At 45.7% G+C, this 61,427-nt stretch overlaps 3 protein-coding genes across 4 annotated transcripts in view; all 3 read left to right on the plus strand.

Annotated features, from left to right (window-relative positions):
* Positions 1 to 7,765: 7,765 nt before the first annotated feature.
* Positions 7,766 to 22,523, plus strand: LOC144157977 (uncharacterized). 2 transcript variants are annotated; one of them, XM_077688682.1, is made up of 5 exons: positions 7,774 to 8,067; positions 9,468 to 9,532; positions 16,621 to 16,707; positions 19,439 to 19,474; positions 22,347 to 22,523. In XM_077688682.1, the coding sequence occupies exons 1-5, from the start codon at positions 7,875 to 7,877 to the stop codon at positions 22,440 to 22,442; spliced, it is 477 nt and encodes a 158-aa protein (XP_077544808.1). In that variant the 5' UTR covers positions 7,774 to 7,874; the 3' UTR covers positions 22,443 to 22,523. The 2 variants fall into 2 exon arrangements, with proteins under 2 accessions (XP_077544809.1, XP_077544808.1); XM_077688683.1 differs by lacking the exon at positions 16,621 to 16,707 and having other exon boundaries at positions 7,766 to 8,067.
* Positions 22,524 to 25,130: 2,607 nt separating this feature from the next.
* On the plus strand, positions 25,131 to 40,401 carry LOC144159543 (acetylcholine receptor subunit beta-type unc-29-like). Its single transcript, XM_077691108.1, has 8 exons — positions 25,131 to 25,256; positions 30,614 to 30,771; positions 31,668 to 31,712; positions 33,513 to 33,622; positions 34,689 to 34,821; positions 36,720 to 36,868; positions 38,755 to 38,981; positions 40,033 to 40,401. The coding sequence occupies exons 1-8, from the start codon at positions 25,184 to 25,186 to the stop codon at positions 40,353 to 40,355; spliced, it is 1,218 nt and encodes a 405-aa protein (XP_077547234.1). The 5' UTR covers positions 25,131 to 25,183; the 3' UTR covers positions 40,356 to 40,401.
* Positions 40,402 to 50,032: 9,631 nt separating this feature from the next.
* Positions 50,033 to 61,427, plus strand: part of LOC144159545 (acetylcholine receptor subunit beta-type unc-29-like) — a 17,139-nt gene continuing 5,744 nt past the window's right edge. Inside the window, exons 1-6 of the mRNA XM_077691109.1 lie at positions 50,033 to 50,200; positions 53,303 to 53,460; positions 55,762 to 55,806; positions 56,560 to 56,669; positions 57,739 to 57,871; positions 59,639 to 59,790. Of these exons, the coding sequence (XP_077547235.1) occupies positions 50,128 to 50,200; positions 53,303 to 53,460; positions 55,762 to 55,806; positions 56,560 to 56,669; positions 57,739 to 57,871; positions 59,639 to 59,790 (671 nt within the window). The 5' untranslated portion in view covers positions 50,033 to 50,127. The remainder of the gene's footprint in view (positions 50,201 to 53,302; positions 53,461 to 55,761; positions 55,807 to 56,559; positions 56,670 to 57,738; positions 57,872 to 59,638; positions 59,791 to 61,427) is intronic.

Here is a 61,427-nt window from a genome sequence, read left to right on the forward strand (position 1 = left end):
GTAGTGAAACAATGAACAGCTAGGGATATTCTATGCACTGCGTTGTTTACACGCTTCTGGGTTTCTTTGCGGTTATAAATTCGTAAATGGTTTCATCTGGAGTAACCGCTCTTTTTTAATTGAGAGCGAGTTGTGCTTGAAGTGCTGTACGCTTGGACAGTTGTTCCTTGTGTCATATAGTATGGGTGAGGTAGACGGAAACTTAACTGAAACGACGCTCGTGTATTGCATTACATTCAGTTTGAATTGGCGACGATATTAAGACAATGTGTGCGAGTGGGCTGCGTTAACGTAATTTTTGCATAAAATGTGTGTTTCTCCAACAAATCTAAGTGGATGGTCAGGGCGCGTCCTGTCTGTTTCCGCCTTCTCATGTCTTTTAAACCTCCACATCACAACGCTGTCTGCTACCATCATCATAACGGTGCCATGGGTGCCTAGACACCGTATTCATTCTAATTTAAGGCGACGTTTTTTTCACAAAACTCGTAGCCTCGAAGTCATACCCCGCATTATATTCGAAGCTCACGTACGTATACGTGAGACTCACAGTGAGGCTTTGCTTTGTGCGCTCGCGCACTCGTCATCCGTGAAAGCTCTACGTGCGTGAAGCTTCTACGTACGTGAAACTAAAACGGTCTATTGAGACTTTGCGTGAGCTGGTGACGGGCCAGGGACGCACGGATGAAGTATACTCGGGAACAAGTTGAGAATGGCAATAGCTCATGTACAGTATCCCTCCGCCTAAGCTACGACCCATATGTCAACTAGCGCGCGTTTTGAAAGGAAATTGCTATGAATGGGCGATATCGCCTGCATTTTCTCACGTAGTTTGTTTGTCGTCGCTGGAGCATGTGAAGTCCGCAAAATCAGGGAAATGGTTCGTTCCATGTTCAAAATATTCTCAGTAACGCACTACTTGCGCCGCGACAAGTAACATCCGGATGAGGTGATCAGGTACAGCGGCAGCTTCCGTTGCCGTTCTTAAGTTGTATCCAAGTATAGTAGGATAGCAGCTGCGTAGCCCTCCAAGAGCTACACTACCGTTCGGGCCATTCATGGATGGCGCCACTACAGTTTCTCATCGATGGGACGGTGTCGCTATCTGTTGAAAAAAAAAAAAGGCTAGGTACGTTTGGTTCGATTTCGGCAGATGGCCTTGTTTTTTGTTCTTTTCTGGAGTTGCTGTGTGTTTTCCCATAGCGGCGCTGCATACAAGAACTCTATTCACCTCTATGTTATGTACAGGAAGAGCGAAAATGGAAGAACCAAGAAAGCATTCCGCGTTGTGCCCAGTACCCACCCACCTGGCGGTAGTGCACGCAGAAAGGTTCTTCTGTAGAGGTGGTGGATGGGTTTCACACTTTCAACGGCGATGGGAGCGTTCTGTCTTGATCATGCGTTTTATTTCGTCTAAGTTACCTTTCACCAGGCCACAATAACGCACTGAACATCCACTTTTCATATCCCATCCAGGTTAAGTTCTTCCTGGCCGTCCTACATACCACCAAGAATCAATTGGGGGCCCCCACCATCTGCCACTACTCGAATGCTTGCGCAAGGTTTGCGCAAGGCGATTTGAATTTACCGCGTTCCACAGCTACAAGCCGGGTTCCTCGATGCCAGCGCTGCAGTACGGCGGAGACGCACGTGAATGGAGGCGGCCGATTACAAGGTTTATAGAACCGCGTGGCCGTGCTCCACGTGCGTTCCAAGCAGAACGTGGAACCTAGCTAGTGGAACCTTTAGTTGCTGTTGCCCCGTGATTCCTCAAATGCTGCCAGGAGGCGGCGGTTTTCTGCAGTACATGTAGAATATCATTTGCTATCGAAAAACCAAGCATCTAGGATTTTTTTATTAAAGGAACACTGTGTACTAATTTCCTGCCTCATATTTGCGTAATGTCTTGTTCTTGTTCAACAAAGTTGAAAAGTACGAACATATAAACCGGGCTTAGACGTTTACATGTGGCAGTGAGTATATAAGACTATTGCGCAGTAAACATTTTAATTTGGCCGGGTGGCTGAATCGAGTCACAGACAGACATACAGACATACAGACCGACCAAAATTTCTGGGTTTAAGCACCCCAAGAAAGACTATCGTCTTTAAAAAAATCGCCTCCGTAGTCGGGATCGAACCTGGTTCCCTCGCGTTATGAATCCGGCATCTAGGAATTGCTCCACTTCAGCTTTTGTTTCTTTAATTCATGGGAGAATACGCCCAAGCATGACAGTGCGAGGACTACATAGTGAAGCAAACAAAAGACTGCACTGAAGTTAGGAAAAGCACAAATCCACCAAAACTCAGGCGAACACACGCAAGCGTTCAAAAGAGGGAGCCAGTAAGGTGGGCGGTCAAGCAAATTTTACACACTATGCGCAAATGCCACAGTTTCTCGGAAGTATGACTTCGTTGACCTTGGTGGCTCTGCACGCTTATCACCTAAGCGACATCGTTACAGATTGTGCAAACCAGTCAACCCAAACATCATAGGGTGGCTCGCCAGGATAGCCGAATGGCAAAAATCGGATTGAGAAAGGCGTGATATCCCGGTCTTATCTGAGCGTTCGCTGTAAAATGTCCCGGAAAGAGAGCACCTCTGAAATATACAAAACAGGGATCAATTGTCTCTTGTCGAGGACACAGGCGGCAATCTGTCGACCAAGCTATAAATAGACCCCGGTCTTTCATCCAAGTTTTAAGAGGGAGCGTACCAGTGTGTACGATCCCTGTTAAAGCTTTGATGAAAGACCAGGGTCAGTTTGTAGCTTGGTCGACAGATTCGCCCCTCTGTTCTCGACAAGAGACAATTGATCCCAATTTTGTATATTGCAGAGATGCTGAACGGTCAAATGCCTTTGCCAAATCTAGTTGTACTAGGGGTTTTTTTGGTCGAAGTACGTGAAAGACACTCAAGTATAAGACCTTGGTAGGTGAATGTTCGTTTGAATAGATCGCCCACGGATGGCACATGTCTGATGGTCACCAACTAGGAGCTCAATTACATTTTGAAGACGGTTGGCCAAAATCTTAGCGAATAGCTTATAATCTACATTACATAAGGAAATGGGACGATATCCTTCTACTTTACGCAGTTTGTCAGGATCATTACTTTTAGGGACTAGAACAGTGTGGCCTTCGTACAGCGTAGGTGGAAGATATCCAGTCTTGTAAGCCTCGCGGTAAACCTCAAGTAAAAACAGAGCCAGCAAAGAACAGAATATGTGGCAAAATTCGGCAGTGAGACCAGGTCCTGGGGTTTTGCCTTTCACCAGTGACTCAATGCTAGGCACTAACTCTAGGATGCCAATCTCCTGGTCAATAGATTCACATTCGTCCTGGTTTAATTTGGGCAACAAACTAATGAATTTGTCAATAGACTCCTCGCTCTCCGCTTTTTTTTAGCTTGGAATCATTCCGGCCGCGCAGAATTTCCTTTGGGTTCGTTGTGCGGGCGCTGGCTTTTGGCTTGGCCGCGGGTTCTGGCGCGCTGTTCACTTTGGGAGTTATGTGAAAGTCTGCGGACAAAACGATATGGGCCTGCCAGTCATGGAGAACTATCAGCGGCAAGTTTAGAAATAAATATCAGGTGATGATGGATGGAATGGGAACTTGGCGCCTTACAAAAAAAACTTGAACGCAACCTTACGCCGGCTCAACACGCTGTAGAATGAATAATGATCGGGGTAACACTTGAAGACAGAAAACGAGCCTCCTGTATCAGAGAATAAACTAGAGTAGAAGATATCATAGCCGCAGCAAATAAAAACAAATGGACTTGGGCATGCCACGCAATTAGGAGAAATGACAATCGGTGGTCTATACCGGGGTGACAGAGTGGACACGGAGAGAAGGGTATAGAAAAAAATTGCAGCATCTCCACTCCGTGGATGATGTCGAGGGTGCGGAGTACGGGGACTCGAAATGACATCCAAGTTGTGCCCCGAGTGACATCCCATTTGCGCCTGAACCGTCATTCGATTTGAGCCGTGAGTTGCACCTTGGTTATTCCCTAAATGAAACTGCAACTCACGGCTCATATCGAATATCGCTTGATTTTCGCTTGATGGTGGTGTGCACGCGGATGGACGCGGACGGACACTGGGAGGTCCTAAGGTACTCCGCACCATTACAGGCGAGGGAGTAAGCCGTTTGACTCTCGGGTATTAACTCACGGTCGTAGCACAATGGGTAAGACGACTGACACTAACTTTGTCAGGTCTACCAGACACAGGCCCGAATCCTGTCGGTGCCTGTGTGATTTTTTGCGATTGTAAATGCTCTGCGCACGGACGCGGCCGGACATTGTGCGGTCCTAAGGTACTTCACACCTAAAGGAAGGCCTATTACTACGTTGAGGGAAGAAATAACGAACGAATGAACTCGAGTGGCAGGGGACAGGATTGGTTCGAGGTCGATGGGAGAGGCCGTCGTCCTGCAGTGGACCTAGTGGGCTGCTGCTGCTTGAAGGGGCCACGAAGACAAAATTTTGTCTTCATAGTCCCTCTAAGGTCCCTTTAATAGGATGCAACAGCCGGGTCTCTGATGAAAGGAGAGGGGCCGCCAGCTCTGCTGTTTTTCCGCCTTGCACCCCTAGTGCAAGCTGCGTCAATTTTTTTAAATGCTTCTTTGTTTACGTTATGCTGTTAGGTCTCGCCACTGTCACGGAAGTGGTCAGCAAGGCTCGAAGCGTGTTGATCCTCAACCGTCTACTCACGGACATTTATGTAAATGTAGCAGATGCGCCGCACCGAATGATAAATGGCCGCATTCAGCGCTTTCGTTTCTAAAGGAACGTGATACTTATCCTTGATTAGCGGCAAGTGCGTTGAAAACAAAATAACGACTCAACGCTCAAAATAAGAGGCGGTTGGGCCACGTTGCCGCAAGCTTCGGATCCCACTTTTTTTTGCCCTATTTCTATGCGCAGTGACGGTGCTTCTTTTTGTTCCTACACGAACACTGAATCATTAAAATTGCCACATAAATGGTAAGTGCGCAGCTAGCGTGACCGAGCTATTTAGCTCGGTCAATAGCCCGACCACTGGTTGCTCCCTTGGTCCCATTTTAAATGCAGATCATTTCTTAGCCTCGCCTGTTCCTGCGTCGGACGGTGTCAACAGTTCCGCGTCCGCAGCAGGTGCGCCTCTCCTTCCCTCCTCTCTCTCAACAGCAGCTGGCGCGCGCATGCGTCGTAGTCAGCCCGTTCGCTCCGTCGCGGTCTCGGCGTAACAGGTGCGTGATAGCAGCGCGGTGGGGCGTGGAAGGGCGCGCGCAGCTTGCGCATGCGCGCTCTCCCCCCCCGTACTGCTCTCCCTCTACTGCGCGCGCTGCAAATATAGCGGCTAGCGGTCGCTCGTGTTTCAGTCACTGCGTTGCTCCTTCCTTCCTTGGTTGACGCTCGTGCCCACGTTTACTCGTGTCTGCTACTCTAGCATCACGGAAGAAGCGATGGAAGCAACACTGCCTTCAATCAGTACTGAGGCCCCAATGCTCTGCATTAACTCGTGTTCCCCTCGCGGGAAGGCGCGGGATTTTTTTTTTAAAGATGTGGTTAGCAGAAGTGAAGAAAAAAAGCGGTATCTACGCCATGCTCTCATGAGGGGTGCGCATGTCCACAGTGCATAAATATCACCCAACTGCCAATCCTTTATAAATGAAAAACATCGGTCGCCAACTGAAACTTAGCATGTTTGTCAATTTTTTTCTGTTAGAGTAAGGTGCTTATAAATACCCACAGAAGTTGCCAAGACCCCAGCACTCTGTTGGGATATATGGATGCTTATTTACGCATCTACTTATTTGTATAAAAAGTAAAAAGTTTATGCTTTTGAAGAACTGTTCATTGGTCAATGTTCCGGTCAGAGGCCGACCTTTGTAGCGAAAGATTGGCCGCTGACCGGGTGTACATGTATTTAAAGCTTTTGCAAAGGTATTTCAGAAGGTCGGCCTCCAACTGAAACGTAGACCCAAAGGTCGTTCTTTAAACGAGTACGCTTTCGCCGTCATACTCATGGCGGTAATCGGGCCGGGGACAGCTTTTCTGCTTCCATTATGTAAGAAGGCGCAAAGAGAGACGGTGACGCCGAATAGGAAGTACATAGGACGACGCGCCACTAGCAATTGAAAACTTTATGAAAACACACAAATACATTAGTGCGACAGACACCGATAACCCAAACTTATGTACACACACAAACAAATATCTATAAAACTACACTGGCCTATATGAATGTGAACCATCAGGTGGACAGTTTGCTATCTTAGCCCGTGTCACCCTAGAAACGCCAACTCACTGTAGGCTGAGGATTTCTTAATAAAGTTTTCAGTTGCTAGTAGTGGCGAGGTGATTGAACAGTGGCGTTACGACTAAGGTCACTGTGCAACGCCACCCCGTTACAAAGGGGAAGCCGCTAAGCATCATTATCATCATCATCATCATCATCACCACCATCATCATAGTGTCGCCCTCTGGGCAGTGACCGGTGCCTATGGAGACAGCCACGCTGTGTCCGTGCATTTCACGGAAGCTCCCATAGCAGGCATAAAACTAAATTATGGGTGAAGTGCCTTTCACAGAAGCCTAAAACATCGTCTAATTTTTACCCCTGCATGTGTTGGCGACTTCAGCATAGGCACAAAAAACTTATGAGACGTCAGCACTTGGGATAAAAACCTGAACGCGCAGCTGCTCAAGACAGAATCATAATTACTGGGCTAACGACTACTTTTGTTCTGACAGCATGACTGCGCGGGTTTCACACGCGAGTTTTATAAGTCACTTAATTAAAAAGGGGGCGGTTGGACTATTGACGATTGTATGATTAACGTGCTGAAGCTACGTCTAGTCTATGGGGCACGCCGTTGTGAACGGCTCCTCCGGATTAATTTTGACCACCTGCAGGGGATATTTAACGTACGCTGAAATCTCGACACACGGGCGCTTTCGCTTCTCGCCTCCATCTGAAAAGCAGAACAGCAGGCAGCTCAGCAGAACAACGCTATAGCCACTGAGCTATCGTTGCGGTTTGTTTGGACTGTTAATTCATTCTTGTAACTGTACTTGTCCTTATAAATTCTTTTCGTCACCACGGACAGCGATTTTTGACAAATCGCAGCGGCAGACGGGCCGTGTTTAGTTAAACCTGGATCTTCGATAATGTCGAGAAAATAGTTCCATAGGCCCCGCTCATGTGCCAGTACCACACACAGTACGCGCTTAGAACGCCATTGGCAGCGCGGCCTACATGACTGTTCCTCAGCGTACTGACCTTACCGTTGTCACATGTGCTAGACATTGGTTGCTTCTCACGACGTTAACAGCTTGGATGTCTCTAGATGCTTTTGCGAAGGAAAACTCGCTTGCTTTGTGAATTGTTTCTGGCATGTTTCTTTACAGTCCTGGTAAATGTTGCCCAGAGCTTCGACTGGCCGCTTTATCGTTCCCTTGGCGGTTTGTTTGCTTGCTTGCGGGATTTCATGCCTTCTAGCGCGCGTGGACAACTTGCTCATGAAAATATCACGTCGACATTTTTATTGTTATACCGAATTGTTTTTATGCGTTTTATTTTCAGTCAATTTTTTGTTAAAGGCTTTATTTTCAGCGACCAATGCTGGTAAAGGTGGGCCTAGTTTTATGACATTTTAAGAACAAACGCCGCTGCTGCGTCTGTTACAACGCTTGCTGTGCTGTGTATGAGGGGCATTACGTTGTTATATGCAGGGAGATAGCGGAACCGTTGGGAGAAAATAAGTATTAAAAATAAAAGGGCAGCTATGGTCAAAATGTCAACGATCAGGTGACGCCCACTCTGCCTTAAAAGACGAGTTTTACGAAAAATCCTTAAACAGTGTTAAACGCCTGCCCTAAAGATGGTAGGTTTGAATTTTGTTATAGCCTCCATTGCTCTGGTTACGTTTGTCGTTCTCTCAGCGTCGGAACCGGAGCCAGGAAGCTTCAACAAAACCACCAGTGAAGAAGACATCCCTGAAGAAAGCACCACTGAAAGAAGCACCACTCAAGAAAGCCCCTCTGATGAAGACAACGAAGAAATACAATTTTGCAGTGAGAAATTTATTTATAACTTGTTTAGTTTGAGGGTTTCAAAGCCACGCTCAAAATACTAGCATGCCGTGATATTTGGGTGTGCCGATTCTACTCCTCAACTTCCAAGTATACCCAGCATGGTTTGTCGCTTTGGTGCCGCAAGTTGGTGCTGCCAGACAAGGTCGAGTTCAAATGCAATCCTTGATTTTGTTCCTCAGAAGTTTTCACATTATGCAGAAATTTTAAAGATAACAAGTAAAGAAAGAATGGTATGCTTACACGTATATCTACATTCAGCTCCTGCAGCCAATGTATTGGAACATGGCTATAAGTACAGGCTATTGAATGTGACATCATATGCGTGTTTAAGAAACTAAGGTTATCGAAACGTTCGGATTCACTGTGAATTCTACTGGGGAATGTATTTTCCCCTGTATTCCTCACGTATTTCGATCATTTAGTTTGCTTGTAACGTTTTACAGCCGGATATGGTTAAGGAAGGCACTTCCACTGCTGTCGAAAATAAAATTGTAAACAGCGGAAACACACTGTGGTCCAAGAGTGTGGAACTGCAAGCAGAGACGAGCCGACAAAACAAACATGTTTTATTTAAGCGTGCCGGCAAAACCAAACCCGAATGTCCCACACACCGCGATTTCGTGTGTTCACAGAAATTATTAGCTTGTAAGCAAGTTTACTAGCGAAGAACTCACAGAACTAGACTTCTGGGTTCCATTTATACAAAAGAAAACGGCTTTAAAAATGCGCTCGGAGGCTACGAACCTGTATAGCTATCCATAGGTGGTGTTGGCCATGCTCGCACGCCCTGACGCAAAAGTTGGCATACTGAAGGCGCAATGAGGTGGCGTCGGTGAAGTGGCGTCGCGCCGACAACTCGGGTGAATTCGACAAGGGGACCGTCTTCTTATCCTCACGCAGCATCCGCGATTTCTACCCTCTAATGTTACCTGTGGCACAAATACTGCCAGACCCGAGGCTCTCGCTGCTTAGGAAGCGTATGAGAGTTTCGAATGGGAGGCTCGTTGAAATAGCGGAGAAAGTAGAGCTAGCGGTCAAGAACGCCAAGGAATGGCACATAGGGAGTAGTCGGGCATTCGTTTTCGTGTGGAAACAGAAATTTTGAAATGTGGGACCCGAAAATAGGACGTTCGTATTATCCAAGGATTACCAAGTGTTGCGACCATGCGTGAGTGCTGTGCGTGTGTGTGGTGGGGGTTTGGGTGCGAGTGCAGTTGTTCGGGGTTTTTGCGTTTGCGGTCATTTTACCACAGAACCGCAACAATCAGGGCTTTGTTGTTTTTATTTGTCTATGAGCGCGTTTTTTTGTGTGTTACACTCATTCTTCGTCTGTTGCTGTTGTTTCGTGCTACTTTATAAATGTTTACTTTTGTCCACAGACCTCACAGACCCAGGGGTTATAAGCGACATACTGACCTGCGTGCTCAACCAAACCGACCATGAGGTAGATATAAATTACTTCTCGCGACATTACACGTTCGACCGCGAGGCGTGGAAGCCTAAAGAATGAATCGAAGTAAAAAAAAAAATTGGCCTCAAAACACTGCGGGTTTAGAGATAAAGTCAAGTAAAGTGATTACCAGAGGCCGGATTTTTAGGCATTAGAAAAGCGCGTTTTAGGCTCCAAAAACAGGCAGACAAAACAACGTTTTAGGCTTCCAACGTCTGAAATATAGACACCATAAATGTATACATGAATGCAAATAATTTGAAATGAAGACTGGCGAGACCGGTATCTACGTCAGGAAAATCAAAATTGTTGTGGTTTATGCTGGCACAAAGGCGCGAACACTTGAAAATAGCTGCTCAGTTACCACATTAAACTGCTAAACTATAGATAGCATTCACTGAAAAGTTTAACTGTCAATTTGTTCGCTTGGCATCACTAGAAGCGGCCATGTCCGTGCCTCTTCGGTATAGTCATGGCGCGGTTTTTCCACTCGCTCATGCCTCGCAGAAAAAAAATGGCTACGGCTTAGCCCAGCTAACCTTTGATATGCAAAGCAAAAGCTTGGCTTAGTCTGGTTAAATCTTGCTTTCACTTGGTTAATCTTTGATTTAGCTGTATTGCCGACCACGTCTCAAAGCCCTTCGGTTCCATGCAACGCTTACAGAAGGAGGCCAGGCGAACGCGGCGTTCATTCGTGGTGAACGCCGCGTAATAATGCCAGCGTCAATACTGTAAAATATAAAAAAAAATGACTTTACCATTCATCCCTAAAAAAAGGTGAGAGAAGCGCGAAAGCTTTCTCCCATCAAATCTGCGTCAAAAGCGCTTCATAACCTTCGCAAAAAGGGCGTCAAACCTTCGCTGAAAGTGAATGCAATCGATTGTCAAGTGTTCGAAGACACGAATAGCAAAGAACGAACCCATACGACAATGTTTCAAGCAATAAGTAAGCGCATCCGCGAAGGATCTATACCTACCCGTGTTTTAGGAGATAAAGACATGTTGTACTCCTTCATAATCGATGCGTGTATTGTGCTATCCAGAAATATTGCTTTTTTGCCGTTTTCAAGTGCCCGTTTTGGCACAATCGAAGCCCAGCATCACGCTCGGGCCGTGTATACAGAGATGTTATCAGAGCTTTTCGGTGGACCAACCGGTCTATGGAGAAATGTATTAGTTTTCTGACCGGACCCCATTGGTACCGCTAAGAAAGCTTTCGCTTTAAAAAACGCAGCAAGGACACATAAGTGCTGTTTGAGTTGCCAATGCGTGAGCAGTCATTGTCAATAACACGACGTTTAGCTGTACTTCTAGATTTGCGCTGGGGGTAATGTTTTCGTGTTTTTCCGCGGGGTATGTGCAGTGTACTGGCGTGAATGGCCACATTTCGCCACCGCCGAGGTTGCGGCTTCCGTCGGTGTAGATGCTTCAGACTCTCCCGCTGTACGGTACGAGAGACAGAGAGAGAGAAAACTTTATTCTTTAAACAGCCCTAGTCCGGGCCGTCGTGCCACAGTCTCTTCATTAGGAGACGGTTGGTCCGTAGATCTCCCAGAGGTACGCACTAACACGAAGGCAATGGGCCGCCAAAAGTTCTTGCGTCGGTTTGATCTACGCCAGGTTCAACCAGTCCTCCCAGGAAGCGATGCGGGAACGCAGGTGTGGTGGTAGGTCTGGCGGATGGCACTCCCAGTAAAGGTGTCGTACTGATGGGTAGGAAGGGCAGTTGGGTGTAGAGCAAGTGGGACGCGAGAGGATGCCATGCATGTAGTGGATACGGGATGGAGTGATAAGAGATGAGGTCTGTACTTTCCGGTTCACAGAAGCGGCTTCACTGGCGACGGCGAGGTGGGGGACCGGGAAACACTGCCTGCTTGCGCGTAGCGCGAAGAGATGCTGTCGGCGTGCCTGATGTGAAATCTTTTGAGTGCCAGGGTGGCACACATGGGGCCACAACATGGACGGACCCGGGGAGAGTACTCGGGTAAGCTCGTATGCTCGAGCATTGCCGTCCAAGTTGGCGTGGCCGGGGACCCATACCAGCGTTATCGTGTGGTGAGGATGGGCGCGAAGGGCGCAGTTGAGGGTGTCTGAAGTATGAGGGCGTGTTGTGCATCGAGAACTATTTCGTAGCGCCACCTGCGAGTCACTAAACATGAAAATTGGGGTGGCAGGGGGCTCGACTTTCACAGCACATTCGACGGCGGCGGATATGGAGAATTCTTCGAGGGTTGTACAAGTTGGGGCGTTTTTGAAGTGGACAATGGTGTCTACGGATCGGGTAGGGCTATGGAGGGCGATAGCACCATCTCTAGAAGTGGAGTCAAAACTGGCGTCCGTGAAGTAGATTGCCGCACCATTCTGTTTAAGCCAATTAATGCGCCTGTTCAATGCTTTTGTACGTTGTTGCCTGCGTACCAAGTTGTTAGCAGGGTGCATGTGGCGAGAAATACGCCCAATTACTAGGTTTGGGAAGAAAGACCGGGGAGGAGGTTTGGGAGGGGTATGGGGAAGACTGTCTGTTGGGTAATTTAAGAAGGTGAGAATCGTCCGCATGAAGCCGAGAGCTTTAAGAGCTCAAGCTGGGCCAGGAGGCGAGATGCGATCCGTTCTTCGAGGATATTCTGGATGCCTAGGGCTAAGACGCCGTGTGTGGCGGCATAATGAGGTATCCCCATGTCCAAACGGTAAAGGGCACGGAGGGCTCCTTCAAGGCGGTTTGTCTGGGCAAGTGAGAGGCGGAGGTAGGGCACAGTGTACAGGACGCGAGATGTCGCGAAAGAGTCCACAGTGCGGAGAAGGTAAGGCTCTTTGAGGCCTTGTGTGCGGTTAGAAACGCGCTTAAGGAGTGAGAGACCTGATACTGTTGCGTAAAGGGGCTTGACTCTCCGGAGATGCTACGCCTCAGGGTGATGCGGGTATGTATGTGTATGTATTTAAGTATGCCCGGTGTGTATGTAAATAAGCGTGAGTATTAGGACTCGCACGAAAGAAAAAAAAAAACAGCGGGGTAAGCGTTGGCTTATAAACCCCCGCGAGTATGCGCTGTAGCCCTTAGTAGTGAGTGATTGAGTAAGTGAGTGAATAAACCTTATTTAGACGAGCTTCAGGCGCTGATGGTTGGGCGCCCGGCCGGTGGGGGGCGTCCTCTAGTCCTGGAAACCCTGGTCCACGCTGGCTACCTTGGCCCTCTCCACCAGGCTACGATGGACTTAGAGGTCGGTGATGGCCAACTGGGCCGCCCACAGCTCGTACGTTGGGTGAGGATCGGGGGGCAAGAGATGGGGCTTTCTGACACTCCCATACCATGTGATACAGGGTGCCAGGTCGGGGACAAAAATTACAGGTAGCGAGTAGAGCTTAGCAACGTGAAAACTTGGGCGAGTTGGTGATGCATGTTGAACCACAGCGCAAACTACGAGACAAAGGACGATAGCAAGAGGACACACTAAGTGCTTCGTTTGTCCTCTTGCTATCGTCCTTTGTCTCGTCGTTTGCGCTGTGGTTCAAATAGCAGGATTAAATACTTTGTGGCCGTTTAAGGTGTAGTTGTGCTTTGTGCTTTGCGGAGACGTGAAAAGTGTACTATGTGTTGTGCAATGTGTACGTATACGTGTATTATGCTTGATGTGTTGTGCAATGTGTATGTATACGTGTATAATGCTTGCGCTGTTCTTTATTGCATGTAATTGTGCGTTGACAATGCCTTCAACAAAATGTATGTTGCTGTGTTGTGCTATGTTTCTTCCCAATTTGTGCCCGCCAGCCGGCGGCCTCTGTTAGAGGCCGCAGTTAAGAGCCCTCTGTTAAAGGCCAACTGCACCCAAAATTTCGACCGCGCGAAATCACTGTTCCTGCATAGAATGACTATAAATGTCGTTTCAAATCGCGCGCCATCAGCCGCAAAGGGTTCGCACAACATCCGACAGATGGCGACGAGTGCACTGGCCAGTAGGAAGACGCAGTGAAACATCCCCCTCGCGAGGGGCACGATCAAATGCAGAGCATTTCCGGGGGCGCACGACGTTAAGTAGTTTGCGTTACGTTAATGTTGCTGCACTTGTGGCAACTGCTGATGAGAGAGCGCTCGTCAAGAGTAATTTGAATGAGTCAAGGATATAAGGCGCGTTAGTAGCGTCCCATTCTGTGTCGGCTTTGTGGCGCAGTGGGTAGAGCACCATGTACATTGCGTTCCGCCCGCAGGGTCGAGGGATCGAAACCTGGCGCCGCATAGTATTTTTTTTATATAGTAGGGACAACGACGGTGCGGACTACGGACGCCAACGCGGGTGACATCGTGAGTTACTGAAATGCTCTGCATTTAAAAAGCGCAGTAGAGGGTGGGGTACATGGCATGAAGTAGAGTGGCGTAGGATAAGATTGTTTGAAGCCGGCGAAAGGTAGTCCCCTTGGCTCTGGATAAATGGGGATGTGGTGGCGGGAACTGTCGTCGTTTGTGGGGGTAATGGGCCAGGATGTCTGTGTAGGAACTGAGAGTAGCGTACTTGGGAGAGCGAAGGGGCTGCGTGTTTTCGTCTTCTTGAGAAATGGCGCGTTGGGAATGAACGCGGGCAGCGGCGTGCGCCGCCTCATTTCATTCGAAGGACTCGTGTCCGGGGGTCCAGATAATTTGTATTTCAAGGAGCTGGCGCACGCTTTGCAGAATTTTGAGGGCCGCGGGTGTTAAGCGACCTAGCAGGAAGTTGGGGCAGGCGGCTTGCGAGTCGGTCATTAGAGGGATGTAATCGTCTCCAGTGGTGGCGGCCAGAGCGATAGCAAGTTCTGCTACCTCAATAGATGTCGTGGGAACTGTAGCGGCTGTCAGTTCTGCACCGTCGGCGTCGGTTACACTTATGGCATGGGCAGCTTGCTGGTCGCCCGGAGAGTCATCCGTGTACCGAGTAAAGGGGGAGTTTGGAAAGCATTTTCTGAGGGCTCGTATCCAGCCTTCTCGGAGTGCCTTGTTATATATGAGGTGAATATTTCCAGGATTGGGTGCTACTTTGATAGATTGTCGGATGGCTAGAGGGATGCGTTGCCTCTGTTCGCATTTTGGGGGAAGCTCACGCCAACCGACAGGACTCTTGTTAGTAGCTAACCGAAACCATCGCTCCTAAAAGCCAACCTTCTACGTCTGGTACGTGCCTTCATAATCAGCCGCATTACCTTCATTACTACTTTCTTAAGACGGTTAAAATGAAGTGAGACAGGGTCAAATGTATCAATCGGAAGACAACCAAGCTTGCGATAGGCGTGTTAATATCATCCTCAAGAGAACGCGGCATGTGTATCAGTTTTCACAACACCCTCGAGCACAACGAGCCGCTAAGTGCCACAGGTAGGCCAACAACGTCACGAAGGGCCTTAATTCGCCACCCTCTGTACGTTCTTCACCACCCAGTACGGCCCGAAATTGGTCTGGATGGCAACGTGCGTCAACATATCTAAGGGGACACCTTCCTCGCAACATTCACCCTGACCGGCACTGCGAGTGGATCAACTCCTACGCGAAAGCCCACCACGAACCCCTCGCCATCAATCTTGCCGTCTGTACACAGATGCTGTAGGCGGAATATCGCGAACCCAACTCTCCCTAATATCGACATCACCTGCGATCATTGGGTCTGACACCTACGCGCTGCCATTCGTAATTACGCAACAGGACAGGTTTCAACCCAAGTAGATAGTAACCTCCGCGCGTTCATGACGACAGACTTCGACACGTGCTTGTGGTTTTGGACACCAGCCCACTCGTCACTGACGGAAAATGAACTGAATCACTAGGCAGCCGGAGGTTTCGGCAACCGGATGAACCTCGGTGCAGACGTTCAGCTCCTCAGCACGGAAGAAGCGACAGGCTGGTTGTCTCCCGGGACATTACTTAAAATTAAAAACTAGGCTATCCACTTTACCCATCGGCACAGCCATTCTTAAATCGATTGCAATCTGTTGCATGACCAGGCTACTGTCTAACACTCCTCTTTTACCACCGCAACTTTCCGGACACACACTCAGGACTATGCTAGGGCTGCGAAATTCTTTCTACCCCTCTTTGGTAGAAAAAAAAGTTCATGCTTGCCCACAGAACCCTCCACATTAACCACGCAACTGAACAGTACTGAGCAATGAGAAGCCGTCGTGCTCAGCAACAAAGCAACCCTTACAGCAACAGGCTATCAAGCGGCCGGAGGTCTCCGGCAGGTCCCACGAGCTCCTGGCAGCCGTCTGACGGTAAGAGGCCGACACCACTCTTCCAGGAATAGACCCTTTTTATAGTTACGAAATGGCAATAAAGTTTACCTGAACTGACCTGCCATAACTTAACTTTACGTAGCCGTAATGTTGACGCTCTATGTGACAAGCAGCCTCAAAAGCATTATACGTCAAGTTGCATATATCTGTTACCGTCGTTAAGCCTCAAACCACAACGTTGTGCTAAATTAAAAAATAAATCACGAGAAATCGTTTGGTTATACACCTATGCAGATACGTCCTGCTCGTCGCAGTCAGGGGAAGGGGGGGGGGTGGCGGCTTACAAGCCGTTTTGCAGTTGCTTTTTTATATTCGCTTCATGGGTCATTTATTGCTTACGGGATTATTGCACCCCTCCCCCCTCCTCAATCCAATGGTCAAACTGGAAAAGAAAGCCCGCATCAAAACTAAAAAAAAATTTCTTGAATCGCAAAACCTGAAGGAGCACTCGGCTACGTGCCATAGAACATTAATCCTGTCGTATTCCCAACTCATTAAAAGTGCTTAGGTGTCCTTAAAATTTTAATGTGGAGAATGGGGGATAAGGTGAGGCGACGTCGTTGTTCCAATGGACACATAATGCCTTTGTAGACTAGTTCGGCACTGCCAATACTGCGGAGTTACAAAGCTCTATTTTATAATTTACGGCCGGAAAGAACATTTTCCTTCATTGTGCAGAGTTCTGGGTCACCTATATAGCACTACAGCCGCACTTGATATGTAGAATAAATTCTAAACATTCTAAAATCCGTTTGTGCTGGCACTTCAAAGTTAAATTGCTGGCATGGGTAACATTCGGCTTCATTATTGTGACCTTATTTCTTTTTTAGGGCTGCCAAGACTGTGAACGGCTGGCGGCATACCAGCACAACAAAAGTGTTAGTCTTCCAGAACTTGGGCGTGAGCTGTGTAATAACGTAAGTTTATATAAACTCCTGGCCTTCATCGAACAGACTGGAGGAGCAATAGCTTTATTGTCTGAGGGGGCATGAATGCCATTGTGTGGGAGTAGAGGACTGAAAAAGGTGGTAGCAACGGTTGTAGAATATCTTCTTTTACCCAAGTTTACATGTCCCTCTTTACGGCTATGGTAGGTTCTAAAATAAGATTGCCATATTAAGAGTACACTTGCGTCACGTCAGTTTCTGGGGGTGGGCTTCACTCACTGAGAGCCCGTTAAAATAAAATGGTAAGTGTGTAATCTGTTATAAAATTGCGACGATATACAGGTAAGGTTAGTAGGACTGAAAAAGTGTCTCTGGTGTGGGTTTTTACACTTGCTCAACCCGTGTGAGAAATTATATTAATTTAGAGCCCACGAATGTAATTATGTTTGCTTTGTTACATACGTGGTTAAGCGTTGCATACGCCAGTAGTTGTAGTCGAGATGCGAGGCATCCTGACCCACCCAGGAAAAACCATCACGTCTCAGTGATCACTTTTCACCAGGATTTGCTCTGAATTAATTTGATAGGAATTGCTCTTAGCAACGATTCAGCCTCGTGGGAAATTTCCTGGGAGGATACCTTTCTTGTTAGTGTTCTGTTTACGAAAAAAACAGGCGGAGTTTTCACCCAAACTGCAAGTCACCAACACTGCTACTCCACATATTTCCGAAATCTCAACTTCGAGGCTGTGACCATCCTGCAATGGTCCTGACAGTGTATGGGCCGAAAGATGGCGGTGACGATCGTCTGGTTTGCATTCCGCTTCGGAGTACTTCAATGCTTCGATGAAGACGATGTTCACAGATAATTCGTGCCACAGAGTCACATACTAGAGGAAAATCTGTCTCTAGTGTCTATGCGGGCCACAGTTCAGCGACTGTGGCGTTGTGGGTACGCTAAAAGTGTTCTGCTCTAGCTGGGCATGTCTGACCAATAAGCTCGAAAGTAGTATGTGGCGGCAAAAGGTGCGCTTATGTTTTCAAAAGGTCGTCCTAAGACGTTTTGGCACTATAAACGAGCATTTAGTTAAATAACTGAGCTTCAGAAACTTTTGAAAAACAAAGGGCAACATAAAAAAAAAAACAGGAATACAAGATTCATTGCCTTGTGAAACCAGCCTTGTTCTTGCCTTGTGAAACCAGCCGTTTCCACCGTGATCGTGGAGCTATTGCACATTACGGCTATTTTGCTTACACGTTTACACTTTCTTTATTGTGCTTACTTTTATTCAGCGTTTGAACACGAGCCCGAATACCAGCAGAGTGCCCATCGACAAGTACAAAAATATTCCTTATGCCCCGAAGCAGTGAATTAGAAACGGCAAATGCTAGTTTCACGTATTGAGTAAAAAAACTAGAAAAAAATCACTTTAAAATAAAAATTGTAATCTGGAGCCACAAGATGCAATGTCTTATGCCACCGTAAGTAAGAATAGAAACTTCCCTCGCTATCCGTGATGATTCGCGACTGCAGCGACAGATTGAGGTGTATGAACTGAAGTATTTTGCATTTACGCTCTGCTTTCGAGGTCGGAAACCGAAAAACGAAGTACATGCGGACATTGCGTGGAAGATACCTCTAGCACACTTCAGTGCAGAACTCTGTCCTCAGCGCTGAAGTAGGCTTACTTCCTGCACCACACGAGGGCAAAAAATCCCCATTTTGTTCTCTCGTAAACTCTCGTTGAAAAGAAACTGTGACTTTAAAGGGGCCTTGCAGTGCGCTTTCAGCAATGAAAAACCTCAAAGCCCCTTTCGCAAAAGAAAGATGGTTACAACGTGAAATTTTCTTCCATGCAACCACAGTCAAAGCCAAAGTTCAAAATCCAAACTGCCTTGACCGTGTCGGAATGGGGCACTCGAATAGACGTCGGCTTCACAACGCGAGGGACCCAGGTTCGATTCCGACCACGGGAAGCGTCTTTTCTTGTTTCATCATCATCATCATCATCATCATCATCATCATCATCATCATGACCATCATCATAATCATCATGAAAATGATAATTATAGTGCTGCGCGCTCCGATTGTGTAAAGTTGGCTTTCCTGCAGTGCGTTTTGGTTACGACACCGACATCAGTGAGATAAAAAAAAGCTCCCACATTACACATGTTTTGTCTGTGATGCATCGTATGAAATTTTATGTGTTCCTACAAACAAAAGATCTATCAAACCCCACATCAGCTTCGCCGCAAATTTAGCTTCACAATCGAATTCTTAAGGGCTTCGAACATTATTCACGCGCACTTACTTTCTTGAACTCCAAATCTGCTTTCTCGCAGTTTTATTTTTGTGTCGGCCGCTTGGCTGTTATAATAAACATGATCTACGCAGGGCGCTTCGGTACGTTTGGCCGCGATCATACAAAAGTTCATAAACAGTTGTTCGCCATAAAACTAAAATTCGCAGATATCCACTATATTGAATTATCTGACAGCATTATCTGACACGGGTTGTTACTGCCGTCTATGTGAGAGTTTAGCTAAAAGTAATTACTACGTAAGTTTCGCATTATTTATGCCCATAGAAAAGGAGGGATCGGTTCTGGGGCCAATGAAAATGTTATGCGAAGCGATGCTTGATGTCTCTCACGGCCTTCAGTGTTTACGCGGGTTTCGTGGGCAGATATTTCGCGTGTATCGTTTGAACTTATTTTGTTGTGCCTGTTAACTGCGAATTACTACGGATTACTTTCTTTCAGACGAACAAGCTTTTTTCTGATGTTGGAGATTTTGAGGTGAGTTATACAACGGCCATTTGAAATACCACAAAAACCTCCAGAATAAAAACAAAATTCTCCACCAAACAAAGGAAGTGCTATTTATTCATTTATTTATTTATTTATTTATTTATTGAACGATACTCTTAAGGCTTCTAGGGCGTTAAAAAAGAAGTGGGTAATACGCTTTAACAATGTTTAATATAGCATTATTGAATGATGAAGGATCAGTTATGCTGGTGACCAGGGCGGGAAGGTGGTCCCCTTCCGACGCAGTCTTTGGCATGAAGGAATTGATAAACGCATTTGTGCGGCAGAATGGCACTGCTATTTTTTAATTTGTGGTCAATGCTCGAGATAACATATGAAGGAACTTAAAAAAAATGCGCTTGATGTCAGGGTTAATAGAGTATAGTTTATGAAAAAGGTACAACTGAGCTATTCTGCTTGTTACTGAAAGGTCAGAAAAGTGTACCTCCATTTTAATTGAGGGTATACTAAATATACGAGGGTAATTGAATACAATACATAGGGGAGCACAGCTTTGAATGCATTCAACGGAATTAGCTGGGGTGTGAAGCGCTCAAACGTGGGACAGTAGCAACAGGTTCCAGAAAAAAAAAAGCGTAACACGACAAAGCGCACCTAACAAATGGTTTATCGAGACTTATTGAACATGTATATACGCTGCTTTTAAAAAAATAGCCGTGGCTTAGCTCGGCTATGCCAAGATATACGTAGCGTGAGCTAAGGTTCAGCTGGTTATTCTTAGCTTTCCTGGTTGTCTAGGATTAGCGCAGTTCAGCCTCCTCGCGACGCCGCTTTGGTACACGTTCCTCCCTTTGGTACGGTGTCTCCGCAGCACGTTTAGCCCTCTTCTGTTTGTTCTTCCTACGTTGAACCGAAAATTGCCAGGCAACTACTTCGAAATCTAATGAGTCAAGCTTTTCCGCTCTTCTGCGCCGCTGAGCATCAATTTCGCCCCCCTTCTCTATGGCTATACCACACTGGCGAACGCCCGGCTATATGCATACCCCCACTGATACCTCTGCACATGCGCACAAAACGAGAGGCGCTATCGAGCGGCTCTGGCGCAGCGTCAGACTTGGCTACTGCGCAAAGGAGGCGCACAGCTGGACACGCGCCGGCGCAGGTACGTCTTCCGCGGCTATGATGTTACTCCTCTGGATTGCGCAGGCCGGCGAGGCGCGCGCAGCGGCGGCTCCGGCGTGCCAGCTATGCGCCGTGCGACGCCACTGCTCCTCACGCATGCGCAGCACAGCTCCCCGGGAGCCACGCGAACCTGCTGAAACTCGGCCAGTGTAGCTCACGCAACAAAAAACAACAACAAAAAAAAAATCAGGTGCCCCTCCGTCTAAAGACGACGATAAAGTTTCGCCTTCGTCTTTGGACGACGGCAAAGCTTTTTCGTGACGGATCATCGTCGTCTTAACATGGTGGGGGGCAGGATCTTTCCGTGTAATATAGTGCGTCCATGCGCCCTTCTCCAAACTGAAACCACTTCGACCATGTCGAAATGGAAAAAATTGGGTAGACGCTGGCTTCATAACGCGAGGTTCGATTCCGGCCACCGGAAGCGTGGCCGGAATCACCTGTTTTCACTTCATCCGTTTTCGCGTTACAGACGCAATCAGTGACAACACTAAAGTTTCGCTTTAAAAAGAAGACAAAGAAAAATTTCTTGGAACGCGTGTGATAAGCAAGGCACGCGGGTTACGTGGGGCGGGTGCTCTGTTATTACTGTGGCAAGAAATCTACCTCTATTTTCCATAAGGTTATCCATGGTGCGCTTAGTAGTCCCCTTCTTTTCCGGACACCATGCTGTACGCTTTTCTTATCGCGCGCTGCATTTTATCTCTTGATCTCAGGGGAACGGACGCTTTATTGTATTTCTGAGTGCATTCAGGCTTGCAACAAGGCGTTGCTCTGTATGCAGCACCAACAAGCCCATACTGACGTCCTCTCAACGACATTTTCAAGGAGATATGACAGCATATTGCAAATAGATGAGACATACGCTTGTTTTGACCTGGCGAAAGTTTTGTTCAACAGTAGCTTTAACAAAACGGGGGCTAGTGAAATGTCGTGGCCCAGGAAGCCCTAACGTTATAAAATTGTATTCGACAGTGTCAAACTGAGCGTAGAGCATATTGTAGAGCTCTTCGGAATAAGGCTTCCGCTCCGTTACTGTCGGCATTTCTTTGTACATAAACACACGACCCGAATCTACAAGTGAGGCATAAACGCTTACTCGGATAGCGAGGCATCGAAACTAAATTAGCGGCAGCATCGGCTATGTTCAGTGGGACCGCGGCGTCTTCCGCCTCCGTCTGGCATGGCGGCAGAAACACGTCATTGAGCAATGCTTAGCTCAAGCGGTGGCCTCACCCAATTGTGTAACAATGAACAGCGAGCTAGGCAGCTGTGCTTGTTTGTAGAAATCATTCCGGTCTACAGCCAACATGATAACGTAGAAGATCAAAAATAACCCGCACGAATTTAATCGCTAAAGTCGATAACGATTTCCAGAAGCAAAGTTAAAATCATTACTCGCGGTGCTAAACTCGAGGGGGCACTCAGCAGCGTTCAAGTAACCATTGATGCTTTCGCATTCGAAAATCATGAAAAGTGCTAATGTGTCCTGGGATTTTGTGAACTTAAAGATACGATTCCAGAACTTCTTCGAATTAGAACTCCATATTCCGCCACTGCAAGCATTGAAGAATGGCGTGCAAACTGTTACACAGCGGAAATATGTGTTCTTTACTGCTGTACCTAAATTGTTGTATTCAAATTGTACATTCCCAAACTTTTCACCCTGATATGGCCTTTTGTTTTTTTCTTCGTACAAACATATTTTCTCTTATAGAATAAGACGAAGGATGACGATGTGGACTTGGATCTGATGGCAGGATTCCGAAAATGTGAATTAGAGTACTTCAGTTTGCATTTATTCGCGCTGTAGAACCAAACTTGTATGCGGTACTTCCCGGCTGTACGTACAAGAGTGTTTTTAAACGAAGATAAATAAAGTTACAAAAAATTGGTTGCGTGTCTGCTCACTTCGCTGCAAGTGTCGTCGAAAGACGATAGTCTTCTGCCGCCTCTGCCACGTAAGCACCTCTTCTTTTTGCCGCCCACCCCTCACACTCTTCCTCTCCCGTCTCGCTCTTCTCACGACAAACAGGGCGGAGCTAAAGACAATTCAATTTTATCGCGTTGCACTGCCAGTGCGCCATCCACTTCAACATTTCGTTACTATTGGACTTCTTGAAATATCGCCGCGGGTTGGGCGTGAGAGCTTTTTATATTTCTCAGTCAGAACATTGTTTTCAACGTGCATTTTTGATCTCCTTTCGCAAAAATAAGGAGCTATGTATTCCTAATTAAACGAACACTGGAAATACCGCTCATGTATTGCTGTACTGCGTAAAATATGCCTAATGTTTTTTTTTTCTTCCTCAACATTGTTGACAAGTATGGAGTGTGTTTCATCGATTTAGTACTGTGGAAAAGTTTTGCCGATATAAACTTCTCCATCAAGAATTCATTTTAACGTTTGGCTGGAAAAATGAAACGAGGGAAAGACAGACTAAAATTTTGGCGTTTAAGTGTCCCAAAAGGAACTATCGCTTTAATGAACTACAACAAGAGCGGTCATTCTACTGAGTAAGGCCTGTTTTAATTGATCTACTGTGCAAGCGTTCAATGTGGTACGTACTCTCCCTCGTAAGGAAAAAAGGGGCTAAACGGGCGGCGCGCCCGCAGGGAGGAGTAACGGTACCTACTACCTACTCTTCCACATTCGCACCCTGTTCCAAGAGCACGGAGAACGCATGCGCCCTTTGTGCTCCCAGCCGGCTATCTGCAGCGCATAGAGCTAAAGCTGCGTTGCGTGTGCACGGGTGTGCATACGTCTCTCGTTCTCTCGATTACGCTGCTAGTACGCCTGCTCTCTAGGAGAGGATAGTTTTGTCACAGTCGTCCCATTCTGTGCGTCTTGACTAAAGAGCTCTACCCTGAATTGCATGTATATGTTGTTGACACATTTTATTGTGGCCCTTATCCAGACGAACTCACGTCGACTCCTTACAAGAGCGCGGCCACTAAGTCTATTCGGCAGACGGACATACAGGGAGAAACCTTGTTTTAGATTCCCTATTAAAATTAGGTCGAAGTTCTGGGTGAGTTTTTACCGCTATTTTTTCCCAAACTCCCGTGGTGGGACGAGCCACCTCTCCCAAGCAGAGGTACGGGATGGAGGAGTTGATAAGGGTATACCTGTAGCTATGCCATTCGTGTTCCCTGTATGTGTGCTTGCCTGTGGGTCTTTCTTAACAGACTTGTCATTCCAGTCCACCTGGGAGCTATTTTACAGCGAAGCTGTGCATGACTTATAGGGTTCCTTGTATTTTTGTTCTCCTTCAGTACAAACCCCGAGAGCAAAAAGCCCTCGCGGCAAAGCCAACTTTATCGTGAATGCGGCAGCAACAAAGGTTGTTTTATAAGAACTCCCCCTCCCTCTCACGATGGGCTGCTAAGACGACTCTATATCGTTTACCCTTGTTCTATATCCTTTCAGAAGGGGTAAACTGCGCTAAGGAAGATGCCACACAGAGAGGTACACAAAGACAGGCGCAGTCATGATCTCCTTGTCGTGATTAGGTCGTTTAGAGAGAGAAAGAGAACAACTTTATTTTGAGTGAATTTGGAAACTTCCATAGATGGGCATCCAAGGGAAGAGTACGGGTACAGACAAGTGCTATAGCTCTTATTTTATCTAAACTTTCTCCGAAACAATCCTATATAAATGGGCCGCTAAGAAGACTGTATACCATACGCCGACTTTCATTTACTTGTCATAATTATTTCAGAGTGAAGCTGCAAACGTTCCAGCCAATACATGGCCGCCTACGAAGGGAGTATGGCTACTAATAACGGCTTTAACTCTTGTTTTGTTGAAGCTACCCCGATACAAATTATATAACAATTTGCCGCGAAGTCGGCTGTAACATTTGAGATAGCATTACATACACAACGCAATGCCGTTATGAACCAATACCGGTTGGCTGTCTTCCATCGTCACAATAGAGGAAGGGCTCTCAATTTTTTGTGTATTACCGTTAGTGCAGTGCAAATTTTATGCATTTTTGGGGACGACCCTTTTTGTGTCGCTTTGGAAGGGGAATTTAGTGTTTATTCTGAAATAAAGGCGTGTGTGTTACGATGTATTAAAAAATAGCTGCACCGGGGGGGGGGGGGGGGGTCGGGCGGCGGAGGGGGAGTTGTCGAGAAAAAACGTCCACATGGAATGTGAGTATTTAACGGTGACTCCATGCCCCATCAAGCTAGACTGAACTGGCGCTGAAACTTTGGTGTTCGCACACATTTACTAGAATGTCACCTAACCAATTCATGTATGTTAGTTCATCTGGGCTTGTGCACTGCACATTTTGCATGCTGGGCCAAGGCAAGGTTCTTACTCCAAGGGCTACGGATGAAAAACGATCGCACGCGAACAGTTTTTCGGACACTCTACGTGACGCCATGGGTAATACAGTACGGCCAACCGAGGAGGAATGGCGACGGAAACCGAATCCGCCATGACAGCATGACGCCCCCTTCTCGAGCACACGTGGTTTGCAGGCTACGCTCTGCTTTTGCTGTGGTTGCGGGCTTGTCGACTTCGCGGGAGCAAAGACATCAATGGGAGCACGATTTTTATCTCTAGCGGCCCTGTGTTTCACCATAGGGCGCATTACAGTCGCTGAAACTGAGGGTAAGTTGCTGCGTTCAAGGCGCACGTAGCTTTACGTCTCATTCAGCACCGTCCGGCTGGAACTGATAGGTAATTTATAGCTCTATTCTAACTCTAAACCTCAACTGGATGAGCACAGAACAGGATTCACCACACTGTGCATTTGCTCAGTATCGCTGTTGTGTAGTTACGAGTTTCTTACATGCACAGAAATTTTAGCCCGCTGACAGTAGTGCAAGTTGGCATCGATTCAGACCGCCTTTTATTTCAACATCATTAAGTTATAGCCGTTTCCAAAAAGCAGAACCACAAAGTTAAAATTGTTTATGTCTGGGACAACGCTGGCCTGTACGCATGTGCCCATTACAGTATCCTGTACTACTAATGATGGGAGTTTGTGGCTTCAAGAAAAGCACGTAGGAATCTTGCTGGCATTATGTAAGGGCCCAATTCTGTATTTGTGGCCCGCCACTCCACTCAAGCCTTATGATAATTTAAACAGTACTAATCCTACGTCACAGATGAGCGTCAAGCCTTTCGAACGAAGGGAAAAGGTTTGGGCGTGTTGGTTCATAGTCACACCGCGCTTGTCCTGTCCACGCCTCGTCCTGTGTTTTTAAATATCCCTTGTTTTCGGTGTGACTTTCGGATGAAGTTTCTAAGCAGCATTTTCGTGCGCAGTACTGGTTGCATCTTGTTGTGCTGTACAATTATTTTGTTTCAGAATTCTTACTCACGAGGTTAAATTAGCGCGCATTTGCAGTAATATGCGTGTATGGTGTTGGATGCCAATAAATAAACTGCTTGTTCCCTAATTTTTGTGTATCTCCAGTACTGCGGGCATCTGTTTCTACGTGTAGCTAAAAATCTCAATTTAAAGACATTGCATTCTCAAATTAACTCGTATGTGTGCCGCTCGTAACCACAGAGTGATGGAGACCAGGCTTATGTTATAATCTTGTCAATGACGCAAAAGAGACGAAGACGATAAAATGGAACTAAACAAGCATCCCTTGTTTTGTTTTGTTCACTTTTTTATCCCCATAGTTTGTGCGTCTTTGCCAAGATGTCACTGTACCAACTTGCCCAGTTTAGCACCCTTTTACACCACACTAACGTTACGGACATAACGTTAAGTATTCATGTGAGTTTATAAAAAAAAGTCATTTGTTGACTTTCGTTTCATAAAACATTCACACCTGCGCCATATCTGCGAAACATTGGCGCGATATCTCTGGTTACAAATGTCTAATATTACTGCAATCAGTATAGAAGCAAGCTGAAATCGATTGTTGCTTCCGCAGGCCTGAGTTCCTTAAAAGCTTCACGTTGGCTTCGACTTACTGTACAGCTTCAAACCTCGGGCAGTGTTTTCCTTTTGTACGATGCCCAGTTCTATTAATTTGAAGTTTTTCTGGGAAAAGTATGAAATACTACAAACATCATGCATAAAAGCGTTAAATATTTAATCACGAAGGTGAAATGAGGTAATTGTCAAACGAGTTAGACACAATAAGCTTTTTGGCTCTCCTTGACCGAGTAGCCTGTGCTCTTTTAACCAACACAATTTTGATGTAAGAGATTAAGCTCTTAAATCTGGCTGCTTTGTACGGGTAAACGCGCGTCATATATTGTCACACTATAAAAAACGAAGCAAAATCATCGTTAAAATAAACAATTATTGGACCTAACTTCTGCTCCGCACTGAACAAAGCTATGCAAGCAGCGACAAGATTGCAGATAACAAAGCGACACGCACAGTGGAGAGTTGTCGCGGCGTTTCCACTGCACGCATTTATCTACAGTTCTTTCGTTACTAGAAACAGATTTAGATAAAAAAAAACTTTCGAATAAACAAAAGAGTTCGGGATAGTGACACCAACGCAGCATATTTTCCCCATCAGAAGAGGACTTCTAGTGCGGCATGCAGAAAGAAGAGCGCGATTGGCTTAAAACACAAGATGAGGTGGCCGGACGTAGCCAGGCGCTGTTAAAAAATGTAAGTAAATGAATCAAAAGGCATGGATCGCGGCAACATTATTTTAATTTTTAGAAGAGCTTTACCGTCTTAGTCTTGTCAAACATGGCGAAGACAAAACGTCAGGCAATCTTCTCGCAGCTTCAGGAAATACCGCAATGACCTCCCACTGCGTTGCCTTGTGTTCGCTGCTACCATAGTCGACAAAATGTTTCCGTAGGACAATATTATATTTCATGTCAACTTCATGCTTCTCAGAAGGTAGTTTATTAAAAAAAACATGCCCTGGCATAACCGGAAATACCAACCATTACATATGCGAATAGACATTTACGAGTACATCGCAGCAGATGACATCACCATGTCGGCAAGGAAAATGTTACACGAGCAATAGTACTTTTAACGCTTCAATCATGAAGAAAAAGATCGAACCTTAATTCTGAAAAGATCAGAAAATGATGTACGCGCACTAAATTTAACTTTGTCAGCTAAATAGGCATGTACATGCACTAAATATAACTTCGTCGGGTTAATAGGCTGCGTTTACATTGGCTTCAATATTTTGCGCAAAATTAGCAGAAAAGTGTTACCGTTTGAAACAGCCACAGCTGTAAGCATATTCGCACTTACTCTTCGGTCAACAGTTGTAACATCACGAGTCTCTGGCGCTCAGCGCAAAATTAAAATCACGCGCTAGTTTATATTGTTATTAGCATTCTCAGGCACTTCTCTGAGTTAATGTGAGAAAAGAGAAAATGGCCCATTGATAAAAAAAAGCCCGTGTTGGAGTGGTCCGCTCCTAAATTACAGTTGCCTGCGGCGCGGCCCATAGTAACTGGCTTCACATAGAAACACAAAGCGCAGTACGCCCATTGTCTGCAACACGTTTCATACCGCATTCGTGGAGGAATGCTAATGACATCACCTGGACAGTCGTTTCGATTATGTTTTTAATTGGTCACAGTGGAAGTACCCATTCTCTCCCGCTCCCCGTAGCACAACTGGGTTATAAATACAATGTGAGACTTTCATGAAGAGTTGCTTTTGTATGAGTTCGAAAATACCAAACTATGCACATAAATGTGAGACTTTCATGAAGAGTTGCTTTTGTATGAGTTCGAAAATACCAAACTATGCACATAAATAGTAAGGCTTCGCACCGTATTTTTCGTATTAAAAAATGGCCACGCATCTGCTCCTTTCGTTGCAAATGTCGACGAAAGACGATAGTAGACAGGCGCCCCTGCCAAGTAAATGCCTCCCTTCTCTTTCCGTTCACCTCATGCTGTTCCTCTTCCGTATCGTTCCTCCCAAGCGCTAGAGGTTTCTCAAGTCAATTTAAATTTACCGCGTTTTACCGCTCCAAGTCGGGTGCCTCGGTGCCAGCGCTGCCGTACGGTGGAGACGGAAATGAATCGAGGCATACTACTACGTTAATAGAACCATGTTTCCCCTACTCCACGAGAATTCTAAGCAGAACGAAGGACCTGTATAGTTGGAACCTTTCGTTAATGTTTTCGTTTGAAATCTTAAATGCCGTCAAGAGCTATAGTAGCGCGGCAACAGCAGGCGCCGGTTTTCTGCAGTTGATGTAGCATTTCATTTGCTATCGCCAAAACCGAGTATTCGTAAATTTTTGAATAAAGAAACACTGCAAATATCACTTATGTATTGATTTTCTGCCTTATATTGGCGTAATGTCTTGTTCTTGTTCAACAACGTTGACAATTATGAACACTGACACCGGACTTAGACGTTTAGATTTGGCTGTGGATATACAAGAGCAGTGCGCAGCTTCTGTTGTACTTTGGCCGGATTTCTGAATCGAGTGAGAGGCAGACAGACCAAAATTTCTGCGTTTAAGTGGCCCAAGAAAGACTATCGTCTTTAAAAGTCAGACTGAGGGGAAAACATTTCGACAACACCTGAGCACTTCTAATGCATGATGCAGTGACAGCGAAGGCCTTAGTGTTGATATGTTGACCTGATATCCCCGTATTGTGGGCTCCGTCATGTTGTATTTGGTATTACGGGGTAGCGTGTCTCATTCGCCTTGTGCATCGCACTGCTTGTGCGCCGTGTGTGGGGCAGCGCCGTACGGTAGCATTTGTTTCACTGCTGCTGTCGAGGTCCTGGTTCTCCCTCTTCGCCGTCTCTGCTGTTCCGCTCTCGGTTTTCCTCGTGGTGGGCAATTTCACGGCCGATGGCTCTGAATTGATCGCTGGTACGTTTGGCTCTATTAGCCGCGTTGCGCGCTCCCGTTCTTGTTCAGCGCCCCTCTTCCGTAGGCGGTGAAGCTGCTCAGCTGCTGTTGATGCCGACGGTTGAGCGTGCATGGTCGTATACACCACACAGATGAAATTAAGAGAAAACGTGTCCCGTGGAAAGCATATAACTTATTTTGTGTACAGTAGTGAGGTGGGGCCTGCACTGACGCCGCCTTCTTCATATCGGCTTGTACGGTGCGTGTCCAGTGGTACGACTGTGCTGTCTTGTTATCACCAACATCTGTTTCCCTAAGCGTCTTTTTCCTCTCTTCATTACTACAGCCGAGTGGTTTGGTCAGCCAGTCTTGTCACAGCAACGGGCGGAAATTGCCGCTCCTGTAATTACAGTCTGAAGGTACTCCTGTAGACCGCAGTACATTTCGCTAAGACAAGGTTTTAAGTGGAAGCCCGCAACCCATTTATAATTTATTACGTGTGCACCTTTAGGCATCTACAATCCCGGACCTGTGATGATACAAGGGTCCCATGTTTGCCTCGCATTTCGGGACCCTATTTGAAATCCCATCCAGAACCAAATTTAGCGCATTTTATTTTCAGAGCAATTGGTGACGTTATTTATTAGTGCTTCTCTGACAAATTTGACATCATACCCAGCGTTCATTGACCTTTTTTTCTTTCTTTGAGCCGTCAGCCATTTCGTGTGCTAGAAATGCCAGGTTTTCCACATATTGTTAACTAATCCTTTCGCTTCAAGACGGAATCCACCAGTTGACCTTGGCTGTGGAATCAATTATATACACAATAGATGTCCACAAGATGGAGATAAAAATATTTGCGTCTATTAATCAAATAAAGTTTGATTTTGATTGATTGCAGGGTTTAACGCGCGGATACAACGCAGGAGATGAGGCGCGCCGTACTGGAGGGCTACGGAGTAATTTTGACCACCTGGTGATCTTGAACATGCGCCGAAATCTCGCAAACACGGGCGTCCTTGCGTTTTGCCTCCATCACAAAAGCGGCCACAGCGGCCGGGAATCGTACCAGCGACTTCGTGCTCAGCAGCACAACGCCTTAGCCATTGAACCACCGCGGCGGGTGAATCAAATAAAGTACGTAAAGCAATTCTGGGTCGCATAATATTTTTCTTTTCTACTTTTTTTAACTTACAGTACCCGACTCCGATGGCAAATATGTATCCCGTCTAGAGGTCCTCAAGAGGCGGCTGTTTCAAGACAGCGGGTACGACGCAACTGCCAGGCCTATGAACAACACCTCGGAGCCAACTGCTGTCCATATTGCAATCATTTTCCCGGACATCACACACGTTGTAAGCTGTAATCTCCGTCTTGATGGCTTTGTTTATGAAGGAAAAAAACTGGCTGTGGTTTATCGCTCCTATACTTAGTTATCACCACCGAAAGTAAAGACTATTCACGCAGTGTTTTGTGAAAGTTTGCCTTTGCTCCAGATTTCGCAGCATGTTTAGCTATATCTACTCGATGATTGCATTCATCATTTGGATTGCCTTGAAGGGCGCGCACAGACAGCCAGCCGGCGCTGAACGATCAAGCGCCGGCGAACCAGCCATTTCACCCTCGTCTAGCCATGGGGTACCGCGAGGCTTCGAGTGAGAGAAACGATAAAAAAGAAGAAAGCACCTTGCGCGCCGGCTGCTGAAGGTCACTTGCGACGCTATTCATGATCTCCAGACGTGTACCGTACTGTACATTTCGCTTAAAAAAACGATGTCTGCATGGCAATTTGAACAGCTGGAATTCGCCAATAATATCAGTTTTATAAAATAACTGGAGCCAAGAACTCGGCTTCATCCTAATAACGTTCAGTTAGGTGGCCCAATTACTAATGCGAACTCCAGTTTTATTCGAAAAGAAAAATATCTAATGCACAAACTGAACGGTACTCTAAAAACAACTGTAACACTTGGTAACCCTTACTCATTCTTGTTCTAGGACAAACTGCTAAGTAAGAGACCTTTATTTCTACCTTTTGTATTGCCTTCTTCCAATCAACAACGTCAATTTTCGGGTGTTTCTTGATTATAGCTTTCACATTTGGTTCCACGTTTAAAAAAAGGTGCTATCATCATTTATTGCGAAACCGGTACACGGTAAGCGCTTGTCAACAAATCGGCATTGAAGTAACTGTGTCCGTCTCAGCACGTGCCAGCGTATTCAGCATGCAATAAATTTGTATTTTTTTCAGGCTCTTGAAGACGGCTGGTTTACTCTCAAGCTTTGGTTTTGCTCGGTGAGTTGACCCTATTCGTACGGTCAAGCGAACACTTTCACCTTACTCTTGCGCACGGTGTCGATTCACGTAAGTTGTAGAGCGTACACGCACTCATGCACGCACACACGCTTACACGAACAAGGCCACCTACCTACTGACCCCCATGGCATCCCCACGTACACACATACACACAGACGGACCGAGGGACGAATTGATGGCAATTGGGTGGGCTCCCTTATTTCGCCCGCAAATAGTCATTTCTCTGCTCTCCCGTTTCTGCGGGAAGAATGTTGACAACATACCTTCGTGGACTCTGTCTGAAAGGTGCTCATTCCACACGATGGTAAATATTCCCGTGAACTACCCAATAATATACTATTTTTCTTGCTGGGTAATGTTGTCGATATGTATCTTACGCTGCGTGCATTGCACACCCCATCTACAGCCACGGACTTTTACATGTATATTAAAAAAATAATAAAACAGTTTTTCGAACCCCTGGGCATCACGATCGGGTGCTATTATAGGGGGATGGGGCTGTTGGCGTCTCCTGTCGTCGTCGTCATCGCAATCGTCCTTCGTCTCATGTAGTCACGGTACTAAAACACCGAGAAACTCATTTACGCCCCGCGCTGGAACGTAACGCGTAGTAAAAAAACACTGGGACACTCGGTTACGCCTCGCGCTGGAGCGCTTCGTAAAGCGTACTAATAAAATTAAAGCCGTTCCACTCAATGTGAAAGCTGTCGGCAGTGCAGAGCAGTGATTCTCCTTAATGGGCGAATCACCTTCTGCCTTCGCAGTGCTCGCGCGCCCCTTGCCTGAAACTGCGCCAGCGGGAGTTCTGTTTTTGGTATGCTGGAGATGTTCTGCGCCATTTCAAACGCGTAATTTTTTGTTGCGCGGCTGGAGCCTTTCTGCGTCACTTCAAACCCGCCATTTTTTTCTTGCGCGGCTGCAGCCTTTCTGCGTCATATCTAACGCGCCATTTCTTCTTGCGCGGCCGATTTTTTCGCTTGCTAATGGTAAAAATCAACCAAACGAGCGTTCCTAACTAAATTAACTCGGGGGCTGCCGGTTATATAGACAGATTTTGCCAGAAATGTACCTGAAGTTTTTTTGCGCTAAACAACGGGGAAATGTAGGACGACTGCCAGTGGTTCACGAGGTTCGAACGGTCACGACTATTTAAACCGCGTGGTTTTCGAAGCCTCAGCGTGAGCACTGACGATGGTACATCAGGCTCTACTTGGGTCCGTTATCTCACTGCGCCTCCTGATTCCGGCAGTCGCGTCGACCGTTAGCGAGGTAAGACGACAAGGCGAGCACATAAAGTACTCTGCGCTTAAAAAAACACCGGGACACTCGTTTACGCCTCGCGCATATAGCTTCGTGCTTCAAAAGCAAGAGACTTTTACAGCAAAGCTGTATACGTCTACCCCTCAACAGTTTCATCTCCGTTGACAAAAACGCCAAGGCGCCAAGAATGCACTTATACAGTGCATGCGTCGCCCCTCACCAGGTTTCACGGTAGCGGAGATGGCCCGGGATGTTTTTTCTATCCTACTAAAGACTTATCTTACACACCAAGTTCATAGGGTTGTGTTCATCAATCAAGGATAACATTTTTTTTCATATAGAGTAATGGGAAATGTTCTGGATATTCTTCAGATTTGCGCGACTGAAGACATTTTTGAGAGTGGAGAAATGATCATGTCGCAGTGACACGCCATCATTGATTACTCTTCGCATTTTCCCATCATACTCTGCCTCTTCATGACTTGGCTCAGTAACTAAAGTTTCGTCCCGCTTTTTCAGAACTGGTATGACAATCGACTCACCTGGAATGCGGAAGACTATAACCGTACTTTTCACATTACCGCGAAACTGACAGAGGTGTGGTGGCCAAAGTTGGACGTCGTCAATGCGTAGGTCAAAAAAAAATTTTATCTCTTCACTTAATGGGGTAACTCATGTTGGCTGAGTAATACGGGGCCACCCCTCCGTGGTGGAAATGTTTGGGTAAATATGACCACCTTCCCTTTGTCAGTTTCCAGTTCGCACTACAAAATATCGCCGTTTTTCTTTTTTTCGAAAATATTCAAGTTCTTGGCGTAGTGCAAAATCTCGCAAGGTATGTAGTTCACAAAATAACTTTAGGTTTGAGGGTAGCAAAACAGAAAGTATAATCAAGTATAATTTGTATAAAAATTGAAAAGACCGAATATTCCAGAAGTATTTAGGTAAGAAGGCCCGGCATCCTTTTTTTGAGCCGAGGGAGGCTTCCTATTCGTACGTCGTACTGCTCAACGCGTTCAAACGTATGAACGCAGGTATCTTGAAACGTGTGTGAAGAATCCCAGGATACACCACATAGATGTTATACCTATTTAACGGAGGGGTAGTTAAATCATAAATACAAAACTTCCCGACAAGCTAACTGTCGCCTCCCACTCCCTCCCACCGACCCGTGAAGCTGAATTACATTGTTTGAGTGCTAGTAAGGGCAATCCCAAGTTCGTAGCCAGCGGTAAACATGTTCACAAGCAAGTTTGGGAACGAAAAAAGTATCACCGGCTAAATTTGTAACCTTATCAGGTGTGTGTGGCTTATATTTTGCTATAGCACTTAGCCCACAGCGATAGAAACCAGTTAGGAGTTAGTCTCCATAGTTGCAGACCTCGTGTTCCGTTCAAACGCATCAGCTAGTTCTTTTAAGCTGTGCGCTCACAGGCCTTTTATGATGTATAAAATAAGCAAAATATCCGTGCTCACAATGTGATTTGTACGTAAGGGAGCTTCAAGTTCTCTAGATATCCTGGAGATCATAGTCCGTGACCGGCCTTCGCTGCCCGTCCTTCCAGTTATTGGAATACGGCGCTCAGATGCAGTAACTTTGGCACAAGAAGTGTAGATCCTTATTACAGCAGTAATTTAGCCAAGCTTTGCTGAATTTATCTTCACCGAAATTACTGTGATCCATTTGGCCTGCAGACGAGGAGAAGATCTCAACTACATGGAAGATACTGTGGTGCTTCATCCCGATGGCCACATCTGGGTGTGCCCAGCATTCAGCGTGAAAGCTGCGTGCGCTGTTGACTTGAGTCTTTTCCCCAACGATGAACAGGTAAAACTGCAAGCCATTTATCTAACAGAGCAGCTATGTTTTGGAAGGTCTTGAAATCGCGATGAAGAGAAGCCGCCAGGTTTCCAAGGGGAAGAAATTTAATTACGTCAATGAATTCCCGTAGACAGTCCGTTCATGCACATCCCTTCCAGTGATTATCAAATGTAGGGCTGAAGTTTGTGGTTTGAATTTTGATTGTTTCAGTAATACATATTTTGTTATCCCATGCTTACCAGTTTTGTAGTATATAGGGTATTGCTATACGTTCATGTTTCATAATAAGTTATTGGAACAAAGATTTGTGAATTTTACAAAATATTTGCCTTACTGGCTTGCAGGCAGGCAGCTTTCGGAAAAAGATAATTCCGGTGAATGAACAACGACGTGTTCAAATTACTTTTGAAGGCACCTGTACATATAGCTCATGTAGTGAGAGGAACTTAATCTGGACTAAGGTTACATGCTAACACGTGCTACACGTGATACTTCCAAAAGTAGGCTGAAAAAGCGTGTACAAAAGTGGCCTATCCCCTGTGAAATATGACCAAACCACCATCCGCAACTTTAGTACAAAAGTGATTCCTGTCTTGCAAAAACACGTACAGATTTTTGACAGCGTTAGCAAATTGGTTATGCCAGTTTTATGATAAAAATATAAATTAAGCAAGTTGGCCGAGGCAGCAGCAGATGCTTAGTAAACGGCAGTCACTGTGGACAATTTATTTTTCCGCGACATCATTCAAGACTGAAGAAAACATTTCAGTCTTAGTTGTGGCCGCGGTTATAATCATGTGAAATTTGTTTACGTGTATAGCGGAAACCCAGACCAGGCGCACTGTGTGGATGCCTCACTCAATGCAGCAATTATGCCATGGTAGTTTGTAATGTAATTAGACGCCATTTGACAGCCTCCGTCGTAGTTTTAGCGGTAGTATGCATACAGTTCACTGTTGTGTTCTGCCGGACATTATATTAAATACAATCAACCAACCAATTAGCCAGGTATTGGGGCAGCTTAAATACCGAAATATAGTTTGTGACGTGATGAAAGGGAAATTGGCATGTTCGAACGAAATTCGCTATTGCTGCTAGAAAGGGCAGGCGAATTTGTAGAAAGCTTTATGAACAATGGTTTACGTAATCTGGACTGCTGGCGCACGCAAGGAAGTCCGCGAGGTCCTTTCAGAGGACCACGGAGTACACCGCAAGAATATCATCTCCTACCCTTATCGTTTTATCTTTTGTCTAAACTTGCTGGCAGTGTGCGGGAAGAAATACTTTGCCACACAGCATGCATGTACAGTCATGAGCAAATGAAATTCGAACACGAGAATATAAACCAGAACGCGAAAAATTGAAAAATACCGTTCGTGGAGTTGAATAATAGCGTGCTGTTGGTTGGAAAGCCGCATTACCCTACTTTGTTCCCGTAATTAAGCCACGCGTCGATTCAACCTGTAGGTAAGGAAATAAAGCTATTTGCGTGTTCAGGGGCACATTTTCGTGATCGCCTTTCAGTTGGCCATAACTGCGCGTTTGAATTCTTCGTATGGGCCCCTGGGTGTATTCTAGAGTTGACGTTTTGCACAACAGTCGTGCTGTGCGAAAAAGCTAGATACACGAATCGGTTGGCATACAATAAGTGCGCGGGTGACTTTTGCTAATTGAGCGAATTGTTCTATGGAATATAAAGGATACACCACGCATGAGGCCCAATAAAAAAACCGCCTTTTTATGTTTACGGAGGTTTCGGTCTGACGAACGAGTAAAAGGAAATTATTCAACATGAAAACGAGCATTGTGTGTGTGATAAAGGTTAGAAGGCATGTCATCTTAAGGACTATGGAGGCCAGTGTGTACAAACAGCAGAATGCAACCATAATTTTGTTGACTCGTAGGTGTGCAGCATACGAATCGCGTCGACCAGCTACAACGCCGACGAGGTGAATCCGGTCGAAGGCAACGCATGGGGAAAGCACCAAAGTGACGCGAGTACCGAGTGGAACATCACAAAAGCCTTGTTTTCAAACCACACGTCTCTAAACAGGTATGTTTGATAATGCTGATGCAACAAGTATTGATTAGGGTGGCATTAAACGATGACAGAGAGACTACCCGAAAGTAATCTCACGCAACGGGATCAACTGGTATTGGCATCAACTGGTAATGCGGATGAGCGATTTTTAAGTGCGAATGCACTTCTTAAGCGAGCCTGAATCGTCCGCCGCCGTCGTCCGCATAGCAACAGCTGCGGGTGCGCGCGCTCCTCGTCTTCCCTAGCAACGGGGGGAGATGGGCGCGCGCTGCCTGGCCGCGTCCCCATGGCTCATTCTTGTTGTTGTTCCTGCTGACATGGCACATACCTACGTGGGGGATTGGCCAGGAATCGGGCGTGAGAAGGGCTAATGCACCGGCAATCAAACAATCGGGCGTGAGAAGGGCTAATGCACCGGCAATCAAGCAATCAAGTACAACGACAACACAAATAGGTGTATGTGAATAAATGCAAGCAATCGGGCAAGCAAATCAAATCGGGCAAGCAAATCGGGCAAGCAAATGCAAGCAAATCAAGCAATCGGGCGTGAGAAGGGCTAATGCACCGGCAATCAAGCAATCAAGTACAACGACAACACAAATAGGTGTCTGTGAATAAATGCATCTTTCTTTCTTTGTAGTTGTGTGTGTGTGTGTGTGTGATCTCTCTTTCGCGAACATTACCGAACCGCGCAAAATCAACTCGTGCATTCGCACTTTCACATTCTTCCCCTCGGGGAAATGCGGGGTATTTTTTGTTGATTCCTGGCGCTCTTCCCATCTTACAATGTACTAAAGAACAGCATGGCAGGTATAAAGCAACGTCAGAGCAGCTGCTTCCTGCGCATATAGGAATATAGGATTTTAGCATCTCAACCACGGCTATATTGCAGATCAGACCAGATGATGCTTTGAAAAGAGTCTGTACCGAAAGGTTTGATGCTATACATGTATAGTACAGAACGCTCCAGCGTAAAGCGGAAACAGTTCTATGAAACTGAGCTCTAAGAATACCACACACAGACATTAAGAATAGAATACGCATACACACTGATGCGCTCGGGTTCTGCCGAAGACCAAATTTTTGATGCATGATACCTTGCTTACTGCACGCTAACGTGATAAATGAAAAATGTTGGTCTCAGAGCATAGGCCAAGCTCTCACGTGTTCTTTTCAACAGCGGGCACGCAGTACGAGGTGCAGCCGGGTTTTAAAACCAATGGGATATCAGTATTTGAAAGCTAGCTTTTCTTCCAAACCCGTCGTGTTTGCGTTATGCCCTTGATGCAAACTCAGTAAATCCACAATTAGCATCAAAACCCCCCCCTTTGCAGTTTTGGAAGCTTCCCTGTTTTTTGATGAAAACCGCAGCATCCAGATTTGCAGGCATAAATAAGTAGGTGGCGTGTTTTTTTCTGTCGTCTCGGAATTTGCCGTAAATCAATCGCGGTAACTACGAGCTGATTTGCAGTGAAGCAAACATTTTTAGAACTGTACATTGAAACCATGGGAATGCTGTTGTGCTGCTGTGCGCAAGGACGCGGGTTCCATTTCCGGCCGTGGCGGCCACTTTTCTGATGGAGGCAAACAGCAGGAACGCCCACGTGTTCGAGATTTCGGCGCACGTTCAATGGTCAAAATTAATCCGGAAGCCCCTCCACTACGGCGCGCCTCATCGCGGGTGTAGCGTCGGCGCGTTAAATCCTACAATCTATCAAATCAATCAATGGTGATGCAGTCAGTTAATAATTATCTCATTGCGAACGCAAGTTTACGCACAGAAAGATATCGTAGTTTTTTCCAACACTAGCGCTTGTCGTAGTGTTACTGCTAGCACCATAGGTTGCTTTGAGCCTGAAGGTCTCTACTGCGTTTTTGTATTACGTGCACCATTACAGGTCGTTCGTGGACGTCTCCTTCCACTTGCGGAGGTTGGGTGGACGCCACCACTACACCGTCACCATCCCGTCAATCGCATCCGTCCTTCTGATGCTATCCCTCTACTGGGTGCCGCCGGAGTCGGACCGAAGACTGACCGTCCTATCGCTGAACATCCTGTGCATCATGCTTATATTGCACAGAACTTCGGAGCTGATGGCATCATCTGTGAAGGCACCAAACATGCGTGAGGCTGAGTTAAATTTCTGTTACCCTGCATGAGTGTAGACATCCTTGAAGGAAAACGACTCACTTGAAAAATTTCTATACTACTGAATGAGCTGACGCACTCATGTCATTTGATCAAGCAAAGGCCGGGGCCTTTCTAGAATTGGAAACAATTGGACAGTTAGTGAAAGATTGAAGTTTAGGGTTGATATTTGCTTTGAATGTCTTGTTTTCGATATCTAATTCCAGGCTTTGCAGAACTTCAGCTTCGGACTTTCAGTAAGCTGGAGATAATACTTTACCTCGGTTTTCTGGGTGCTTTATGTAGCCTAAAACGATTTTCATGATTTTCTTTTGTTGGATATTTACACATAACCAATTTAAAAAGTGGTTCGAGGGCCCATGCTTATATTAGTAAGAAAACCAAACAACAAATTAATGAACCACGCTCTGTAGAAATCTAAAAATAGGGACCAACCTCATTGTTTCTAGCTGATCACATGCGCCGAAAATGAGCTGGAAGGGTAATTTTGTAAGAAGGAAAAAAACATTCAACTCCTATAACGAGCTACATTTTATCTGTATATAGACGGCTAGCTTGAAGTATCATTTGGCTGCATTTGCTTAACAAATATGTGTTCTCTAAAGTTATAGTAGCAAGCTAATAAAAAGATTAGGGAAAGTTATACGACGGGAATATAGGGAATTTTTTAACTACAATGTACGCTCATCTTCATGTCCCAAAGGAGGCGTACCGGGTGTCCTAGGCCGAAGTGGTCTAGTTACCTTGATTTTGGCTAGAACTAATCAAGCAATCGTTTCTAAAAAGTTTAACATCGTAACTGTAACATGAGTAAAAAAATTTGCTTTTGCCCCTAACGATGTTTTGGTCAACTGACACATTGCCACTATGCCATTTCGTTATCACGCGCAAAATTAGTTGCCTGAAGCGACATTATTTAGGCAGGCGAGAACGCAAAAAGGCTCAGTGGCGCTTTTTTGCTTACAACAAAGCGTTTTAATAAAACAAGCACTGAAAATACCTTCTGCTCTTTTCTTTGAAACCCCAGTGCTGTTTCTTGGAGTGGCGGCGATCGTGCAAGTGCTCAACGCGGTGGGAAGCATCATCGTCCTGAATCTGGTTGGCTCTTCTAGCATCCGCGTCAAGCTTCCCGACGCTTTACACCGTGTGCTCACCGGCGCAGCTGGAACGTTTCTCTGCCTGAGTGACCCCGCACCGGGGTCGCCAGCGTCGAATGCAGACCACACGGATCAACTCTCAAGCTTTGACGATGTGCGCGAAACGAAAGGCCGTTGGCTACTGTTTGCGCAAGCTCTGGACAGACTGTTCTTTCTTGTATTTGGACTCATGACTTTAACTATGTTGCTGTGAAATGCCTATGTTTTGTGCTTAAAGAATAAAGGTTGCATTTACTCCACGGAAGGGAACAAGGACCCATATGAGGCACAACACTACCGGTGTTATTATAGGGCCTTAACCTATCGGGGCCGTGTTGCTATTCACGCAGCTCCACCCCGTAAGGATCAGTGTGACCACGCGGTTAAGTTTGGCTCATCATTGGACGTGCAAAAGTACACAGTCTTAGCTATGTTAATAATCGCAGGAAAACAGTCAGAACAGTAGTGTAAGTCAGCAAAAATCGATCGATGCGCCGTGATGCATTGGATAGAGTTTTTGGTGCTTTTCATGTCTGCCAACTTTTCCTAGTCTACCAGCTGGGTGTCAAATGCACATTCAGAAAACTCCAGTACATTTGAGCTCATTGCCCGAAATGGGCACGAATGATGACAGGAAAACTTGGTCCCGCTTTAGGCAGCCGCGCAGACGTCTGCTATAATGGTAATATTGGCATTGATCAGTGGTTGAGACTTGGTAAGGCCATTTCAGATTATGTCAATACTTTGCCCATGGCAGGAATTTTCGTAGTCCTTAGCAGTTTGCGCTATGATAATTCTGTTAAGCTACGTTAGGGGCTAGGGAGGGGGGAGGGAGGGGTACTCGCTCAAAGTGGTGAAAACAGCGCTACGGACGGGACACAAGAAAGAACCCCAGGTGCAGCTGTCCGGATCATCACAATTCTTTCAGAAGTGATTACTGTGAAGTTATTCAATGCATCGTGCGGAGTTTTAAGCTTTAAACGGAGATGTACTACATACCAGAGCCATGGAAACAACTCCATTAAAATATATGGCAGTAACTTTTCACAATGAAGAACGCAAAGGAAATTAAAGTTCCGAAACTATTTTTACAGTGTTCATATCCGTGTCGACCCCCTTCTCTAGGCAAGGTATCCCTTTGCTGCAGTGGTTTTACAAGGTTCCTGAGAGGTCAGAATTTTGAGCGAGAATGCTGGAGATGGAGACACTTGCTTCGATAATGTGCCAACCAGCCCAAGTTTTAACAATTTTAAGCCTGACTGCACCGTGCAGTGTCAGTTGTTACTTAGAATGAAATGTAAACTGAATTCTGTTGGTACTACTTCTACGTATATATCAATAACACTAATTAAATTTTCCCTATGATTGAAAAGGCGTGCTGCCTGACCCCTGCGTTTTTTTGTTGACGGTCAACAAAAATTACTGGTCGCACTTTAGTCTGCTTACGTGATTTGAATGCCTTGAGCGGCTAGAGAGGGAAGGGAGAGGGGTATGTTGCCATCGCATACAAGTAGAGTGAACTAGAATACTTGGGTATTCTAGTTCACTCTAATACAAGTGTGAATGCCGTGTCTACAGTGCTGTCCGACGGTATTACAAACATTCCACTATATCGACGTCCACCGACATTTTGTAACAAAATTGCCGCGCCTCCCACTACATCCCTCTAGATAGCGTAAGGAACCTAACTTAAACATAACATAACGTGACCTAACCCACACAAAGAAATCATGTAAAACACGGAAACTAACCTAAGTTATAACACTTATAGTTCAATTTAAAGATGAAAAAAAAAAAAACCAGCGGCAACAGCCGGTCTGGAAACACCGTCGTCGGGATCGATAAGTCAAGACGGATCCTCTACTACTACAACGACCGACACTTCGCTCGGTGCTAGCCTAGTCTTCAATATTCGAATGTCGTCGGACAGCACTGTAGCATTGCATGCAGCGATCAGCTAGAGTGCCGTCGGACGGCAGTCTAGACACTGCGATTTGTGAATCGGCCCTGAGCTTGTAACAGAAGCGGTCACTATCATCGACCAATCCCCTTCACTGGGTATGTCACCCGTTCGAAAACTTTTCGGAACTATGCACAATTAAACTGCGAGACTGCATTATGGCATAATCATGAAACAAGCATAATACACACGCGACGAAGCCGTAAAGTTTGGCAAGGAAACGCAATCTTGCAAGCTTTACCATTCAAAGAACGTCTGGAAATTTAGATGTACCTTGGCCAACGCCATGTTGTCGGCATTTGCCAATTCCCTTGAGTGGGATATAACCCGCACGAAGACCATTCGGAACTCCGCACTGAGTAGCTACGAATCTCTATTATGGTAGGTACATATAACCAATACTTATTCAATACCTCTTTCATGCTCCCCCTGATACAGAAAATGCAAAAATAAACCCACTCTAGCTAAGGCATGGCCAGTTTAAAGCCAAGTAAAATAAACGAAGGTAATACCAAAACTGTATTTAGTATACATCTCAAAATAGGTTTTTTAACAGGAGCGAGCGCTTCATCAAGTAGTATAAAAAAGAAAACTTAAGTCTAGTGAACAAGAAAGTCAGTTCAGTTTTGAAGTTTAATACCGTCACCCCGTACTTTTCAATCTAGATTGAGTTCGAGCTGAAGATTTGAAATTAATGCACTCTTAGCAAAAGATGACTGCAGCAATTTGGTTTTTAAAAATTATTCTACCCCTGTCCTGAACGCGTGTTTCCAAACGCTTCACTGCACAGAGAACCCACGTGAGATGTGTGATGTCACTGAGCGCGATATCATTTTGAGCGCCTTCTCATACGAGCCCACTGTTCGGGCTCTCCATAGACATTGCGGTCTCGGCAAGAAATGTCCTAAAGCTATTTAAAAAGATGCCGGTTAAACCATCCACTAAAAGTTGTTTCTTCCGACTGCACACCGGGAGACTGCCGGTGAAACCATGGCTGCAAGAAAAGGAACTCTTTGTGCCCTGGGAAGAGAACTGTGCATTTTGTCATAAGCCGGAAACAGTCGAACAAATTTTCTTGGATTGTTCCGATGCTGTGTTTCATTGGGACATTCTCCAGTGAACACTTAAAAAGGAAGTGCGGGTCACACCGTATAGTATACGTTTCTTGCGTACCGAAAATGAAGAGGGTGTTCCTTTGGACATGTTCATACTACTGAGCCTGCATAGCCTATGAAACCCCGTATGGATGTCAGGCATGCAAATCCAAATGGACGGCCTGCTAAGGGTTATTTCACTGAGAGCGTTGCCTACATCAGAGATGTATTCAAACTAGAGGAACAGCAACCCAGCTGGATGCATATACAGACACCCTTGTTATAACGAGACGCTTTTAACTAAACCGCACGGGCCAAAGTGTATTGGTTGGTGTTTTTTTTTTTTACCTTAAAGTGTTTTTATGCATGCCCCTTTGTTTTGTGTTGTTGTATCCAGTAGGTAATAAAGAAAAAAAGGCTCTGTGGCCTTGACGTAGAATACTGAGTACTAGCGCTGATGGCTTGTGTGCGAGCCCCAGCAGGTTCAGTTCTTAGTTTTTTTCTCATTGCTTAATTTTCTTCAATTCAATTTTTAAAACTCACGTCTACGCTTTGTTGATAATAGTTATTTGGTATGTTTTAGGTCGCTTTACGTTTCGGGCGCAGCCAATCACCACGTTGAATTACCGTTCTCCTTCGCACGAACAGACATGTCACGTGGGTGCTCTGTGCAGCGAAGCGTTTGGAAATACGCGTCCGGAACACCTTTTGAAGGGTCCACAAAGTATCCTCCATCAAGAACATCGGCGAAATAAAAAAAATTACAAAACAAGCAACCACACGCAAACAGTTCTTTCGACCCGCTACGCAAGGGCACGGGTAATGCAGTACGATCAACTCAGGGGAAAAAGCCAACGAAACCGAAGCCGCTACGCCGGCATGACGCCCCCTTCCCGAACACACGCTGATTGCGGGCTAGTTAGGTTTTGCCTTGGTTGCGGACTTGTCTACGTCGCGCGACAAGAGACGTCAATAGTAGCAGGTGTCTTTTTTAGAGCGGCCCTGTGTTTCACGGTATGGCGCACGACTTTCTGTGGAAACGAAGGTAAGTTCCTACGTTCAAGTCCCATGTAGCTTTCAGCATCCTCCGTGAACAACTGAGCGGTAATTTAAAGCTCGATTTTAGCCCTTGGTATCAACAGAAAGTACACGACACAGGGTTCACCATAGTGTGGAATTGCGTAGTATCGCTGTCATGAAGGCACGCATATTTGGCCAACAATATAAGCTTTCTGACATCGATGTAAGTTTGCATCAGTTCGACACACTTTTTCTTTGCCATAACCAAGCTATAGCTGCTGAGCACGAGGTCGCGGGTTCGCTTCCTGGCCGCGGCGGCCCCTTTTATGATGGAGGCGAAAAGCAAAAACGTCCGTGGGCGCGAGATTTCGGCGCACGTTAAAGCTCCCCAGGTGGTCAAAATTAATCCTGAGCCCTCCACTACGGCGCGCCTGATCGCCGGCGTTGCGTCGGTGCGCTAAACTGTGCAATCAAAATAAATCAATAACTAAGCTATAGCTGTTTCGAGAACTGCAAAGCTAAAGTTGTTTTTTACTCCGACTAGGTGGGACTCTGTTCTTGATATATATGCATCACTAGGGCATGTATCAACTTCTGTATTCATCTGGCGCCCTAACAGCGCGCTTGGTGTCTTGAGTAAAGTTTGTTCAGTCAATCAAATCTATCCATGATGGGAGTTTCTGGCTTCTAGAAAAACACAGATGAATCTTTCTCGCATTAAATAGGTGTGAAATTTCGCGTTAGTGATTTTTTAAATAGTGATATTTGAAATGGTACTAGACATACGTCCCAACAATGTGTGAAGACGTCTTTGGAACGAAGTTTTTGAGCAGTACTTTGGCGGGCAGTGGTGATGCCATGCTAGTTCGCGGTATAAATATTTTGTTTGGGAATTATTACTCACTAGGTGTAAGTTAACGTGCGATAGCAGTATTATGTGTGTATGATGTTCGATGCCAAAAAATAAAAAAAAAAACTGCTTTTGCACTAAGATATTTATAGATCTCCACAACTGGGAGTATCAGTTCATAAATGTATTTAAAAACCACGAAATAAACATATCACAGTTTCAAATTACCTGGAGTATGAATGTCTTACAACTACAATGTGATGTAATATAGCTTTTCTTAAAATTTGGGTGCGCCCTAAAATTAAGACATAGCGCCCATTGTTTGAAGAGATAGTGTGAGTATTATAACGGCAGTCGACTGTTGACTTCCGTTTCACAAAAGTTGGCATAGGAACATCGTCCTCATCTATGTGGTTACAGATGCCTAATGTTATTGCATTCTGTAGAAACACCCTGAAATCGATTGTTTCTTCGGTGGGCCTGAATTTTCTAAAACGTTTACGGTGGCTTCGACAGGGTTGGCTTCAAATCTCAGGCAGCGCTTTCTGTTAGTATAATCAGAGTCCTTCAATGCTTTACTGGTCATGAAACTTCGGCGCTCGTTTCATGTAGGACCCGCTCGCGCCACCACAGGCGCCACCACCGCACGAAGGGCATCCAGCCGCCGCGCGTGCGGCATATTGACCAGCTGTTGGCGTGCAAACGCTCGCTGCTTTTGGTGTTTGCGCGCTAATTAAGTGTGCTTTTTTTCCTAGCAGTTAGCGGTGAATAGTCCAGCCATTGTGTATATCACCTGCCTTCAATGATGTTTTATTTTCCAAGTAAATTACCGTAGACATCGGCCGCGAACAGCAACGGCTTCTGCGTCCTCTGGCACAAGCGCTGCGCCGTCGTGTTTACGGATTTTGAAATCTCTATTGCTTCTTTTCTTGAAGCAAAAGTTTTAAATTCCACACATACCGTAGCTCCGTAGTCACGGACTGCTGTGGGCCTAAATACAATAAAAAAAACTGAAAGAAACCAAGTACGCGTCGTTCAGACTGCGCTTAATGAATCCGTTGATTGCTCTGGAATGTAGAGAACGCTTAAAGAGATAGCACAATAGTATTGTCGTTTCGATGAGTGGCTACATACTTGAGAACATCTAAAAACGCTGCAGAAACGCGAAGTATCAAAACACGAAGAGATATATGTTGTACCGTGTGTCTTTCCGCTTCCACGCTTTGCAATCCTTGCAAAAAAAGGAAGCGGAAAAATAACGTTAAAACAAAAACATTTCAATATTACGAAGGGAGACAAAAGAGCGTGGTCCAGCGTACAAAAATTTTTTTTTTGCGCTGCAAAGTTCAGCACACGGAGGAAACAGAATATTGCCACGTAGCCAAGAACTATGCGAAGCTTTTCTGAACGAAGTTTATTAAAGCGACTTTTTCCTCTACAAAAGACTATAATGAAACACAAACGTCGAAGAAGCAGTCCGCAGTGTGACGTGCACAGATGAACGTCGATAAAGTGAGTGGCGCGGCGTTTGCTATGCATGCATTACTCTCGGAACGTTCATAATTTCAGATCCATGAAAATAGGATCTAGAACATTGTCGAAGAAATAAAAAATCAAGTTAGCGACAAGGTGACACCCTTTTTATATCAGACAGTATTGCCCGACGGGACGTAGGACATAAAGAGCAAGAAACACCAGATAAAAAAACCGGAAGCGGTCACACGCGGTTACAAAACAAACAAGCCGAACCCTAAGGGATAATTCGCGGAAATATGAAAAGTAAAGCACAAGCACGTGCCAAAGATTTTTTTACATGCGAGACTGAGCGCAAGGCAACACAAGTTTGCAAACAGGGAATGAAGCACCGCTACTACCTGACTGATCTATCAGAGAGAGAGAAACAACATCTTTATTGCCTGCGAGATGTTACCTACTGTCGCCGGCCTCCTGGGGGGGGGGGGGGGGGGAGGCAGCGTGTTCGGCCGCTGGCGTTCAAGGGCCGCCAGCGCAAGCTGAACGGCCTCCCGCTGAAGGTTGCAGTCTGTGCTGGCCACAGCACTGACAAGGCGTGGTGGCAGCGTGTCCATGAGTGGGTCTGTCTCTTGGCACTCCCATAACACGTGCACCATGGTGGCTCGATCCCTGCCGCACACCGCACACACATCACTTTGGTATACCTCCGGGCATACATGCTTTGCGAGTACTGGCGTCCATATTGCGCGTGCCTGCAGCTGTCGTAGCAGTACTGCCTCCCGTCGGGTGAGATTCCGGTGTGGTGGTGGATAAGTCCTTCTGTTTTCTCGATACCAGGTCAGCACCCCTTTATATGTGCCAACCGGTATCATCCCGTCATTGTCGCTGACTGATCTATCAAAAATCCGTCTTTAAGTTAGCCTTGCAAAATTCTAGGTCCAGCATGCTCTCAAAAAGGTACATTGCTTTTTTTCATTCTAACATACAATGCATTCCCACACACTGTCACACACTTATAATCGAAGCTGCAATTCTTGCCTTGGAATGGCGCACCTCGGTCCATTTCTCACGCAGCTCCCCTTCGCTCGGTAAACAGCACTAGGAAACATTTTCTGTTGTATCGTTGTACAAGAAACGACATCCCGGGACGCAACACGTGTTAGGCACCGTCGTTGCACTAATTAAGTCGCATCACAACAGCGCGAGATGCACGTTACAATTTTTTCCCCCGCACAAAACGAACACAACCCGCTCCGTCTTCGCTGTTCGAGCCAACGCAACGCCGCCCGAGGAGTGACCTCAGTGAGATGGTGGTGCCACCGCGTGGCGGCCGCCGGAGAGCGGCACACTGGTTCGTGGCCTCCGCGATCGGCTAACGGCGCGCCGCCGGCAGCAAATCGCGGAGGCCACGAGCGGTTATATGCGCAGCGCGTCCGAAGGAGAGGAGACCGCGGAAGAGAGAGTACTGCACATGCGCCGGCGTCAGTGCGTCTGCCGCGGCTATGACGCAACACAATCCAACACAATCCACTTTAATCCAATCCAAATCCAAATCCAAATCCAATCCAATCCACGCCAATCCAATCCAATCCAATGCCGTTCGCTAGAGTGAACTAGAATACTTATTCTCGTTCACTCTACTTTCGCGAGAGAGCGTTCGCTATCGGAGGGGAGAGGGGGTGAGCGGCGGAGAGCGCAGCTGGTGCGGCGAGGAGAATGGGGGAGGGGTGGACGCCGACAACGCCGACAACGCCGGATGGATGCAGGGACAAGGCGAGTGAATGAGATGCGTTCGCATCTAAAATCAATCGACGTTCTGAGTGAGGCCTTACTGCTATTTCTTACCATTCCCGCGAGCTGGGACGAGCCAGCTCTCCCAATCAAAGATAGGGTGTGGAGGAGTTGATGGTGGGTAGCTGAAACTATGTGATTTTAATTCCCTGTACCGTAATTACCCAATTCTAACGCGCCCCCGATTCTAACACGCACCCGATTTTCCCGGCAAAAAACCGAAAAAACTTGCACCTCCGATTGTAACGCGCACGGAACTTTGTGAGCAAGAAAAGCGAATGCGAGAGAAACGGGCGATTTATTTCTCGGAGTTATCTCACTCATCTCACTCCGCTGACCACAACATCTCGTCGTTGGTGCCGTCAAGCGCGTTCGCGATGCCACACTTCATAACGGACGTTCAACCATGGTCGATGGGATCGTGGCCCACGCCTCGCACGCCCATCCTGCGAGCTTCTCCAGAGGCGCACGCTTCAGCCGACCGCTCGTTTTGAACGTGTGAGAGCCGCTGCTGCCATTGCTGTAATCAAGCGCGCAAGTGGAACGATTTGACAGTTTGTGTGAACGCCGATAGAAAAGCCTAGCGCCTATGCTTCCTGTGTCCGAAAAATTGTTGCTAAAAGCTTTGGCGTCATCTTGAGATGGTGATGGCGATGGGCGGGACGAAATTTCCGTTGTTTCGGCAGTTTCGGTTTCGTATCCGATTCTAACGCGCATGCGATTTTTCGACCTATTTTTCCGGAAAAAAAGTGCGCGTTAGAATCGGGTAATTACGGTATGTTTGCTTGCCTGCGGGACGTTCTCCTCAGACTTGGCATCCGAGTCTACCTGGGAAAGGTTTTGTGCGCTCCCTTTACTGCCGTGCATACTCTAGGTATTTTTACGTCGCTTCGGCAACACCATCAAGTATTTAGTTTCAGATAAAGATGTGTATTTAAGCTGTACGGACGCAGCTACTACGCATGGTGCGCGCTGTGGTGACAGCACAGTGAACGCGCGACGAACACCGATACGGACGCCAGCCCCTATGCGTCGTGAGCCCTGTGCGTGTTCGTACGATAAACAGTGAGCGGGCAAGGAACACGTGTAGTGCGTACCAAGCCCGGAAAGTGCGTACAACGGCCCCGTCTGGTATAAAGACTACTCTCACGGGTGCGGTGAGGGGAGTTCAAATTCGGTCGAAAAGCAAAGCAACGGCAGACAACGGTTCACGCATGAGTATGGTAACGCCATCTGGGAAGACTGACGGCAAGCAACGCTGCAGCCGAATCACGCAATGATGGCGTCGTTGCTGACGTCCCGAAAACGCACGATTTGGCGGGAGAATCAAAATTTTAACCTAAATTGATGAATTTCTTAGTGAATACGGCAACATTTACTGCCGGGCAAGTGCTAGGAGCGCTACAAAACACGAAATATTTCGAATGAAACAAACTTGTAATTTGTCCTCATGGCTCCTTAAGCTTTGGTGTTCACACACTTTTAGTACAGTGTAACTGAATCAATCCACGTTTCTTAGTTGATTTACGCTTGAGCGGAATACATTCTGAGCACTCCGCGAAGGTTTTTTTCTCCAAGACTGAGCTACGGTCAAAAAACAATCACACCAAACAGTTTTTCTAACGCGCCATGTGAGGCCAGAAGTAATACAGTAAGGCCAACAGAGGAGGAGCGGAGACGGAAGACGAAGCCGGCGTTCCAGCCTGACGCCCCCTTCCCGAACACAAACAGTTTGCATGTTACCCTTCGCTTCTGCCGTGGTTGCGGGTTTGTCGAGTTTGCGCGAGGAAAGGCGTCAATGGGAGCGCGATTCTTCTGTAGACTGGCCCTGTGTTTCACCGTAGGGCTCATTGCGGTCGCTGAAATCGAAGGTAAGTTTGTGCGTTCAAGGGGCACTTAGCTTTGCGACTTATTCAGGACCAATCCGCCAACAACTGAACGGTCACTTAAAGGTCTATAGTGCGGCCTTGCATACCATCGCTGTCGTATAGGTAGGAATGTTTGGCCCGTACAATACTATTAGCGCGCTGATATCGCTGAAAGTTATCATCCGTTGGGTGTGCTTTTTCGTTTACCATCGTTAGGTTTCAGCCGTTTCCAGAAAGCAGAATCGCAAAGGTAAAATTGTTTATGTCCGAGGCAATGCGGGCCTCGGCACTTTGACAGACATGCGTGACTAAAGCATGCATTGAATTCTTTTTTATGATGAGAGTTCCATCCTGGCTTCAAGAAAAACGTGGATGAGTATTGCTAGTATTTAACTGTGTATTTGTTGCACGCCACTGGACTCAAGTCTTATGATAGTTTAGTAGTAGTCATACGTCCAAGTAATGGGCGAGGAAGCCCCAAGGAATGAAATAGCCAAGCCGTATTTTTGTGCGCTGGAATTTTAATTTGCAGAATAATTATGCAGTTAAAGAATTTTTATTCAGAAAGGATAAATTAACGTGCTATTGGAGTGATGTGTGTACGAAGTTCGATTACAGTTAAAAAATACTGCTCGCCCCCCTCAAATATTCGCAAATCTCCACTACTGCGTGCGTCAGTTTCCAAATGTAGTTCAAAATTAAAATTACGGCAGTTTCTAATTGACTCGAATGTGAGCGGCTCATAACGGCAATGTGATGCGACAAAAATTTTCTTATAATTTGGATGACGCACAAATGGGGACCTGAAGTCTCTTTTTTGGAAGATTCAGAGGAGTTTTATAAAGGCAGTCTGCACTTTCCGTTCGTTCCATAAAACTTTCAAATTGAAACATTAGCTAAATTTCGCTGGTTTCGAATTACTAATATTATTGCAATCCGTAAAAACAAGCTGCAATCGATTCTTTCTTTGCTAAGCCTGAACTATATAGACGGTTCAGATTGGCTTCAACAGGACGTACAGCTTGAAATATAAGGGTGCGTTTTCAGTACATGTCCAATAATATTTGAAATTTTTCTTCAGACTGTATGATACTATGAACCCCAGCAAATATTACACAACCGTCAAACATTCGATAACAGAGTTGGACTAAAGTAAAGAAAAAGTTTTAACAGCCCTCGTCTTTTGCTAACATAGTGACGATATGAATGATTAAACTCGTGTTTCTGGCGGCTTTGCACGGTTAAACTGGTGTCATATACTGTCACGCAATGAAGAACGCAGGAAGGTTGTTGTTGAAATTAACATTAACAAGAAACGAAAGCGACGAAGAAGTGGTCAACAAAGCGACATGCACAGTCGAGCGCGGCGAATCGTATGCATGCCACGGCGTTTCGTGCGCACGCATGCGTCTAGATTGCTCTCGTATCTAGGAACAAATTTAGATCGAGAAAATGTTCAAAATAAACAAGAACAGTTTAGGATAAGAACCACAACCTCACCCTTTCCTTATTGAAACAATATTGCGGGAGCGGCATACAAAAGGAAACACGGGAGTCGCTTAACACACAAGATAAGATAGCTTGAAGCCAGGCGCTGGTAGCGGTGGTGGCGGTGAAATATTTATTAAACTAAAAGAGGTTCGCGCTTGAAAGCGGCAGAAGCCCTCAGTCCAGGGCACCCTGCGGCTGGTAAAAAACAAATAAGAATGCATGGTTCGTGGCAATTTTATTTCAGTTCTTCGCAGAGGATAACCTTTTAGTTTTTTAAAGCCACGAAGAGGACAAAACAGCAGGCAATCTTGCCTGCAGCTTCAGGAACTCCCACAATGACATCCCGCTGCGTTGCCTCGGGCGTGATGATCCCGTAGTTCACAAAATTTTGACTTTTAAAAATATCACTCTTAATGTTACCTCTGAGCTTGTTAGAGTGCAGTTTATTCAGGAAACACGTGCTTGTAAAATCGTAAATGCCATGCAACATGCGTACGGGCATATCGACGCAAATGCCGTCACTAAGTCGTCGAGGAAAATGGTAGAAGAGAAATAGAACCTGGAACACACTTCAAGCGTGACGAAAAAGCATGCACACTGGCCGAGAAAACTCAGACAAAAATTAAAGACAGTTCCACGCCTGCGAAATGTGCTGAAACATCGCAGCTGACTTCGGCACGCTGGCGGCCATTTCTTTCAGAAGCGGGGGTAGCTTACAACGCCACCCGCCGTACGCACTCGAAGCGGACCTACGAAGGTCTCGCATTTTGTCGGACTTGAGCAGCGTGTTCCGGCGCACGAGCCGAGATCGCGCAATGCAGACCGTCGAGGTGGTGGCGCCACCTGTCGGCCCAGCGGTTTACTTTCACCTGGCGTGACCAGCGCCATCAACTGACATTGCGAGTCCTTAAAAAGCTGTGCAAGGCTAAGTCCGCCTTATTCAACAATACTTACTTACTTACTAAGAAGCTATCTCCACGCAAATAAATGCTCAATAAAAGTTGATTCCCTCTCTTTCTCTCCGGAAAAAAAAAAAAAACAACTATCCCGGACTTTTCAAAGTAATGTATGGAATAGAACAATTGAAAATGTGAGTTTTTGTTTTTCATTCTATTATTCGACAGTCGGATAATTCGGACACATTTTTCAACTCCCTTGGGATCCGAATTAACGAGGTTTTACTGTAGTTAACTAACGCTTTCTCCTTTTTTAAACGAAATTTTCTAGTTGGTTTTGCCGGTGCAATCAATTGTCTACACTATAATTTCTTCGAGCTGGCGACAAAGACAATCGCTTCTATCAATCCAATCCAAAATTTCGGGTATTTAACAAACCTGGGCTATGAGGCGCGCAGGAGTGGAGGGCTCCGGATTAATTTTGACCAACTGGAGATCTTTAACCGGCGCCAAAATCTGGCCACACGCACATTTTCGCTTTTTGTCCCCACCTGAGTAGCGGCCACCGCGGCTGGTAATCGAACCCGCGTCCTGGTGCTCAGCAGCACAACGCCTTAGCCACTGAGCCACCGGGGCCGGGTCACTTCAATGAATAGAAGGATGGACGTAAGGCCAGAGTGGCTCACATTGTATCTCTCCATCTTCCATTTTTTTACAGCACCCGATTCTGAAGGCGGATATGTATCCCGGCTTGAGCTACTCAAGAGGCGACTGTTTCGCGACAGCGGGTACGATGCAACTGCCAGACCCGTAAACAGCACTTCAGAGCCGACTGCTGTTCATATTGCCATCATTTTTCCGTACATCACACATGTTGTAAGCTTTCATTTTTCGCCCTGTCGGCTTTGTTTCTGGAGGGAAACGAAATATCGCTGTACGGCAATTTCAACAAGTATAAGTCGCCAAATATATCTTAACAGCGAAGCTGTTTAGCAAATCGTAATTTTTCGTGTCCCCAGTTAAAAATACCAAGAAATTGCCGAGCACGCGCACGTGAGCTCAGGTCTCGCTTTGTCCGCCCGGCAGTTAACGAAACCCAGAAAAAAATTCCCCGCATTTCCCCGAGGGGAAGAATGTGAAAGTGCGAATGCACGAGTTGAATTTGCGCGGTTCGGTAATGCTCGCGAAAGAGAGATCACACACACACACACAACTACAAAGAAAGAAAGATGCATTTATTCACAGACACCTATTTGTGTTGTCGTTGTACTTGATTGCTAGAGCGGATCTCAGCTTTGAAATTTCGTGTCAGTACTCCTTTAAGCGGGTGCATTAGCCCTTCTCACGCCCGATTCCTGGCCAATCCCCCACGTGGGTATGTGCCATGTCAGCGGCCAGGCAGCGCGCGCCCATCTCCCCCTTTTGCCAAGGAAGACGAGGAGATTCCTGGCCAATCCCCCACGTGGGTATGCTATGCGGACATCGCCGGTGGACGCAGGTTCAGGGTCGCTTAAGAAGTGCATTGCACTTAAAATGCCTAACGCTCTTGTGTGAGTAATTCGCGACGACCGCCTAGCGTCCGCTGCGCGCATTTGTCAAGCAAAGCATAACCACTTAGAGAGATTCGCCAAGACTTGCAATATCGTGGCAATACTTGCTCGGAACGAGGAAATCACGTCATAGCGTACGCACATTCAAGAAATGTCCAACGCTTATCACTCGCAGGAAAATAAAAGAAGCTCACACTCATAGCCATCAAGATGGATCAAACGTCGTTGCGGAACCGAAGAAGAAGCAAACCGGCTGCAGTCGTGGAATTAAACCTTCGTGATGGCCGTGATGGTTGCGTACAGCTTCGCTACCTCAATACTTACGCGTTAGTGTGAGCGTCCTTCATTTTTAATGCGTAGCATTCTTTGCCGAGTAGTCCCACCGCCAGGACCGTGTAACACCCTGCATTTCGACAAAAATGCAGATATCGCGGAAGTTCCACCTGTAATCGCTATAATGGCGTAAACGAAGATAACTGGTCTAACCAAATCTTGAAAAACTAAAGAAAGAAAAATATAAAATAATTACGAAAAATTGGCGAACCCTGCATTTCGCCAATAATGCAGGTTTCGCGAAAGTTACAAATGTAATCGTTGCAATAATGTAAATGGAGATAATTAGTCGGACGAAATAAAAAAAAACAAAGAAAAAAAAACGAAAATTTTTAAAAAATTACGGAAAATAGAAAAACGTACCCGCTTGCAATTTCCACAATAATGCAGATTTCGCGAAAGTTCACCTGTAATCGCTATGATTGCATAAATGGAGATTATTGGTCGAACAAAATTTTGAACACCTAAGAAATTAGGAACAATATAAAATAATTACGGAAAATGGCGAACCGTGCAACGCCCTGCATTTCCACAATAATGCATATTTCGCAAAATATCCCAATTTAATCCTTATAATAGCGTGAATGGAGATAATTGGCCGGACGAAATTTTGGAAAAACTAAAAAAGAAGAATATTAAAAAAGTACAGAAAATGGCAAAACGTATAACGCATGACATTGCCACAATAGTGCAGATTTCGCGAAAGTTTCACCTGTAAACGTTATAATGGCGTAATTGGGGATAATTGGACGGACAGAATTTAGAAAAAAAAAAACAAAAAAATTGGTGGAAAAATCTCGCACTCAAGACAGGCGGCACAAGGATGCTACGCATTAGTAGACAATTCTTTGAATTTGTGCAGAGTTTTTTTGTAAGAAACTCGACCCGAAAACTCGTCTTTATCCTAGTAAGTTTCAGTTATGTCACCCTTAGTAACGCGATTCGAGGTTTTATTCGAAAAAAAAAAAAACGTACAATGCTCCTTCTTCCCCTTGAAGTCAACGGTACTGTAAAGACAACCGTAATACTGGTTATTTTGTACTACTACTGTTTCTAGGTACAATTAACACCAGTAATAGTACTAAATTTCTACCCTTTTTGCCCATTTCTTATCAAGATCATCAATTTGTGGGTGTTTTTAGATTACAATTTCACAGTGGCTTCCACTCTGAAAAGGAGGTATCACCGTCTATGATTAAAGGCCCTACACGGTAAACGCTTGCATTGGGGTAACTGTGTCCGTCTCAGCACCTGCCACCGTATTCAGCATGCAATGAATTAGTCTTTTTTTCAGGCACTTGAAGACGGCTGGTTTACTCTCAAGCTCTGGTTTTGCTCGGTGAGTTGGCCCTCTTCTTAATCTCAAGGTAACACTTTCACCTTACTCGTGTGCATTATGCCAATTCACATAAGCTTGAGAGCAAACATGCACACACGCACACACGTACGCAGACACGGACCATAGCAGCTATCCGTTCGCCCCCACACGCGCACACAGGCGCACGGATAGACGGAGGGATGAATGGGTGCTAACTGTACGGGCTCCTTCGTTTAGCCAGAAATCGTCGTTTCTCTGCTCTCCCTGTTTTGCGGAAGGTGTGTTGACAAAATACATTGGTTGACTTTGTCTGACAGCGACTCATCCCACACGATGTTAAATCTGCCCGTGAAGTGCCAAATATTACACTATTTTTCATTGTGTGGTAATATTGTCGCTATGTCTATTCCGTTGCGTGCATTGCACACCTTATCTGGAGCCATCGACTTTGAAACGTACATTAAATAAATGAAACGTTGTTTTTCAAACTACTGGGTAGCACGAGTGCTATTTTTGTATCTTAATGAAGGCCTATCTTACACGCCAAGTTCATATTTGTTGTTTTCTTCAAACAAGGAAAGCATTTTTTAATAGAGTGTGACGGGAAATATTCTGGATATTCTCCAAATTGGCCCGACTGAAGACAGTCGTCAGAGGGAAGAAATTATCATGTATCGGTGATACGCCATCATTGATTACTTTTTCCTTTCTTCCGCCATACTTTTCTTCTTCATAGCTTGGCTCAGTAATGACAGTTTTGTACCGATTTTGCAGAACTGGTATGATCATCGACTCACCTGGAACGCGGAAGACTACAATCGTACTTTTGACATTACCGCCAAACTGACAGAGGTCTGGTGGCCAAAGTTGGACATCGTCAATGCGTAGGTAGAAAAGTTCTATCTCTTCACTTAATGGGGTAATTAATGTTGACTGAGTAATACGAGGCCACCACTCTGCGGTGGAAATTTTTCGCTGAATAGGAGCACCGTCTCTTTGTCCAGTTTTCTGTGCAGACTACGAACTGTAGTCGTTTTTCCTTTTTTTCGGAAATAATTAAACCATTCTTGTCATAGGGCTTAATCTCGCAAAAAATGTACTTCACCAAATAACCCTGTTTCAGCGTAGTAAAACTCGGAAGTCTAGTTAGTTATAACTCGAATAAAGATAGATAGATTATTCCAGGAATATTTGGGTAAGAAGAAACGCCATACCTTTTTGGAGGAAGGGTGGCTTGCTGTTCTGATGCCGTACGCCGCGACGCCTTCAAACGTATGAACTCAGGTACCTTGCAATGTGTATTAAAAATCCCAGGGAATACCACACATACCTTACACCTCTTTAACAGAACGGTTTTAGAACCATAAATAATGAACATCCCGAGGAGGTAACTGTCGCCCACACACCGGCCCCTGGAACTAAATTACATTGTTTGAGGGTCAGTAAGGGCAATTCTTCAATTGGTAGCCAGCGGCAAACATACGTTCACAACCAAGATTGAAAACGAAAAACAAAGTGTCACCGGGTAAAATTTTAACCTTCGCAGGCGTGTATGGTTTATATTTCACTATATCACTCAGAGCCCACAGCGACAGCAACCAGAACGACAGTGATGAGTTAGTCTTCATGCGGGCAGGCGGACATAGGTGTTCCGTTTAAACGCACGAGCTATTTATTCTAAGATACAGAAAATAAGCAACACATCGGTGCTCACTACGCCGTTTGCATGTAACGGAACTTCAAGTGCTGAAAATGTCCTGGAGATCGCCGGTTTAGGCTGCACATCATAGTGCATGCCTGCCTTTCCCATCCCGTCTTTACAGTTATTGGCTTGCGCCGATCAGATGCAGTAACTTTGGTACTACAAGTGTGGGACCTTATTAAAGCAGTAATCTAGCCAGGCTTTGTTAAACTAAGCTTAAATACAATGACTGACATCAATTTGGCCTGCAGGCGAGGACAAGATCTCGACTACATGGAAGATATTGCCGGGCTTCATCCCGATGGTCAAATCTGGGTGTGCCCAGCATTCAGCGTGAAAGCTGCTTGCGCTGTTGACTTGAGCCTTTTCCCCAACGATGAACAGGTAAAACACCAAGACGATGATGTGACAGGGTAACTATCTTTTGTAAGGTTTTTTTGCCATCGGGAGGAACAAAAACCACCAACTTCTCAGTGGGAATAAATTTAATTACCGTAATGAATTCGCGTACACGGTCAATTCATGCACACCGCAGCCAGTGATAACCAAATGTAAGACTGAAGTGTGTCGTTTGAATTCTTGTTGTAGTGCTATATGTTTAACTGTTTTGAAGCATGTGGGGTGTTACTATATATAGTGATAGGACCTTCTGTGCCAAGGTAAGAACTTCTCTGCTAACATGTGTTACTGGGGATACTTGGAAAAGTAGGCTCAGAAAACATGTAATAAAATGCTCTACCCCTGCGAAATTTGACTTAACTACCAGAAGAAACTTTGCTACAAAAGTGATTCCTGTCTTGCAAAAACACGTAGTGATTATTGACAGCGTTCCTATAGAACCAAACTGGCTATGCTAACGGTATTACAAGAATATAAACGAAGAAAACAGGCCTAGGCAGCAGCGGGTATTCAGTAAACTGCAGTCACAGTGGAGAATTTAATTTTTCAAGGCAACATGCAAGACTGAAGAAAATTTTTCAGTCATAGTGTTGGCTGCAGTTATACTTATGCAAAATTCGCTTACGTGTCTAGCGCAAGCCCAAGTCGTTCTTTTGGTTAGAGAAGCTATCCAGCAGAAGACACACGAGGAACACTGCGTGGCTGCCGCACTCACTACAGTAATTATGCCGCGGTAGTTTGTAATGTGACTAGGCGCCAGTTGACCTTCTAACTCGTAGCTGTAGCTGTAGTATGCGTATAGTTGACTGCTGTGTTCTGTCTGAAATGATGTAAAATACAATCAACCAACCGATTAGTCACGTGTCGGGGCAGCTTAAATACCGAAATATAGTTTGTGGCATGACGAAAGGGAAATTGGCATGTTTGAACAAAATTCGCCATTTCTGCTAGAAAGGGCCGGCGAATTTGTAAAAAGCTTTATGAACAATGGTTTACGTAATATGGACTGCTGGTGCTCGCAAGAAAGCCCGCGAGGTCCTTTTAGAACACCGCGGAGTACACCGCAAGAGTATCCTATCCTCCCCTTATTGTTTTATCTTTTGTCTAACATTGCTGGCAGTGTGCGGGAAAAATGCTTGCCCACAGAGCAAGCATGTACAGTCATCAACAAATGAAATGCGAACACGAGAATATGAACCAGCACACGCAAAATTGAAAGATGCCGTTCGTGGAGTTGAAATAATAGCGCTCTGTTGGTCTACTTGGAAAGCCGCATTACCCCACTTTGTTGCTGTAATTAAGCCACGCGTCAATTAAACCTGCGTTTAAAGAAATCACGCTATTTGTGTGTTCTGGTACACATTTTCGTGATCACCTTTCAGTTGTCCATGACTGAACGTTTGAATTTTTTGTGTGGGGCGTGTTCTCAAGTTGACGTTTTGCACAACGCTTGTGCTGTGCAGAAAAGATAGACACACGAATTGGTTGCCATACAGTAAATGCGTGGTTGGCTTTCGCTACTTGGGCGAATTGTTCAATAGAATATAAAGTATACACCACGCATGAGGCCTAATAAATACCCTTATTTTTATGTTTACGGAGGTTTCCGTCTGACGAACCAGTAAAAGGAAATTATTCAACACCAAAACCAGCATTGTTCCCGACAGAAGCAAGAAGGCATGCCACCTTAAGGACTCTGGAGGCCGGTGTGTACAAACAGCACGATGAAACCATAATTTTATGAACTCGCAGGTGTGCAGCATACGCATCGCATCGACCAGCTACAACGCCGATGAGGTGAAGCTGGTCGATGGCAACGCATGGGGAAAGTACCAAAGTGACGCGAGTACCGAGTTTAACATCACAAAAGTCTTGTTTTCTTCAAACCATACGTCTCTAAACAGGTATGTTTAATAAGGTTGACACAAAAAGTATTCATTAGGTTGGCATGAAACTATGGCAGGGAGACTACCTGAAATTAATCTCAAGCAACGGGTGAGAAACTGGTACAGCGGATGAGCAGTTATCGTTGATTTCAGGCGCTGTTTCGATCTTACAATGTACTAAAGAACAGCATGACAGGTATAAAGCAACGCAAGAGCAGCTGCTTCATGTTCATGTAGGTTTTTAGCATCTCAACCACGGCTATATTGTAGACCAAACCAGAAGATGCTTTGAAAAGAGTTCGTATCGAAAGGAGGAGTTGGAGGAGAAAGCCTTTATTACATCAGGAAGACGCTAAGTAAAGTGGGGGAAGCGGGAGTAAAGTTTGATACTAGACATGTATAGTACAGAATGCTTCAGCGTAAAGCGAAAACAGTACACACTAAACTTTTTTACACCCTTTTAGCCAAAAAGGGTGTACAATAAGTGGAAAAAGGTTGTTGGGAGGCCTTTACACCCTTCTTCTTGAATCTCAACACCCTTTTCCTAGCTGTACACCCTTTTTGCGCGAAAAAAAAGGTGTTGATCCACTTCAACACCCTTGGTTTTTCTTAGGGTGTTGAAAGGGTGTGGAAAAGGTGTTCAGCCGTTCATTTAATAAGGCCATGCTTGGATGCGTAATAGCACTGTAAAAAACAAGACACCCCCTCATATGCTCCATGTACTCCTCTGCTCGCAAGGAATTTTCAAACGCAAAAAGAAAATAATTGCTCGTATGCAATTATCGCTCGTTTCCATATGCGGTGCACCTCGTGCCCCAAATTTAGCTTTGGCACGTGAAACACCAATTTGAACCTTCAAAATTAAAAAAAGACTATAGTCGTGTGGCGAAAAGGGTGTTTACCGAATGCAACACGCTTGCCTTAACGTAGGTTGTTGAAACGGTGTGAAATAGGTTTTCAGTTGCAAAAAAAAGAACAGCGGAGCTGGGGGTCGACCTAGTTTCTTCCGGTGTTGCTAAGTTTTGTTATGTTTGCTAAGCTTTACAGTGTTCTTGCTAAGCTAGGATGACCGCTGAGGGGTGAGGCGAAGTTTAAGCGGATTTTTCAAGTCTGTTCCAGTGTGTGTCCCTCTCCCCCCCTTCTCTGCCAGGGGATCGAAGGGGGAAACAAGTTAGGTCGGCCCCCAGCTGTGCAGTTTGTCCAGCCTTGCACCACTATTGCAGCGCCAATTTGTCTGCCTTTTAGAATCCAAAAAAAGCTAGTACAGTTGAAATGGTATAGTAAGAGGTTCCCATACGCATACGCCCCCTGTGCTCACACTCTAACGAGCTCGACAGCCGAATTCACTGTTATAATACCCTATCTGCGGTGGTGCATCATTTACAGGTGCCGCAGTTTTTTTTGTACTTTTTGCTAACGCCACCGAAAATAGCTCAAGCTTAAAGAGCTTCACCGTTAATAAATTATGCCAATTCATATTGCTTTAAACATCGTGAGGTGCGAAACACCCACCGCTTGTAGAAAATGTTCAGTCCACCGGTGTAAACAGGTACAAAATGCCTCCAAAGTTGGAGGTTTCTTCACCTTTTTTCTTAACTGACGGTCTTTTCTTGCACCCTTTTTTTTAGTTTCGAACACCCTAATTTTCTGGGAAA

The sequence above is a fragment of the Haemaphysalis longicornis genome, unplaced genomic scaffold, assembly GCF_048455015.1.
Source record: "Haemaphysalis longicornis isolate Haplotype H1 unplaced genomic scaffold, Haemaphysalis longicornis Haplotype H1 scaffold_10, whole genome shotgun sequence".
NCBI lineage: Eukaryota > Metazoa > Arthropoda > Arachnida > Ixodida > Ixodidae > Haemaphysalis > Haemaphysalis longicornis.

Excerpts from the sequence above, each read along its gene's own strand:
- LOC144159543 (XM_077691108.1), top strand. The coding sequence starts at position 25,184 with ATGGGAGCACGATTTTTATCTCTAGCGGCCCTGTGTTTCACCATAGGG. Across the intron at positions 33,623-34,688 it reads AAGTTGGACGTCGTCAATGC|ACGAGGAGAAGATCTCAACT; the intron begins GTAGGTCAAAAA and ends TTTGGCCTGCAG. Across the intron at positions 36,869-38,754 it reads AACCACACGTCTCTAAACAG|GTCGTTCGTGGACGTCTCCT; the intron begins GTATGTTTGATA and ends GCACCATTACAG.
- LOC144157977 (XM_077688682.1), top strand. The coding sequence starts at position 7,875 with ATGGTAGGTTTGAATTTTGTTATAGCCTCCATTGCTCTGGTTACGTTT. Across the intron at positions 16,708-19,438 it reads GGCGTGAGCTGTGTAATAAC|ACGAACAAGCTTTTTTCTGA; the intron begins GTAAGTTTATAT and ends ACTTTCTTTCAG. Across the intron at positions 19,475-22,346 it reads CTGATGTTGGAGATTTTGAG|AATAAGACGAAGGATGACGA; the intron begins GTGAGTTATACA and ends TTTCTCTTATAG.